The sequence below is a fragment of the Jaculus jaculus genome, chromosome 1, assembly GCF_020740685.1.
Source record: "Jaculus jaculus isolate mJacJac1 chromosome 1, mJacJac1.mat.Y.cur, whole genome shotgun sequence".
Lineage (NCBI taxonomy): Eukaryota > Metazoa > Chordata > Mammalia > Rodentia > Dipodidae > Jaculus > Jaculus jaculus.
The window spans coordinates 44,850,702-44,922,593 of record NC_059102.1 but is presented as its reverse complement, the minus strand read 5'-3'; the positions used below and the strand labels follow the sequence as shown (position 1 = coordinate 44,922,593).

Genomic DNA, 71,892 nt, shown 5'->3' with positions numbered 1-71,892 from the left:
CCAAAATAGATACTCTGCTTGAAACCTTTGAAGTTTATGGTCACACTGCTAATTTTGCTTTTAGTTTTCTATTTAAGTGCAAATTAAGAGCAGAGATGTAGTTGACTCATTAGTGTAAAGAAAATCACAAAGGGCAGTTTTGAGCAGTAGTGAAAAAATACTAAAATGGAATATAAAGCATGCGTAAGAAAGCCTGCACTATGCAAACAACCCAAAAGGCCAGTGTTACAGGATAGGAAAATCCTACTTTATATGACATCAAAGACTTTATGTTCCAGAGCTATTGAGCTAATGAACCTTCTCTTTGTTCTGGCCTTTTCAAACTTCCTTAAAAGTATATCTTTTCTTTCTTTTCATTTACTTTCTTTCTTTCTTCCTTTCTTTCTTTCTGACAGAAAAGAATGAGAGTAAGAGTAAAAACGAGAGAGAGAGTATGAAAATGGGTATGCCAGGGCCTCTAGCCACTGCAAATGAACTCAATTCATGTGCCATCATGTGCATCTATTGTACATGGGTCCTGGGGAGTCAAACCTGGGTCCTTAGGCTTTGCAGGCAAACACATTAACTACAAAGCCAGCTCTCCAGCCCCAAAGTGTACCTTTTTTTCTTTTGTTCTTTTATATATATCCCCCTCTCCCAGGTCTTCATTCTTGTATGACAAAGCACTTTACTGACCAAGCTATTTCGCTAGGCCAAGACTATTTTTTTTTTCATTTGTATTTTCTTTCGATGTGCTTAGTGTGTATTATTCATCTCCCTTCCCTGAAAGTCTATCTCTCAGCATGCTGTCTCTACTTCAGCTGAAGCTGTGGGTCTCCACTCAGTTTCTTTTTCTTTTTTTTTTTTTTTTAATTTTATTTATTTATTTGAGAGTGAGAGACACAGAGAGAAAGACAGGTAGAGGGAGAGAGAGAGAATGGGCGCGCCAGGGCTTCCAGCCTCTGTAAACGAACTCCAGACGCGTGCGCCCCCTTGTGCATCTGGCTAACATGGGACCTGGGGAACCGAGCCTCGAACCGGGGTCCTTAGGCTTCACAGGCAAGCGCTTAACCGCTAAGCCATCTCTCCAGCCCTCCACTCAGTTTCTTGATCAAGGGCACATGAACCTGAAATGCCACCAATATCAGGTGCACAATTTTATTTTGAAATATGCAATTAGCCCATAATTTTCATAGGTGCAATGCAGAAAATGGGCTAGATTCTTTCTAGTCCCATGAGTGTTTCTGAGACATCATTTGGTTTAAATCCTTTTTCAGAAGATAGAGTGTTTGGAGTTTTTGGAGGAGCCACATATTGTGAACAAAACGAACCACATTAAATTTTTTTTTGTCTATTCTTATTTATTTATTTGAGAGCAACAGACAGAGAGAGAAAGAGACAGATAGAGAGAGAGAGAAAGAGAAAGGGAGAGAGAGAGAGAATGGGCACACCAGGGCCTCCAGCCACTGCAAACTGACTCCAGACACATGCACCCACTTGTGCATCTGGCTAACATGGGTCCTGGGGAATCAAGCCTCAAACCGGAGTCCTTAGGCTTCACAGGCAAGTGCTTAACTGTTTAGCCATCTCTCCAGCCCAAGAACCACATTTTTGATCCATCCTTCACTACTCAGCTAAGATGAAGATTTTATCGTTGATGACATAAGTAAATTTCTTGACTATATGGGGTTAATGGTTTTTTTTTTTAATATTTTTTGTTCATTATTTATTTATTTATTTGAGAGCGACGGACACAGAGAGAAAGACAGATAGAGGGAGAGAGAGAGAATGGGCGTGCCAGGGCTTCCAGCCTCTGCAAACGAACTCCAGACGCGTGCGCCCCCTTGTGCATCTGGCTAACGTGGGACCTGGGGAACCGAGCCTCGAACCGGGGTCCTTAGGCTTCATAGGCAAGCGCTTAACCGCTAAGCCATCTCTCCAGCCCGGTTAATGGTTTTTATATTTAGAGCCCAAAGTGGTTTCTCATTAATGGTACAATAAATTACCTTAAATTTTGTGCCTTGACTAAATCTTGTCACATTGTACTTATGTTTCCTAAGGCTCATATGAACATTGACCCCTGCAGGAATCCCATCTGTAGCCATGGTTACCAATTCTGATGAGCCTACTTTAAAATTCTCAGAAATCTTCCCTCTACACAAAAATAAGCCACTTCTACTGCTATAGATTTTTGAAGCACCATTTCCAAAAGATTTTTAGTCCTGTCAACATCACAAGTAGTTTTAGTATCTTTTCACTTATCAGCTGCAATGTAAAATACTATAAATAGTTTTTATTTTTTCATGGGACTTGTCATGCAAGGGCTAAGCCATATAACACCATAGTGAGCAACACAACTTACATGAATTACAACTGTAAATGCCAGGTTCTGTTTAGGACCTGCTCTTTCTTTCGCCTATGATAAACATCCTGTGTAAATTGCCTGCAATGAAAGCTTTTGTTGTCTCAGCTTTTTTTTTTTCATTTAATATGCAGCATTGTTGCTATATTAGTTAATGTTTTTTCTCTATTTGACTATTTCATGGGGGACTAAACATTATTCTAGGATACATTGTGAGTGTGCTCATTGAAGGGATTACCTTCTTAATAAGTAGACTTGATATAGGAATGTTGAGGTTCCTCTGTCAATGCATCAATATATGCCAATGCACCAATAATTTGGAGTGACTCTGGATTCTTGTCTTGTGAACTTGTTAAGTGAAATCCACAGACCAGAGGATAAGGTTCAAGAAGATTTTGATGGAGAGGTAATATGATGGAGAATGGAATTTCAAAAGGGAAACTGGGGGGGGGGGGGAATTAACATGGGATTTTTTTTATAATCATGGAAAATGCTAGTAATTTTTTTTTTAAAAAAAAAAAAAGAAGATTTTGATAGAGCTTAGAGCTTTAAGTGTGAGAGCTATAAGAAAATGGGAGCTTAGGACAAGGCAGGGAGACATTGAGAGCCCAGAACTAAAAAAAAAAAAAGGATGCAAGACAGAGCTCTTCCCCAGGGAGGCAAGAGAGCATTTTAAAAGCCCACCTCAAGACTTGACTCAGGGTTTTTGAAGAGTCTCATGTATGGTTTGCATTCCAGACCTGATGTCAGGTGTCTATGGCCAGGATTTCTGGAAAAGGACAATCTTCCCAGGAATCTTATTTCTCTAGGAAGGGCCTTCTCAGAAGGGGGTGAAAGGACTTCCTAAAGCAGCAGAGAAAAGGAAAACCCAGGCCCTTTTGATGTTTCTGCCCTGCAGTAAAGTGTAATGACCAAGATCCCCTCTGCCATAGGCCCAAGAGAATTCCCTGTTTACCCAAGACAGGAACCTATTCACTGTGGGGCCTGTGACCCCCTAAACACCCTCAGACTGAGCAAAGCCAATTGCCCTTCCTAAGGAAAATGTGTGTCACTGAAGACCTGATACTTAATGGAGACCTTATCCTCCCTCTGCCATGGGAGGAGTCTCCTGCCTGATTGCTTTTGAGTTGAGACACCAGTTTTTCCATGCCATTGGACTTCAAACTGTTGGCTTTTCCTAGATCTTGAACCTGTCCTCCTTTGAACTACACCTATAACACCAGAAATCCTGGCTTTCAAGTCTTTAGACTCAAATTTGTACCTCTCTTGGGTCTGTAGGCTGCTGACTGCAGAGCTTAGGTCTTGTCAACCTAATTCCTCAATTAAAAAAAAAAAAAAAACTGGGTTGGAGATATGGCCCAGTTGTTAAGGCACTTGCCTGCAAAGCCTAATGACTCAGATTCAGTTCCCCAGTACCCACATGAAGCCAGATGCACAAAGTGGCACATGCATCTGGAATTCATTTAGAGCCACTGGAGGCCCTGACACCTCCATTGTCTGTCTGTCTCACTCTCTTTCCCTCTCTCTCTCTCTCTCTCTCTCTCTCTCTCTGCTTGCAAGTAAATAAAATAAAAAGCTCTGTGTGTATACATATTCTGCTTGCAAGTAAATAAAATAAAAAGCTCTGTGTGTATACATATTCTATAGGTTCTGTTCCTCTGGACAATCCTGACTTACAGCACTTGCATTAAGAAACCAACTCTGTTAAATTCCGGTCCTTTTCTTTCCACTAAGTTTATCACCATAAATCCTTTTCATATACTAGTCAGTCATCATTCCCCTCTTGATTCTTTTTGTAATGGCTGTATTTTTTTTATCCCAGGCATAATTTACACATTAGAGAAGTAGGAATATCCTTTGTGTTCCTGCCAAAAGCATATTCTTAGGTGTACCATTTACTTTCTCATCTCTGTGGCCAAATTCTGGACAGAATCTCCAGAGAGAAAGGATTTATTTTGGCCTGTAGTTTCAGGGAGTTCCATCCGTGGTTGCCTGGTACATACATGTGGATAGAGAGAACATCACGGCAGGGGAAGTATATGGCAGGAGAGCTTCCTCGCTCCACTGAGGATGCTACTGGAGAGAATCTTAGCAATGTCCCATGATATCCAGTTTCTTTGTGTCTTGAACAAAGAATTCAGTAAGACATAGAGTAGTAAAACCGAAAGTATACTTTTACTGAAAGTGAGAATAAGGATTTCTGGGTGAGATAGCAGCTATAAAGCCATGTCTTGGTGAGTGGCTCTTTATCATTTGAGAAACAAAATGAACAGAAGTATTCAATCATTTAGCTAGTTGTTTCTCATGTTCATGATCCACTTGCTTATTACTCCAATGAACTTCTCCCCTGAGTGAACCTGTTATCACCATTAAAAACTGCTGCTGCCACTGCAGATGCTGAGGATAATGACAGACATAATGGTCTCATCCAGGAAATGTTTCATAGATGCTGCACCACTTGGAATCTTAGGGAGGACAACTGCCACCCCTGGCACTGCCCTGTACCCCAACTGACAACCCAGACAGTCCCTTGGAATGATGCCCTCCAAGCAGTGCTCCAGCCACTGCAGAGAAGCGGCCCTCTATATGACCTAATTGCAGCAAGAACAGCTCAGGCATCTCCACCTTCCAGAACAGAGCCAATTTGATCCTTGAGTGAACTTCGCACAAGCGTGGTCGAGGAGCCTCTGAGGGGATATCTTGGCTGGTGAAAAGTCTCACCAATATACCGGTCAGCCAGACAAAAAATAAACAGAAAAGCATTGAAGTTAAATGGTATCATAGATCAAATGGACATAACAGATGATCACAGAACATTCTATTCTAACACTATGGGAGACACATTCTTCTCAGAAGCCCAAAATACTTTCTCTAAAATATATCACCTATTAGGACACAAAACAAGTCTCAACAAATATAGGCAAATTGAAACAATTTCTTATAGTCTATCTGACCATGTTGTAATAAAGCTAGAAATCAACAGTAAGAGAAACTTTAGAAAAGACACAAATTCATGAAAATTAATACTATATTGAGTGACAAATGGAACACTAACAAATCAAGAATGAAATCAAAAACTTCTGGAGTTGAATGAAAATACAAAATACCAAAATCTCTAGGATAAAATGCAGTCTGAAAAGGGAAGTTTATAGCTTAAAAAATCAATTAAAAATCATGGAATGGAAAGTTGGCTGAATGGTTAACAGAGTTTGCCACTTAAGCATGAAGACATTTCAATCCAGACACTAACAACTTTGCCTCCTAGGAATCCATGTAAAAAGCTGGGCATGGCTATTCATGTCTGTAACCCAGTGTGTAGGGCAGAGACTGGAAAATCACAGGGTATCACTGACCAACAGCTACTCCAGGTTGAGAAATAGACCCCATCTAAGAAATAGACAGGTGAGTGATAGAGAAGAGCACCCCAAGTTCTCCTCTGGCCACACACACGTGGTCATGCATGTGTACATACGTGCTCATATACCACACTACACACACCATATCACACCACACCACATAAACACACACAAAAGAAAATCCAAATAAATAAGTTACTTATGTGCCTTAAGGCCTTAGAAGAACAAGAACAAACCAAACCCAAAAGTAGTGGGAAGGAAGAAATTATTTAAATCACAGCAGAAATTAATAAAATGTAAGCAAAAAGAAACAAAACAAAGAATCAACAAAATGAAGAGCTGGTTCTTTGAAAAGATAAACAATACTGTTAAACCCTTAACCAAATTAACTAAAATAAAGAGAGAGAAGACCCAACTTAAAATGATATGATTCTAATATCTAATAAAGTTAAAATATGAAATATAAAAATGAAACTCAGAAAATCATCTAGATATAATATAAAAACCTATATTCCACTAAACTGGAAAATCTAAAATAAATGACTGAATTTCTAGATATGTATGACTTACTGTTGCAGTAGCTACCTTCTCATTATTGGAACATAGAACCTGACCGAAAGCAGCTGATCGGAGGAAACTTTCACTTTTGGTTTACAGTCTCCAGAGGCAGGTGACAAAATGGTAGAGGAGAGGCCAGACAACAACTTCTGCCACAACAGCTGGAAAACAGTAGCAAGAGAGTGAGACAAGTTCTAGCAAGGGGAAGTTATCTCTAACACCCATAAGCCCACCCCCCCCCAAAAAAACACACTCCCTTCAGCCAGGTTCCCGAGTTGCCATTCCTGGAGAATTAAACATTCAAAACATCTGAATTTATAAGGAATTATGAATTATGGGGGAAATCTAATTCAAACTACCACATAAACTGATCAATATCTATGATGCAAAATACTGTTCAAACATGGAGACTTCCGGCTATTGCTGTTTGGGGTTTTCTGTGGCCGGGCGGCTGCAGATAGACTTAGAGAAGGTGCTGCTAGAGGGCGAGCAGTTACTGCCAGAGCTGACCAGATGGTTCCAGAAGTGCTGGACAACCGGAAGCATGTTCACCACCCTGAAGAAGTACCTTGGCTGCACCAAACCCACCAGAGAAAGGGCTCTGTGGAGGGCTTTGAGCCTGCAGAGAACAAGTGTCTGCTGAGAGCTACTGATGGGAAAAAGGAAATCAGCACCGTGGTGAGCTCCAGAGAAGTGAGTAAGTTTCATATGGCTGTGCTCCACTCTTGTAACAACCAACATGGATGGACTGAAGAAGAGAGACAAAAAGAACAAGAACAAAAAGACCAAACCAGCACAGTGAGTGTCATTGCACTTCCTGCTGTGCCAGAACCACAGAATGGCTGTTTTCTTTTGGGGCACAAAACTAGGTTTTTGACTCACTCCATCCCTGACCCCCATAACTGTTTTTATGTAAGACTGCAGAGAAGGGTTGTGATGTTCATAGGGTAGCTGTGGTAAGAAGCCAGTTTATTTTAGATGTGTGTTGCATGGTTGTATATTCCTGGATTATAGCTTAAATTCCCTAGTCATTTCTGTGAAGAGCAGTATATCATTAAACTTGTCTTTCAGCAAAATAAATAAATATTGTTCAAACATGCCCATAACCTAAGATCTCTTAACTGTGACTTGAAAAACCACAAGTACATAATGGCACAGAGTAAACATTTACACTGCGAAAGACAGCATTACAAGAAAATATTGAACCAATGCAAGATCTAAATCAAACAGGGCAAACATCAGTCCTGTAACTCCAACTTCAATATCTGTATATAATCAGTGACAAAGTCTCTGGGGTCCCAGTTCCACCCCTCCATATGGGCTGCCCAAAGACTGGGGTACAATCCATCCTGAGCTGACAGGTCTCCTTGGCAGCCATCCCACCATCCTGGTATCTCCCCAAAGTCCTAGGGTCTCCACTGCAACCCATGGTTCATCCTTATGACTCCAATGGGCCTCCATATAAGGGCTCCAGCATCCCTGACTCACAATGCCCAGTGGCCATTTCCAAAAATTAAATGAATCACATTGCAAATCCAATAACTTTATTTCCTACATGTTATACCCCCATAGTACCAGTTTGGCTACCACATTTATTAATCCAGTGGGACATAAACCTGACTTTGAAGAGGAGGCTACTCCTTCAACATTTAGACCCCCTACATTCAAGAGTCATTATTCTTCCTGCTGTCCCAATGCAGAACAGCGGCCCTGATCTCAATAGCAATAACCTCTCAAATAATTGTTGTTGAGCCAGCTGTGTCTCCAGCCCCTTTCATTTCTTTCTGTGCCAGATCCATCTGCTCACACCAGCCCATTTCTTCTAAGCTCAACTCGGCACAGGTTCTATGACACAGGCAGAATGCAGCCAGCCTTTCAAAACTACCTCCAATTCAATCTGGACAAAACTCCTTCTTCCCCACCATAAGCTAAACCTCACTGTCACAGACAGCTTCCCATTGCTAGGATTAACCTCCAAACCATATGCAGTTTATGGAAGGAATGGAATTTATTTGAAACTTATAGATCAAGGGTAAGTTCCATCATGGTGGAAGAAGCTAGCCCCTTTTCACAGGTCCACACAGAAAGAAATACCACCACCAGCACCACAAGCAAGCACAGTCCAGGAACCAAGCAGAACTCAGACTGTTTTCTATATACCTTAAGACTGAAATTAAAATACTTCGCTAGTAACAACTTAGGGCTGGACTCTAGGATTTACCCACAGGACACCTCCTCCAGCCAGGTCTGGACATGTCTTAATAAACTCCTGAATCTATTGAGGAACATCCATTCAAACCACCACACCATTATTTCTGGATTTAAGTCTTTCAACTCTGACCATAATGGTCTATTAAATTCTGCATTCAACACTGCAAGGTGTCTCTTAGGCCAAAATTTCAAATCCTTCTACATTCCTCCACAAATCAGTTCCAAAGGACCTATAGCCACATAATCAGATTTCTAGCATCAACAGCCCCACTCTACTTGGTACCAATTTTCTGTTGATGTTACCTTTGTGTTGCTTGGGAAAAGTGCCCATCTGAAACCAGCTGATGGGAGAAAAATTTTGTTTTGTTTTAGTGTCTCAAGGAGAAGCTTCATGATGGCAGAGGACAGCACAGTAGAGCAGAGGCTGGACGTCACCTCTGCTACAGCACACGTAAAGCAGTAGCAGGAGAGTGAGCCAAACTCTAGCAAAGGAGCTGGCGAAAGCACCCTCAAGCCGACCCTGACACACTCCTCCAACAAGGCTTAGTGTCCCCAAATTGCCATCAGCTGGGAATCAAGCATTCAGAACACATGACTTTATGGGGGACATTTAATTCGAACAAATAAACCTACCAAAGTTAAGCCCAAATGAGATCATTTTAAAAGTTCTACAACGAATAATAAGATTGAAGCAGTAATTTATTAAAAAAAAAAAACTCTCCTTACAAAAATGCTGAGGTCCAAAAGGACTCACTAAAGAATTATACCAAACCTTAAAAAAAAAAAAATCAAAAACCAATGGTACTAGTACCAATGGAAGTAGAATGGATTTAATCCACAAAATAGTTGTTTGGAAGGTCCGTTTGAAGGACCAGCTCAGATGGCTGGCTTTTCTGTACTTCACCCATCAGATACTCCTGCCCCCAGTACTGAAATGGTGCTCAGGAGGCACTTGTGGAAAATAGTTAAAGGCAAATAAATTAGTTAATAGTGCTTGGTGGAATGTTTCTCAAATTATTTCATGAAATAGGAAGATTGGTGTGGTTTAATTTAGGTTTAGTTCATGTGTACCCCATAAACTTAAGTGTTGTGAATGCTAAGTTCCCAGATGATGGAGATTTGGGAATAAACATCTCTTGGAGGCAGTGTATTGTCTGGGTGGGCTTATGGGTATTATAGCTGGTTTCCCCTTGGCAGTGTTTGGCACACTCTCCTGTTGCTGTGGTCCACATGATGTTGGTCAGGAGATGATGTCCACCTTCTGCTCATGCTGTCATTTTCCCCTGCCATCATGAAGCTTCCCCTTGAGTATGCAAGCCTAAATAAACTTTTTGTCCCCACAAACTGCTCTTGGTCAGGTGTGTCCAGGCAGAAATGTGAACCTGACTGCAACAGTAAAGTTAATATCAGAGGAGTGGGATTCCTGCTAGATATCTAACTGTGTGGCTTGGGCCTATTGGAGATGATTTTCAAGAGGAATGTAGAAGGATTTGAAACCTCAGCCTAAGAGATGCCTTGCAGTGCTATAAGTACAGCTTGATGGACTATTCTGGTCGGAGTTGAAAGACTTGAATGCAGTAAGAACTATGGACTGTAAGGTTTAGCTTATGAGGATGATAAACAGCTTTGTCTGGACTGGGCTAGAAGAAGTTTGTGTAGGAGGCTTGCTGTTATGGCCATGTCCTGAGAAGTTGTGCAGGGTTGCATTGCATAGAAATGGACTGGTGTGAGCAGAGGGATATGGCACAGAAAGCAAAATGAAACCTTTGGGTGAAACTTCTGCCCATTCAGCAATTGTATGAGAAAATACAACCATTAAGATTGGACCAGCCCACCTGCATTTGGACAACAGAAAGAATTCAGTGTTTTGAAGGGTTCTGAATGCTGAAGGAATGTCCTGTTCTTCAAAGTCTGCTTTAGGCACCTCTGGATTAACAAATTGGAATCCCACTTGGTATTATGGAGTATAAGAAATGCAGGAAAGAGAGGGTCATTGAATTTGCAACACCATCTTGTGGTTTGGAAATGGCCATGGGCAGTGTGTATCAGGTTTACTGGATGACTGCATGAAGACTTGATGAAGCCATATGAATTAACTGTGGGTTTCAGTGGAGACCCAGTAGAGATGCTGGGACCATGAGACTTCTTCTTAGGAGAGCTGCTGGCCCCAGATGAAGCTTTCTAGGCCTGTGAGTAGCCTAGCTGGAAGAGTATGGTGGTTTGATTCAGGTGTCCCCCATAAACTTAGGTATTCTGGATACTAGGTTCCCTAGCTGATGACAATTGGAAATTAAAGCTTCCTGGAGGTAGTGTATTGTTGGGGGTGGGCTTATGGGTGTTATAGCCAGTTTCCCCATGCCAAATATGTTTGTCGCACTCTCCTGTTGCTATTGTCCACCTGATGTTGGCCAGGGAGTGATATCCACCCTCTGCTCATGCCATTGTTTTTCCTGCAATTGTTGAGCTTCCTCTCAAGCTTGTAAGCCAAAACAAGCCTCTTTTTCCCAGAAGCTATTCTTGGTTGGCTGATTTCTACCAGAAATGCAGACCTGACTGCAACAGTAAAGTGGTACCGAGGAGTGTGATCACTACTAGACACCTGACTGCGTGGCTTTGGCTTGTTGGAGCTGATTTTCAAGAGGAATGTGAAAGGATTTGAACCTTGGCCTAACATATGTCTTGCAGTGCTGTAAGTACAGCTTTATTAACTATTCTGGCCAGAGTTGAAAGACCTGAATGCAGTAAGAACTATGGACTATGAGATTTGGCTTATGAGGGTGAGAAAGAGCTTTGCTTGGACTGGGATAGAAGCAGTTTGTATGAGGCTTGCTATTATGCCCATGACCTGAGAAGTTGTGCAGGGTTGCTTTGTGTAGAAATGAACTTGATGGGCATAGAAAGAAAAATTTTTGCATGAACTGTTGTCCATTCAGCTGCAATTGAGTGATTACAACCTTTGAGCCTGGACTAGCTGACCTGCACTGGGGCAACAGGAAGAATGTAGTCTCTTTTGGAGGGCCTGAGTGCTCAAGAAGTGTCCTGTTCTTCAAAGTCTGCTTTATTTCCACCTGGATTAATAAATTGGCACCCTACCTGTATTGTGGAGTATAAGAAATGCAGGAAAGAGAGGGTCATTTAGTTTGCAACATGGTCTCCTGTTTTGGAAATGGCCATGGACAGTGTAGCAGGTTTGCTGGTTGCCTGCATGGAGACCCCACAGTGTCATGAGGATGAACCGTGCATTACAGTGGAGACCCAGTCGAGATGCCGGGACCATGAGATGGCTGCTAGGGAAAGTTGCCGGCCCCAATGAAATTTTCCAGGACTGTGAGTAGCCTAGCTGGAAGGGCATAATTGGAATGCCAGAAACTTATTGCTGGTTAGGATTATCGGACTTGGGATTTGACACTGGCTAGAGTTGTTGGACTTGAAGCTACAGAGTTTGATGTTTGCCCTGGTTATTAAATCATGTATTGGCTGAATGTTTTTGCTATGCCCGATGACATCTTCTGCCATGTGAATGTTTATTCTGTGCCATTATGGGTTTTGGGGGGTTATCTCTTGGTATTATGGCTTAGTTAAAAGAACTTGGATTATGGGGATTATAAACAACATAAGAATTGATTTAGAAAAATACTATGGGGACTTTTAAAGTTGGACTGAATGCATTGTATTTTTCATCATATATGGTTATCAGTTTATGGGGGCCAGGGGTGGAATGTGGTGGTTTGATTCAGGTGTCCTCCACAAACTTAGGTGTTCTGAATACTAGGTTCCCCAGCTGATCACAATTGGAAATTAAAGCCTCCTGGAGACGGGTGTATTGTTGGGGGTGGGCTTAGAGGTGTTATAGCCAGTTTCCCCTTGTCAGTGTTTGGCAAACTCTCCTGTTGCTATTGTCCACCTGATGTTGCCCAGGGAGGGGGTGGTGGGTAATGTCCACTCTCTGCTCATGCCATTATTTTCCTTGCCATCTTGGAGCTTCCCCTCGAGCCTATAAACCAAAATAAACCTCTTTTTCCTACAAGCTGCTCTTGGTTGGGTGATTTCTACCAGCAGTGTGAACCTGACTGCAACAAAGAGCAAAATTGGAACTCCAGAGACTTGTCAGTGGTTACAATTATCGGACTTGGAGACTTGTCATTGACTAGAGTTGTTGGACTTGGAGCTACAGAGCTTGATATTTGCCCTGTTTAAATCTTGTATTGTCTTAATATTTCTTTGCTATACCCAATGCCATCTTTGCAGTGTGAATGTTTATTCTATGCCATTATAAGTTTTGGGGGAATTTTCTGGTATTATGACTCAGTTTAAAAACCTCAGACTATGGGAATATTTGAATATCATTAGGATTGATTTAAAACTATGGGGAATTTTTAAGTTGGACTGAATGCATTATATTTTATACCATGTATGGCTATCAGTTTATGGGGGCCAGGGGCAAAATGGGGTGGTTTGATTCAGGTGTCCACCATAAACTTAGGTGTTCTGAATGTTAGGTTACCAGCTGATGGAGATTTGGGAATTAATGCTTTCTTGAGGCAGTGTACTGTTGGAGGTGGTCTCATGGGTATTATAGCCAGTTTCCCCTTGGCAGTGTTTGGCACACTGTTCTGTTGGTGTGGTTCTGAAAGGCCCAAGAATTCAGAAGCCCAGAAATACTATCACGCTCCAAAGGGAGCTTAAGCGGGCTCCTGCATACCTCAAACTCCAGGCTTTACTCTCTGTTGGAAGCAAGTAAAGAATCCCTCTTCTCATTATATCAGAGCCCGCTCCTAATATAAAACTAGGTAAAAAGGGCATGAGATAGCCCTCAAGGATGGGAAATGAGTAATGAAGTGAACCACTTATTTGGTTTCTATAAATAGCCTGCACCATAAGCCTTAATATCCCACACTGTAAGCCTTAGTAGCTCACACCATAAGCTGTAGCAGCCTGCCTCAGACCACCAAGGTCATAGGAGGCTGATACCACACTCTGCTACTCCCACCCAAGGACCTGCGCAAATGCTGACCACCAAGGTCATAAGAGAATGATTGGTCCATGAGGGGCTTGAACAAATTAAACTAATTGGCTTAGAAACTATGGGGTGGCACAAACTGACTGGCTTCTGATATTAAAAAAATGATTGGTCTAATGCACAGGCTTTGTTAGAAACCCTATAAAAACTGTCCTGTTCCTGCATTCGGGGCTCTGCAGTCCTCTACCCCTCTGCGGTGTACGACTGTGGGCCCCAGCACACTTGGAATAAAATCCTCTTGCAGTTTGCATCAAGACCGCTTCTCGTGAGTGATTTGGGGTGTCGCCATATCCGGGCAGAGCGTGGGGTCCCCCTCCTGGTATTCCTTCAGTTCACCTGATGTTGGCCAGGAGGTGATGTCCACCCTTTGCTCATGCCATCACTATCCCCTGCCATCTTGGAGGTTCCCCTTGAGTCTGTAATCCAAAACAAACCTTCTTTGCCCACAGGCTGCTCTTGGTCAGGTGTGTGCTGCCAGCAATGTGAACCTGACTGCAGCAGTTGGGAATGCTTATAAACTCTTTTAATGAAGCAAGTAATACTCTAATACCAAAATCCAATAAAGACACAACAGAAAAATAAAACAACTGTAGGTCATTCTCCCTGATGAATATAGATGCTAAAAAATAAAATACTAGCAAGCTGAACTGAAGAGCCCATCGAAAAGGTCACTGACCAGGTCTGGAGACATGGCTTAGTCGTGAAGCCTAAGAACTCATGTTCAACTTTCCAGGTCCCACATAAACCAGACGCACTGTGACAGGAGCATGCAATGTTGCACATGAGCCCAGTGGGGTGCATGCCTCTGGAATTCAATTGCAGTGGCTGGAGGCCCTTGCATACCAATATTCATTTTTTCTCTCTCTCCCTCTCTCTCTCTCTCTTTCTTTATGTCACTCTCTTGTATTAAAAAAGGGGGGGGGCAGTCTGCTGGGCTTGCCTCAAAACAAAAACAAAAACAAAAAAGAAAGAAAAAGTAAAGGTCACTGACCATAATCAAGTTGATCTTGCTCCAGAGATGCAGGAATACTTCAACATACATAAATCAATAAATGTAACTCATCACAAAAATGGACTTAAGGACAGAAATCACATGATTGTCTCAATAGATACAGAAAAGGCCTTTGACAAAGTCTAATATTCTTTCATGGTAAAATTCTTGAAGAGACCAGGGAAGGAGAAAACATATCAAAGAATCCTTATTTGTAAACGGTGTGCTTCTGTGCATAAGAAAGCCTAAGGAGTCCACCAGTAAACTTCTAGAGCTGCTAAACATTTTCAGCAAAGTGGCAATATGCAAAAATCAATACAAAAACATCTATAGCCTCCCTATATACTATTAACAAAAACACTAAGAAAATAGGGAAGCAATCCCATTTGTAATACCCCTACAACTACCTTAGAATAAACCTACCCATTGAAATGAAAGACCTCTACAATGAATATAAGATACTAAGGAAAGAAACTGAGGAATGATTAGATGTAAAGACACCCATGATCACAGATTGGAAGAATTAATGTGAAAATAAACATCCTATAAGAAGCAAGCTACAGATTCAATGCAATTTCAATGAAAATTTCAATGTCATTCTTCACTAAAATAGAAAAAAAAATCTTAAAATTTATTTGTAAGCACAAATGACCCCACATAGTCCAACAATCTGGAGCAAAAAAGCAATGTTGATAGCATCACCATACCTGATTTCAAGTCATACTACAGAGCCATTGTAAGAAGAAGCATGCAGAAGCACAAAAGCAGACACATACGTCAATGAAATAAACTACAGGACCCTGACAAAAGTCCTCAGAACTACAGCCATCTGATTTTTGACAAATATGACAAAAACACGTGTTTCAGAAAGGGTAGCATCTTCAGCAAATGGTACTAGGAAAACTGGTTATCTACATGTAAAACTAGAGCAGTATACCCAATGCTACACAAATATCAACTCCAAAAGCATCAAGTATCTTAACATTAGACCAGAGATACAGATATAAACTTTTTCATTTTTTTTAGAGAGAGAATTGGCATGCCAGGGCCTCAGCCTCTACAGTCAAACAAGAGACACTTGCGCCACCTATTGGTCATGTCCAGCCTTGCACCTGCCTCACCTTTGTGTGTCTGGCTAAAGTGGGATCTGGAGAGAGATCAAACATGGGTCCTTAGGCGTCACAGGCAAGTACTTTACCCACTAATCCATCTCTCCAGTCCCTATATAACCTTTTAAAAAAATTTTAGATTTATTTTTATTAGATATGAACATACTTAGTATGTAAACAACACGTTGGTATTATCATTTCCCTCATCCATGCCACTGTTCCAAAGAGGCCCTCCTCGTTGGGGATGCAGGTCAATCCCATGGGGATTGTGGGTCATGCATTGTGGGGACAACAGTCAGTTATGGGGGAAAGGCAATGTCTCTGTGCATAACACCCCAACTTGTGGCTCTAACAATCGTTCTGCCCTCTCTTCTGCAAAATTCCTGAGCCATGTTGGGTGTATTTTAAGTCTACTTCCATGATGGGCTCTTAGGAGCCACTGGTGTTGAGTGTTCTCAGTGTCTATCTTCTTCACCCTTGTGCTGATATCAGGCTCACCGAGAAAGCAGCACTCTTGCTCATTTCCCCAATTCCTCTGTAGTTTCAGCTGGGGCCAGGGTGGAATGTGCTGGGTCATTTATTTCCTCTGGTACTACTTCCATCTGAAAAAGAGAAGCAGAATCTCCAATGAAGAGTGAAGTCAGCACCTGTTAAATGCAATAACCATTATTAATTTAGAGAGAATTTCATGGTATAGACCCTCTTATAGCCCAAGATTCATGGGAGCTCAACATTGGAGGGCAAAATTGTTATCTGGATATAATTTTGACTTGTTTCCCAGTTCCAGATATGGTTTCCTTTCCACTGAGTGGATCCATTAGCCAATCTAAACAGAACAGTTGGTTTCCCACCATAGCTGTGTGCCACTATGGCACTTGTGTGAATATCATGTCATGTTGTTTGCTTCTCAGTAGCTTAGACTTTGAGTTGCTTGGACAGTTGTTGGCCACTTTCCGCCCCCCGCAGCACATGTAGTGCCTTCCAGTACTAGAAGGGCTAATTGTCTGAGGACCAGCTGTCTTCCAGATTCCATGGCTATGGTCTCTCCATGGCCCTTGCAGACAGCATATAGTATCTTCAGCAGTAGGGTCTTACCATTAATCTCTAGTGTTTAATCAAATGCTCTGACAGAAGTCTGTCTTGTTTTGGGAGACCTTGTAGGTCTCTGATCAACAGCTCATTATGGATATTAACCACGCCTTCACAGTGCTGCGCCTGCCTGTACCCCTAAACTTTTTGAATAGGACTCTAGTTACTTAAGAAGTAAGGCCAGCAATTGACAAATGAAATCTCATGAAATTAAGACACTCCGATACAGCAAAAGAAACTGATGAGCAAAGAGGCAGCCTAAAGAATAGGAGAAAATCTTTGCAAGCTATACATTTGACAGGAGTTTAATATTCAGAATATGCAAAGTATTCAAAAAAACCCAAATAGCAATATAATAAACCCATTCAAAAAACATAGGCTGTCAATCTAAATAGAATGTTGTTTAAAAAAAAGAAACACAAGTATCTAATAAATATACTTTTTTAATTCTTAAAAGTTAGTCATCAGATAATCTGCTTTTATACAAATATAAATTCAAACTACTTTGAAATTTTATCCAACCCAAGTCAGAATGGCTATCATCAAGACAAAAATGACAACAAATGCTGATAAGGATGTGGGGAAAGAGGGACCTTTATCCCCTATTGATGGGAGTAAATGGGTGCATCTATTATGAAAATCAGTGTGGCTTTTCAAAATATTAAAAATAGAGCTACCCAGCTATAGTACTCCTGCTCATACACCCAAAGGACTCTGCCTCAGAAATATTTTCATGTCCATGTTCATTGCTACTCTATTCACAATAACTACAAAATGGAACCAGCCCAGATATCTAAAAACTGAATGGATATTAAAATGTTGGTGTGTGTGTGTGTGTGTGTATGTATGCAATGAAATATTATTCAGCTAAAGAGAAAGCTGAAACTATGAACTTTGCAGGACAATGGATGGAAGTAGAAAATATACTGAATGAAGTAACCTGGGCTCAGAAAGAAAAATACCACATGGTTTCTCACCCATGGATCGAAGCTTCAAATTTTGGTTTAGTATTTAAGTTGGAGTGAGCAGTTGTAGGAAAGTAGCAAGGGTCCATGGAAGGAACAGGAAAAAGGTTTTAAGTGGGGTGGGATAATAGAACACATGTGATATTAAAGAAGAAAGGAGAGATATTGGAGGTGGGGGTGGGAGAGAAGGTATTGAGGGTGAGTTAATAAAACTAAATATGTAGGGCTGGAGAAATGGCTTACTGGTTAAGCACTTGCCAGTGAAGCCTAAGGACCCTGGTTCAAGCTTCAATTCCCCAGGACCCACGTTAGCCAGATTTATAAGGGGGCGGACACGTCTGGAGTTTATTAGCAGTGGCTGGAGGCCCTGGTGTGCCCATTCTCTCTCTCTGCCTCTTTCTCTGTCACTCTTAAATAAATAAATAATTTTAAAAATTTTTAAAAACTAAATATGTGTGAAAAATGTTTTATAGACATTTAGTCCTTTGTAAGCTGATTAATTTTTAAAGTGTTTGAATGAAGATGCATGATGTGAGTGGGTAAAGCTGTTCCTAGTAGCCTTTTGTTATGGAAAGAAAATCCCAGTGACCAGTGTGAAATGCCTCACTATGAGTTGTTGTGAGAAGCAAAGGTGACCCCAAAATGATATACAATATTGCCAGTGCTCTTGGGTGCCACCAATACTAGATGGTAGTTCTCTATTACTGAAGACACCACATGCTTCAGTTGCAGGACACAGAAAAATCAAGCTAGAACTGAGCTGGAAGTTTCCTCCCTGCTGGCTAGATCTCATAGTGCTAGAAGGTGCTGTGGAGGCTGCTGAGAGAGAAAAGTCATCAACAGTCTTACCCAGCTGCAGACCCTGCATGATAAACAACCCAACAGCCAGACAAGATGTGCGCACTGGCGCAATAGTGATGTGACTGTGACAGGGATAGCCAACTGCTTTCTGATTGTATTGGAGGTGCACTCCACTGGAAATAAGTCATGAGCCATGAGTGCATAGCTGCTGTGGTTTCCTGCTCAAGCTTGGGCCCAAAAGCCTTCCATCAAGGATGGGGCAGGGCTCTTGAGGTACTGCCCTCCCTGAGGAGCTATGGGCAGTTAATGGTTGCTGGGGGTGGGGGAGTAATGTTCTTTAGTGCTATAAGCTTGTAAGTTTCCAATGCTCCAGTAAATAAACCCCTACTCATTTCCTGGAAGCAACCCAATTAAATTCGGTGGGTCACCAAAATAACAATAAAAATAACTAATATGATGATGATGATGATTTCCATTGGAAAGAAGAAATGCCTTATCAGGAGAAATAGGGAAATAGGGTAAAAGTACTGGGAGTGAATATGACTAAAACATATTAATTACATGTATGAAATGTCCAAAAGAAAACAAAAATAAGGGGGAAAAGTGAAAATGAAAACATAGATTGCAATCAACAGAATGGGAATGGGTCCACCCAAGTATGCGGCTCAAGCACCTCAAGCTCTTTTCTGGGATGCTTCACAATGAATGAGGAGTCAATTCACAGAGACAGGAATAGAGTGGACCCTTACCATGACTTATAGATGGGCTAGCATATAATTTTGGATGATCTTGGTGGGCATGGGCCATACATCCAGTAATTTTCACCACTCCATTATATATAAGCATGAGAATATAAATAGGGCTTTTTCCTGACAGGTCACTTTCAGGACATACTGGCCCTCACTGTACTTGTGCCCAACATTAGTCTAAACTGGCTTTTCTTATATCTTTCTACCAGGATGTGCACTGAACACAAATCATCCATAGGAAGAGTTTCTTGATGTTCATCTACCTGAAAGGAGTAGAATTTATTTTTTCAAGGACAGGTGTCCTGGGTCCCTGGGTTAACTATATGCTTTACTTCAAAGATAAGAGAGAGAGAGAGAGAGAGAGAGAGAGAGAGAGAGAGAAAGGAGGGAAGGGGGACTAGAAGCTAGAAAAACCTTTAAAGTCATGCTCCTAGTGATCTATTTCCTCTATCTAGACCTCACCTTCCAAAGTTTCACAATTTCCCAAAGCAGTACCACCAGCTGGGGACTAAGCATTCAAAACATTAGCCTATGGGAGACATTTCGTATTCAAACCATAACATCATGCTAATTTTTTTCAAGTATGCAGTTCATTCTTTATTTTATTTTTATTTTTTAATTTAATTTTATTTTATTTTTTTCTCAAATATTTAAACATTTTCCATGATTATAAAAATATGCATTATGGTAATACCCTCCCTCCCCTCTTTTCCCCTTTGAAATTCCATTCTCCATCATATCCCTGCCCCATCTCAATCAGTCTCTCTTTTATTTTGATGTCATGATCTTTCCCTCCTCTTATAATGGTCTTGTGAAGGTAGTGTCAGGAACTATGAGGTCATGGATACCAAGGCCAATTTTTTCTGGAGGGAGAACATTGTAAGGAGTCCTACTCTTCCTTTGGCTCTTAGATTCTTTTCACCACATCTTCCGCATTAGACCCTGAGCCTTGGAAGGTGTGATCAAGATGTTACTCAGTACTCTAGTCACTTCTTTCCAGCACCATGACACCTTATGAGTCATCCCAAGGTCACTGCCATCTGAAAAGAGAAGATTCTCTACCCAAAGTGAGAGTAGCATTAATATAAGGGTATGAATATTAAGAGAAGTGCTTACTGGGCAGTTTGATAAGCATAGTATATACACTTATCCAGACATCAGCAGATGTTACACCCCTAGGGCTCATGACTACCCTTGTTTTAAGTTTTCAGTATCAGGGATGTATTCCCTCCCTTGTAGTGGGCCTCCAGTCCAATTGGAGGGCAGTTGGTTTCCACCATGATAGACATGCCACTATTGCACACCTTGGTTCATTTGGCCTGGCTGGAAAATTAAAGGCTTGCAGTGTCCACTGTTGAGTATCTTCACTGGTGGTATCTCTTTCTCCCATTGAACTGCATGTAGAATGGCTTCTTCCAGCTTTCTGTCAACTGGTCTACATGGAGGACATTATCAGTTCAGTTCCAGCAGGATTTCTCAGTGGCCTTGCAGCCCAAGTATGTGGAGTCTTCAGCAATAGGGTCTTACCATCTATTCCTGTGGGAAACCAAAGGCCTCAGCAATGGCCTATAATGTTTTGGGGGCAGACCTCCATAACCAACAACTCACAGGAAGGTATTCCATCCCTGTCACTGAAAATTTTCTAGCAACAATCTACGGCTCCTGAGTGTTCCATTGTCACCCACCACCACTGTGTTTGGTGTTATCTGTGACCTTAGTTCTAATAGCATTTGTTTGATGAATTTGGGGGCCCCCATTTAGGTGCATATATGCTTAGGATTGTAATGTCCTCCTACTGGAGGGTTCCTTTAATCAATATAAAATGGCCTGCCTTATCTTTCTTAACTAATGTTGGACTGAAGTCTATCTTGTCATATATTAGGATAACAACTACTGCTTGTTTTCTAGGTCCATTTACTTGAAACACTGTTTTCCAACCTTTCACCCTAAGATAGTGTCCATCCTTTGTAGAAAGGTGGGTTTCTTGGAGGCAACAAATTGAAGGATCCTGCTTTTTAACCCAGTCTGCAAACCTATGTCTTTTCGTTGGGGCAATGAGGCCATTGATATTAAGATATATTATTGAAAGGTGTGTATTCATTTTTGCCATTTTTTTTTTGTAGTTCTTCTGGTTTTACCTTTGCTCTCTTGTGTTAACTAGTATTTGAGTACTGTTTGGTTTTTCCTGGTTCCTTATATGTGTGCTTTTCTTTTTCTTCAGCATGGAGGATTTTTTCAAGTATTTTCTGTAGAACTGGTTTTGTCTTCAAATACTCCTTTAACCTACTTTTGTCATGAAATTTCCTTATTTCTCCGTCTATTTGAATGGATAGCTTTGCAGGATAAAAGTAACCTTGGTTGACAGTTGTTATCTTTCAGAATTTGGAATACATCACTCTATGGCCTTCTGGCTTTTAAAGTTTGTGTTGAGTAACCTGCTGTAATCCTGATAGGCTTGCCTTTGAGGTAACTTGGTTTTTCTCTCTGACTGCATTCAATGTTTTTTCTTTGGTTTGCATGTTTGGTAGTTTAATGATAATATGGCAAGGAGAGAGGTTCTTTCCAGGTTTTGTCTGGGTGGTATTCCTGTATCTGCATTGGCACCTCTTTCCCAATTTGGGGGAAGTTTTCTTCTATGATTTTGTTGAAGATGCCAACTATGCCTTTGGAGTGGAATTCTCCTACTATGTCCTGAATTCTTATGTTTGATCTTTTCATAGTGTCCCAAATATCTTGAAATCCCCACTTATACTTTTCCATAAGTTTGTCTTTCTCTTTGTTGGACTGTATTAGATCTGCCACCTGGTCTTCTAGCTTAGATATTCTGCCCTCTCCTTCATCCATTCTACAGAGTTTTTTTCTACAGAGTTTTTTGTTTATTTATTTATTTCATTAACTGTGTTCTTTATTGCCAGTAATTCTAACTGATTTTTCTTTATTATTTCTGTTTCCTTATTTATGTCTAGTATTGACCTCTTTATTTCATTAAACTGGTCCTGTGTCTTCTTTGCTTCCTTTGATTTCTTCTTTGAGTTCTTTGAACATATTTATAATCATTCTTTTGAAATCTTTCTCAGGCATTTCCTCTAACTCATTCTCACTAGAGGTCATTTCTGATGCATTAATACTTTTTGGTGGATTTATATTGTCTTGAGTTTTGGTGTTTATTGTATTATAATGTATATATTTTTGCATCTTGGATTATTTAATGATGGGATTTTCCAATTAGCTGGGTATTATGAGATGTATCAATCAATCTGATGTTATATATCTTCAGGGTAGGAGCTTAAGGCGCTAGGTGTGGTTCTGAAGACATTCAGGGTATCTACAAAAGTGACTCTAGGTGTTGGGTGTGCCTGCTATGAAAGTATTCAAGTAGGCTAAGAGGAACAAAATATAGGCAGATTCTAAAATTTAACTAAACAATGTACACTTTCAATGAAAAACAGTACAGATTATTTATCCAAGAGTAGGTATTATGACAACCAGATCCTCTGTCTGTCCCTTAGGCTGTGTGGTGCCTCACCCACTCCCTTCATCCTGACAAGGCAGTTAAGATTTCTGGACTGTAGAGGGTTCCAGGTTATCTTGTGACCAGTTGAGACCCTTCTCTAATGTATAACAGAAGAGTAAACAAAGCCACTATAATTCAAGAAGCAACAAATAACAAGTCCCAAATACAGCTTATTTAAGAATGGCAAATTTGACCATCCATCCAATTTAACAGATAATTTATCCTGATATGGAAGGTGCAATTAGCATTTCTGGTTCAGGCATATATACCAGGTTTATTAGGCAGGTACTGACCTGGTGTAATCCCAGTTGCCTTTTGGGATGATTTTGGTCTCAGCTGTGCTCTTGATTGGGTCCCTTTTTGGTGCTCTGTCAGTTCAAGTAGGCGTGGCTGGGTCCCTGGACTGCTGCTCTGCTCCTGAAGGCTGGGCACTGGTGGTGGGGGAGGGGAGGAAGCCGATGTTGCTCTAGTTTGCCCGCTGTTCCACGCATTCTTCTACCTTGTGATCTGCTCCGTTCCTCACTGCCGTTCTCCCTTCACATTTCTTGAGTTTGTGGAGAGCTCCAGTGTGAATGGAAAATCCCCTCACCTAGCTTTTCCTGCAGCTCAAGCCTCATGCTAATTTTTTATAACAGATTTTCATCTGCATTTCATTTTTCAGCTTTTGATAGAAACATAGGTCTAGAAAACAGCACTGGGGGAAGACAAGAAAGAAAAAGATAAAGGAGGAATTATGCCTGAATAATGCTCTAGAGTCTCACTAGAGTGCTGGGTTTAGGCTTGGGCTTAGGCGTGGGTCTTTCCACTGGCTTTATCAGGGTGTCTGGGAAAGATGAGGCAGATGGTTCACTGCACAAACATCCCAACTATGTAGTGAACAGTACAAATGTACTGCCCTCTTGGAGAAAGGACACCATTTTTCCCAATCTTTCTTGATGTAAGAGAGAACTGGGTTCTGTTTGAATTGTTATATAATACCAGTGGACCATGGGCATAGTTGAGTTAATTTCTGCCCATGTCATTAATATCTCAATACTGCTTCTTATGTTTATTTTGACATAAGCAAGAAGTTGTACAAGAGCCTATGGATTCATTTATTTATTCAATCAATAACTTTTTACTAAAAACCATCTAATTTTGTGCTAGCTCTTGATATACCCTAAATTTCTACATCATGGTACTCCTCATCTCTATACATAAAAATTTAACTCAAAAAAGCTGGGCGTGGGGCTGGAGAAATGGCTTAGCAGTTAAGTGCTGGCCCGCAAAGCCTAAGGACCATCGTTTGAGGCTTGATTCCCCAGGACCCACGTTAGCCAGATGTACAAGGGGGCGCACGTGTCTGGAGTTCGTTTGCAGTGGCTGGAAGCCCTGGTGTGCCCATTCTTTTCCTCTCTTTCCCTCCTTCTGTCTCTTGCTCTCAAATAACTAAATAAAAAAAAAATTATTCTGTCCACCAATCAGGCAACAGGTCTACAACTAGCGATCCTGCAGCCTTGGCCTGGGATTATAGATGTGAGCCACCACAATGGACACCCTTTCTGGGTTTTCTTTGTCGGGGTGAGGGGCACAAGCTTATATGCTGTATTGTATCCCAGGCTGACATCCAATTAGTGATCCTCCTGCCTCAGTCTTCTGAGTGGTGGAATGGCAGGTGTGAGCCACCATACCCAGATGGAGGCATCATGTCTTGGCTCAGAGCTCACATGTCCCACTCCCTAAGACCATGGTCCTCCTTGGCCACCTGCCTATACGTAGCCAGCCTGGGATACCTGGAACCCTGTCTCAAATCACACTCAATGGTCTAGGGACACAATTGTACCTTTGAAATACTGTAATGTGTTCATGTTGCCTTGATGGGTTTGAGGTTTCTGTATTTGCAGCTATTGTCAGAGCCCGTCTGTAGTTTTATACATTTGTCAATCCATAATATGATGTCTGTGCTGTGCACACTGGGCGCCCGATACCGTGAGAAACATTTCATTGCATGTAGAGTCCCGCTGGACTTGATGCGAATAATTGGGAGAGGCATTAAAGTGACACAAACATGCCTTGAAAAAAAATTAAAAATAAAAAAAGCAGAGCATGGTGGTGCACGCCTTTAATCCCAGCACTCGGGAGGCAGAGGTAAGAGGATCACGGTGAGTTCAAGGCCACCCTGAGACTTCATAATGAATTCCAGGTCAGCCTGGGCTAGAGTGAAACCCTACCTCGAAAAACAAAACAAAACAAAAAAATTTAACTCAAGCATAACCTCTTCCAAGAAATCAAACTTCCTCTTCTCCAAATCTTACAAATAACCCCCCACCATGTACAATTTGGAAGTGAAGAGCCAGCAAGTATTCCCAGTACAACTGGGAAAATCATATTATTGCTTTCTTGACTGGTTTCTCTTACCCTTAATCTTCAAGAAAATATGGGCCAGTGGACTATTTCCTGTCTTTCCCAGGAAGAATGAACCAAGGGAAAGTGACTTAAGTCTAAAACACCAATCAAGTACATACAATGTGTGCTAGTTTCAATGGATATTCCACAATAAATTCAGGAGTTTATGAAAGCTTGTAAGCCACCTAGTTGGAGGAGGTGTCACTGTGGGAGGATCCTAGGGTCCAGCTCTAAGGTATTACTGGGGGCTCATCTGAATTCAGCCTAAGGTATGCAGAGTGCTTGTGCTCTGCCTGGGGGTTCCTGGGATGTGCTTGCTTCTGGTGCTGGTGGTGCTATTTCTCTATGCATGGACCTGTGAAAAAGGGCCAACTTCTTCTCCCATTATGTAATTCCTCTGAATCTGTAAACTTCAATAAATCCCATTCTTGCCATCAATTGTGCCTGGTTTGGAAGTTCATCCCAGGAAGGTAAGGCCTACTACAACACCATGAATGAACAAATCCAAGGAAGTCAGAGGTCTTTGGGAATACATCCACAGGCTATTCTGGGTAAAAATCCCACCTTCTAGGTTGTCCCATGGAAGAAGAAAGAATCCAATATCCATCCCCTCTGAGCCCAGGATAACAAGAGTAGCAAGATTCCTCCTGTTGGCTGCTTGTGAGAATTAAATTTGGATAGTGAATAAAGCATAGTTGTAGCAATTTTACAGTAGTTATGTGTCAGATATTACAGATATTTCCAGGGTATTCTTCAAACTACAGGCCTTGTTGCCTCAGCCACATTTGACCTTTTATCCTTGCTTACTTCCCCTAGCCCCATTTTCTTCCCTCTTTCCATTCCTCCCTCTCCTAAAACTTTTTATCTTTCTCCCTTCCTACTTCCTCTTTCTTTTCCTCTTGTCCTCCTTTCTCTTTTCTTTTTCCTGTTCTCTCCCTAACCAGTTGTCCTATTTTCTCTGCTTGCTTTGATGATCCACATGTAATTCCACCACTATGTTATCTAAGCCTTAGATTGGTCAACTTAAAATGTGGATGGTGAAGTTTAAAAGCTAGTACTTATCTGTTTTTAAAAAAATAGTAAACTACATAAATAAGTATAGGTGGATTGGCTGGCCCTCAGAATAGTGCTATATGATTTGTATCTATTCATTTTATTTCTTGCTATTACTCCTCATCTTCACCTAGGTTCAGGGAGTGGAAATCCTAAAGGGTGCAATCCCATAGCAACAACACTATGACTTTTAAAGAAATAAGCCTACCTTGCCTCATGTTAGCATCAGTGGATTTTTATCTTAATCACTTTCTCTGCATATTAGGCATATTTTGGCTAATCTATATTTTCTCATCATAGGCAAAGATGCCTCCTTATTGAAAAAATGTGCAGTGCATTTTCTGATGAAAATCATCAGGTTTGTTTTATGTAACCTTTTTCTATTTGCAGAGGATTTGTGTTTTGCTTTGATTTTATCTGGGAAGTAGCAGATGCTGAAAAAGGTCTAATATTTCTTCCTTACTAAAGTTAACCCAAAGTGGGTGTGGTAGTACCTAACTGTAATTTCAGCACTCGAGGGGGCTAAGCCAGAGCATGGAGGGTCCAAACAGCCTAGGATATATATAGAAAGAACCTGTCTCAAAATAAGTATTAAGTAAATAAATTCAGTAAGAGAATCAGAACCAATAAATTTTTTTTTAAATTTATTCATTTATTTATTTGAGAGTGACAGACAGAGAGAGAAAGAGGCAGATAGATAGAGAGAATGGGCGTGCCAGGGCCTTCAGCCACTGCAAATGAACTCCAGACGCATGCTCCCCCTTGTGCATCTGATTAACGCGGGTCCTGGGGAACGGAGCCTTGAACCTGAGTCCTTAGGCTTCACAGCCAAGCGCTTACCAGAAAGCCATCTCTCCAGCCCCAAAACCAATAAAAATTTTAAGGAACATTACTCACAGTTTTGTCCCCAGATGGGGAAGAATGTGTAATGGTGTTGTCCTGATGGACGAAGTCCTAATTAGTGGACCCTTTTTATTTAGCCATAGACGTGTCTGCGCAGCTGACGGCACATTCGTGAGCGGCAAGAGGCTGGAGCTGCTCGTTGGTAATGCATACGGGATCCTCACACTGGTCAACTAAGAATTGGTAGAAGAGGAAGGGGCCTGGCCTATTTTAGTAGTTCCACCATTGTAGTTGAACTTTCTGGCTTCAAGAACGCTCATAAAAGTAGAAACTTCAAATGAATGGGGTTCACGCGACCTTGTCTATTTCTTGTGAAAAAATAAGACGTTTTAGTTTTGCATGTCTTTGGCTAAACCAAGTTGTCTCTAACTGTTCATCTCTGACAGAGACCTGCCATCTTGTGGTTGAAGATGCTGGCTGCTCCACGACCTTAGCCATAACACAGGACTCCTAACCTGCCAGTTCCTACCTAGTAAAACACCCTTTTTTCTCCGACTGTCCTCGGTTGAACTCTCAGGATCCCTCCCTCCCTCTCCCTCCCTCTCTCTTTGCATCTTTCTCTCTCCCCCAGTAAGCATATTTTAATTTTAATTTTTTTTAAAGATAGGGTCTCACTCTAGGTCTCACTCTAGTCCAGACTGACCAGGAATTTGCTATTAGTCTCAAGGTGGCCTCGAACTCCCAGGGATCCTCCAACCTCTGCCTCCCGAGTGCTGGGAGTAAAGTCGTGCGCCACCACGGAGAAAGGAAAGAAACCACTCCGCCCCCGCGCTCTTTAGCCTGTCCAGCCCTTAGACATGTGGCTTCATGACAGGCACTCGGTAGATGCATTTCCAATGAGCCACTTTCTGCATTAAAATATAAGTGGAATCGTGGGAGATTTAAATCCCTATAGAGGAACTAAGCACTCTCATGGACAACAAAGGACTAAAGTCTAGGGATTTGAACATACTGACTTTACTCAACGGGAGCGACTGGAGGACCGCGCAGGAAAAACCACAACTCCCAGCATACACGAGGGGTGGCCTACAACTCCCAGCATGCCCCAGGGGCGGACCCGCGGCTGCGCAGACTGGTGCGCGCGAGTGCTCTCGGGACGTCAGCATGGCGGTGTTTGCAGATTTGGACTTGAGAGCGGGTTCGGATTTGAAGGCTCTGCGCGGACTGGTGGAGACCGCCGCTCACCGTGAGTCAGGCTGCCTTCGCGGCCGCAGCCCTGCCCCTCCGACCCTCGGGCTTCTCCTGACAGTTCTCCCGGGCCCCGATCCTGATTCCCTTCGGTGGCAGCGGTGGGATGCTCGGGTCACTGGCGCGGGAAACGCAGAGGTTCTGGGGAGCTGTGACTTGGTCCTGCTGCGTCTGTCTGTCGTGCAGCGAGGGGAACAGAGGCGCAGGGTTGGCGTAGGGGCTTGCAGCTGATGGACGACAGAAGCCGGGTCAAGACTGTAGGCGTAGAATAGCCCCAAGCCAGTGATTTTCGTACCTGTCTTTCCTGACACGCACGACAACATCTGGGCAAGCCCGGCAAGCTGGGGCACATACGAGGAAGCCCAGAAAATGGGGAGGCTGTGGGGGCGGCGTTAAGTCTTGAAGGAAAACTAGAGGGAGGGTAAGAAGAGGCAGGGGACGTTCTGGACCGGAGGCAGCGTGGCCAGAATATTAGAATGTTATTTGTGTTTGTATCCAAGGAAGTGAAAGCCTGAGAGATGAGACCTTTCTTTTTTTTTAATTTTCTTTTGTTTATTTATTTGAGAGTGACAGACAGAGAAAGAGGCAGAGAGAGACAGAGGCAGAGAGAGACGGAGGCAGAGAGAGAGAAAGAGGCAGCGAGAGAGAAAGAATGGACGTGCCAGGGCCTCCAGCCACTGCAAATGAACTCCAGACGCGTGCGCCCCATCTGGCTAACGTGGGTCCTGGGGAATCGAGCTACGAACCGGGGTCCTTAGGCTTCACAGGCAAGCGCTTAACCGCTAAGCCATCTCTGCAGCCTAAGACCTTTTTAATCCAAGATAGTCATGAATTCTGTCTATCCAAGCAGGCCAGTGGAGGGATGAATTAATGATACAGCAACATCTGTTACTCAGAGACGAGCTCAGCTCATTGTCAGTGATTACTGATACTTTTATAGGTGGTGCTAGAAACGACCACCTCCTTGAAATTAATCCCTGTTTCCTCCTGCCCCCTTTATGAAATACAGTCTTCCTTGGGTATACACTGAGGGAGTGAATCCAGCACACTCTTCCTCCTACCTTCCAATCCAAAAATACTGCAGTTTCTTATATGAATGAGGGAGTGTTTGCATATAACCGGCACTCATCATCTGGGATACCTGCACCTGGCACAGGGCCTGCCAAGTAATGGATGCTCAGTACTTTATGGAAGAAGGAAAGATGTGGCTGGAGAAACTGATAGAAGGGAACCACTAGTTTGACATTAGCATGCATTCTTTTAATATTAATATCCTTTCATTTTATTGGTATGTAAGTTACTTTAAGATAAGAGTTGCTTAGTTTCTGGCCACTTGGGAACTTCAGGTGTGGGTGAGTTTTCCCTCTGCTGGGCCTGGACTTGAATCAGGCCCAGCCAGATTGAGCCGAGGGGAGTGCCCCTAGTCCTTACCCTCCAGGTAAGGACTTATTTCCTCCAGCTTCCTATATGGCAGGAGCTTCTTGAACTTTCTTTTCTCTCTTTTTCTTTCCATGGTTTTTCCAGGCCCTCTATGTGGGATCTCTAGCCACATGGGTGCCTTTCCTTGGCTCTGTACTTTCATCAATGTAATAATTTAAATTTTTTTAAAATGAGGGTTGCTTAGATATATTTTTGATAGGCCATATCTCAAAACATTACAAACTTTGATAGTGATAATAATGATGGTGATGATGATGATTATGCAATCCCCTGGCCTCCAAGAATTCCTCAAAGGGTCTTCTGATGGAGGGCAACTAAAAAGACAGCAGTGGTGTGAGGGAGTCACCACTTCATGGCTCCTTAAGAAAGAGGAAATAGAAAGGTCCCTCCAGAGGAAATAACTGATAATAAGAGAAACAAAGGTAGAAACTTGCTGGGCTAAAAACTGAACAAAGGGGCATGAAAGAGAAGGCTGTTTGGCAAGCAGAAGCACAAAGTTATGAGACCTTAGTGTTGTGCTAATAATGAATCATGACCTAATTATATGCCTACACTGTTCTAAACACATATATTATTTCATGTAATTCTCAAGGCAAGCATTAAGTACCTGGTTTTGTAAACATTTGGCATATGAAGATCCTGTGACCTAACATGAAGTAACTGTAAATGGCAGTGCTAAGATTTGAAAGCAGACAGAATCTCCCTATAAAGTCTTTGCTAAATTGCCTCCTACTCTTCTTTCCAGTAATGGGGGTGGAACCCAGGGCCTGTGCATTCTGGGCAAGCACTGTAACTCTGACGTACATACGCAGCCACATCTCAGTCTTGAATCTAAGATCAGGATGGCCTTATTGTACAGGAAAGAGAATATTAAAAGAAATGTTGTATTTTTCTTTTCAGTTGGATATTCAGTTGTTGCCATCAATCATGTTGTTGACTTTAAGGAAAAGAAACAGGTAAAATAAAATTTTTGAACTTAATAAGTCAATGAATATTAAGTATTTATAAATACTTTCAATTGCCTTGGAAATATGAAAGCTAGAAATGAATATTGTCTTAGTTACTTTTCTAGTTGCTACGACTACATACCTGACAAAAGCAATTTAAGGAAGGAAGGAAAGAAAGGAGAAGAGAGGAAATAGAAGGAAGGAAGGGAGGGAGGGAGGGTTTATTTTGGCTCACAGTTTGAGAGTAAAGTCCACCGTGTTGGAGAACTCAAGGCATTTGTTAACATGAGCATGAAGCAGATGATCACATTGCATCTGCGGTGAGGAAGCAGAGAGCACAGAGTGCTGGTCTTCAGCTCATTTTCTTCTTTTTGTTCAGTTCTAGACTCCAGGTCATGGCATGGTGCTGCCCATGTTCATGGTGGGTCTCCCCACTCAGTCAAACCTTTCAGGAAACCATCCTCATAGACATAACCACGGTGGCCTCAAACTTGCTATGTTGCCAAGGATGACCTTGAATTTCCTATCCTCTTGTCTCCACCTCCTGAATGCTAGGATTACAAGTGCTTGTCACGTATGCCATGCTGAGGATGGAACCCAGGGCTTCTTATATGTACTGCAAGGGCTCAACCTACTGAGCAATATTCCCAGACCCCAAATATATATATGTTATTTTTTGTTACACCCAGGCTGACCTGGAACTCACTCTGTAGCCCAGGTGGGCCTAAATTTATGCCTTTAATCCCAGCCCATGGGATCCTTCTACTTCAGTTCTGGGGTTAAATATGTGATCCACCACACCCAGCAAGCATTTTAGTTAATATTAACTAAGTTAGTTTCAAAGATGTTTACAAGTGCTTGTCATTAACCGAACTGTAACTTCAATATTTGACTTTATCTCTATTTTGGACTCATTAACTAATTTCCCTTTAAATAGACTAGCAAATATGTATATTTCTTTTTAGGCCAGCAACTTTATTTTATAGACTATTTCTGTCCCCCAAATTATTTATCTCTCTTATTCACTGATGTTCTTAACTGCTTCTCTGCTCCTTAGTTTTATTTTTAAATTTTAAATTATTTATGAGAGAGAGAAAGAGAGAGGGAGAGAAAGAAGCAGATATATATAGAGAGAAAGAATGGGCATGCCAGGGTCTCCAGCCACTGCAGAAAGGATCGAACCTGGGTCCTTAGACTGCACAGGCAAGCGCCTTAACCCCTAAGCCATCTCTCTAGCCTGAGTTTCCTTTCTTGCAAAGAGGGGGAGGGCATATAGTCCTTTTGAGAAACTAGAAACCAGAAATTAGCTTTCTTTAAAAAACAAGTTTGTTTTGCCTGAAAAGTCCTGAAGTTATTTATTATGCCTCATATCTTAAACATGTATAGTCTAGATTGACTGCTTATCTTTTTTTTTTTTTTATTTTTAAGGAAATTGAAAAACCAATAGCTGTTTCTGAACTCTTCACAACTTTACCAGTTGTACAGGTAGGTGTTTTAGTGTTTAAGCACTGTAATACCTATTCAAGTGTGCCTGCCTTCTCTTTGAGGTCTCACCTTTCCAGCAAGGCTCAGCTTTCTGTAAAACACTCTCTTACTGTCAGTTCAGTACATGTTAGTGGTCTTCCTTCCTGACATCCCATGGCTTTTTATTTATCTCATCATTGAAGTTTAATATACATGCATTGCCTTTCCTCTTGCTGCATTATAAGGTAGGCTTTATTTATTATCTTCACTGCTCCTTTTAGGAAAATCACCCAGTTGTGTCTTATACTTCTTGATAAAATATTTTTTATAGGGAAAATCAAGACCGATTAAAATTTTAACTCGATTGACGATTATAGTTACAGATCCGTCCCACTGCAATGTTTTGGTAAGTGCATTATTTTTCTTTTCCTTTTGTCCTTCTGAAGTGCATTAATTAATGTTAAACATTATTGCATTTTGTCTTACCCCATTCTTCTACCTCTTTGCATCCCTCCAATCTATGACACCTGCCTGTTCTCCCTATTTGTAAAGTTCACACAGGATAATATATGTCTTTTCTACTCAAGGCACATGTATACCAACACCACAATTAAAGAATTCTCTGTCAACTCTTCATTGAAATCACCTGAGGCAGACAAAGGCAGGAGCTGGTATATTGCTGTGAATAATAGTAACATAGTTCTTGAACTGTAGAACTTAATAGTTTAATTGTCAAGGCAGGCAGTAAACAAATAATAATTACAAGTGTAAAAAGGGTCCTGGAGGGGTGGCTTAGCAGTTAAGGTGTTTGCCTGCAAAGCTGAAGGATCCTTGTTCGATTTTCCAGGACACACGTAAGCCACATGTACAAAGAGGTGCATGCGTCTGGAATCTGGAGTTCGTTTGCAGTGGCTGGAGGCCCTGTCATGCCCATTCTCTCTCTCTCTGTCTTTCTCTATCTCAAATAAATAAACAAAATATATTTGAAAAAAAAAAGTTTAAAAAGGGAGAAGTGACAAGTAAAAGATGTTTTGAGAGTGTGCAATGTGAATAAGTTTCTGTTCCAGCTGGTGCCAAAGAATCAGTGTCATATAGGTGACTAGTGGGAAAGAAAGTTTCTATAGATGGAGAATTCACCAAAGTTCCTAAAGCCAGTGAAAATGGTGTGCTCTGGGAAATGAAATGATACCATTTTAGATTAGCCTAGGAGCTGGCTATCTAGGATGAGTTTAGTGAGGAAGGCTTAGATAAGGATTAAGATCAAGAGATTTACTTTACAAAGATTGGATTAGAGAAGGTGAAAGAGATTTGAGAAGCTTGTGGAAGGATTGAGTGGATTGGGTGATAATTATAGGATGATGATTCCCTGTGTGGCCTGAGGAGCCTGGTTAGGTAGATGATAGGGGTCATTAAAAAAGGCAGGGGCTGGAAGGATGGCTTAGCAGTTAAGATGTTTGCCTACAAAGCCAAAGGACCTAGGTTCAATTCCCCAGGACCCACATTAGCCAAATGCACAAGGGGCACATGTATCTGGAGTTTGTTCACATTGGCTGGAGGCTCTGTTGTGCCCTTACCCATTCTGTCTCTCCCTCTTCCTCTGTCAAATAAATAAATAATAAACTTAAAAAAAAATAAAGACATGTTTGAGGATGTTATGTTGGGGATATGGTGGTGGTTTTAAAAATTCCAATGGGCCCTACTAGATGAGCGATTGAAACAATGCAGAAGAATGAGAATTAAAATGCAGTTTTGGTCACTGTAGAGTGACTGCAATCACAGGAATAGGTGAAACTCCCTGCTTGGAGTGCCATGTGGCAAGAGCAGATCTAGGACAGTTTTGAGGAACTTCCCCATTTGGTGGTAGAGTAGAGAGAGCACGAGTGAGTATTGGAGCCAAGGAGGGGCCGCCCTCAGAGGACAAGAGAGAAAACGGGAAGGAGGAAGGAAAGGTCAGTAGTATCCGTGCATCTGTGCAATGAGGCTGGAGAAGGAGACTTGAGAAGTAAGTCTTGTGCTTACTGATGAGAAAATCATTAGCTGATGTTCCTGTGGCCGTGCTGCAGATGGGTGAATGGGCACTGCAGACTTCTCCTGCACTTGGAGAAATCTGGCCCCAAAGGAGTATAGAGAGTATAGAGAGCACAAGATGGTTGGTAAACAAAACTTGCTATAAAATTTTATTTGTTAGATGGGAGAGATTTAAGTTTGCCTTTTGATAGAAAGATCAAGTGGGAAGCGAGAAAGCAAGATCCGTAGAACAGACATCTCTATCATAAAACAAGTGGTCAGGGACAGACTGGCCCACTTTATAAGAACTAGCATTGCTAAAGAACTTTTGAAAAGCCAAATTTTGTACAGTCTAAGGCTGTTCCGGCTGTCTGGGCCCAGGTAAGCATGCATGGAGCTGAGAAGACCAAGGCTCACCAATCTCAGCATAGATTTGTCCACGAACCCACTTACCTGCTGAAGCAAGGCAATGGCTGCTTCTCTTGAACCTGTCTCCAACTTTTATTATGATGCCCCATCTTCCATAAAACAAAGAGTTGTGAAAATCAAGATGCCAACAGGCAGAGAAAAAAATATTGCACATTGTCTCATTATTCAAAGATCATATACTTGGAACATATTTTCCAGTCTTCACAGACAAACTCATTCAATATTGTCTGAGGTTCTCATTTGTAAACAATAACTATTACCCATATACTCAATCCTAGGACTCAAGCATTTTCCTGTGCATCTAGCATTTTATTTTGTACTTAGCAGTATTCTCATTGTGAACTTAATTGCATCACAATTATATATACATTGCATTGAATGCACGAAACTTAGTCTCATGTATTTTTGTCTTACAAAAATGAAAAAAAAAGTGGCTTAATTCCACTAAGCCATTGAGAGCAGATATATACTGTAATGATTTTGTATGCTCAGCATATAGGGAGTGCTCTGTTAACACTTGGTAAATAAGTTTGTAAAATTAAGAACCATGTTTAATTTTTAAAAAATGTATCTTAAACAATATTTGGCATGTGTTAAAATATAACAAAAGTAGGAAGGAGGGCTACTCTGTTATGTCAGTACTGGAGTGATTGGTTGTGACTATTAAAACAAATTGCCGTTTTCCCTTGGAAATATGGAAGAGAGTGTGATTGAAACACAGGAGGGCTGCAGAGATGGGTTAGCAGTTAATGCACTTGCCTGTGAAGCCTAAGGAGTCATATTTGACTCTCCATGTCCCAGGTAAAGCAGGCACACAAGGTGACACGGGCATGCAAGGTTGCACCTGCACAGAAGATGACACACGTGTCTAGAGTTCAATCACAGTGGCTGGAAGCCCTGCTGCACCAATTCTCTTACGTGTGCTTTTGCATTTAAAAAAAAAAAAAGGCCAGTCTGTTGGAGTTACCTAAAAGAAAAAGAAAAGAAAAAATGAAATTAAAGTTCATTTCAGAGAAAATTTTAAGGAATCTCCACTCCTGTCTTCTCCTCAGAACTACAAGCATATAACTAGACAGTGAATAGTTGTCTATAACTTCTCTTCCTTTCTTTCTTTCCTTCTTTCTTTCTTTCTTTTCAATTATTATTGACAGTTTCCATGATTATAGACAATAAACCATGATTATTCCCTCCCCTTCCCCTACTTTCCCCTTCACAGCTCCATTTTCCACCAGATCCCCTCTCCTTCTCAGTCAGTCTTATTTTGATGTCATCTTCTTTTCCTCCTATTATGATGGTCTTACTTAGGTTGTACCAGGCACTGTGAGATCATGGATCAAGACTATTTTGTGTCTGGAGGAGCACATTGTAAGGAGTCCTACCCTTCCTTTGCTTCTTTCATTCTTTTTGCCACCTCTTCCACAATGTACCCTGAGCCTTGGAAGGTGGGATAGAGATGTTTCAGTGCTGAGCACTCCTCTGTCACTTCTCAGCACTATGGTGCCTTTGGATCATTCCAGAAGTTGTCACCATCTGAAAATTGAAGCCTTCTTTAGCCAAAGATTTATGTCTTGTTAATAACTCAGTTCACCCAGGCATGGTGGCACATGCCTTTAATCCCAGCACCTGGGAAGCAGAGGTAGGAGGATCACTGTGAGTTTGAGGCCACCCAAAGACTTCATAGTGAATTCCAGGTCAGTCTGGACTAGAGCGAGACTCTTGAACTCCTGGACCTTATCCTTTTGTGCAGTCCTCTGACAAGCCGGGACTCCACACAGGTAACTCTATTCCCAGCCAAAGGTTTAGCTCTTTTTTAAATTAGCAAGAACAACAACAACAACAAAATGTTAACCAAGTGTGGTGGTGCACCCCTTTGTGTATATAACTTTTATACCAGTTGCTTTGTTAACATATTAGTCTTGGCACCCTAGCTATTTTTATGTGATATCTTACTCAGGAATTCTTTGTTAAAAATACTTTTATTTATTTACTTGCAAGCAGAGAGAGAGAATGGGTGCATCAGGTCGTTTTGCCACTGCAAACAAACTCCAGATGTATGCACCACTTTGTGCATCTGGCTTTGCATGAGCACTAGGGAGTTGCACTCAAGCCATTAGGCTTTGCAAGCAAGTGCTTAAGTCAGACTTCTTTTTTTGACTTAGTAACAAAGGATTTTTATTTTCAACTTTTCTATATATACTTAAAAGATATAAACACTGCATTACAATGGATTGAATTACATTCAGCTGAAAATATTTTCAATAAATACAGTTGCTTGTTCAATTTTGTCATAAGCTGACTTACTATAAACTGACCTACCATAATATGTACTGTTGAGAGGCTTTCTGATAAGTGTGTGAGATAAAGTGATGAAGTAAGTAAAGCTTAGAAAGGAAAAGGGTGATGGGCTTGATGGCTCATGATTATAATCTTAGCACCCAGAAGACAAATGAAGAGAATCACTGTGAGTTCAAGGCCAGCCTGAGCTGAGAGTGATTTCCAGATGGACCTGGGATAGAGTGAGACTTTAGGAAAAGAAAACAAAGGAAGTCATGTCTGGTTAGAGTGTTTAGATTGGCTAAGTCACTGAGCAGAATTCTGTGTTTGTATTTTTGTCATTGTCTCACATTCATTTTCTGTTACTAGAGAGCAACCTCTTCAAGGGTCCGCCTATATGATATTGTTGCAGTTTTTCCAAAGACAGAAAAACTTTTTCATGTAAGTATCAAATAAGAGGGCTTTTGTATTTAATGTATGTAATTCTGATGTTGTGTTATTGTAGGTGCCCTGTTCTCCCCATTGGAAACTTGAAAGAGTTTCATTTACATTTGGAGTTTTGGAATGTCTTGGGATATATTTAAGTGGTATATGATTTTGTTTTTATCTATCCTGGTAGACATTTCTCCTGTTTGTTTATCTGCTTCATTCACTTAGAACTTCTCTCAGATAAGTGTTGATCCATCCCTTCCTGCTCTAAAATCTCTTCAGTTTCTGCCCTTACCTGTTCCCACCTGTGAGGGAAGAAAAGGACAGGCTCCTGCTCCAAGATGGAGCCCATCTGTATGCCAGTGCATATGTCTGCCTTCAGCCTTCCAGAAAGTTTTCAGAATAAACTATCTGCTGTGATCCCATTTCCTGTTTTCCTGAGAGCCTGTGTGCATTGGATTCCTTTTTACTTTTCAAATTGACAATTCCATTGCTTTTCCAGGAAATGCAGGAATTTAGCATGCATACTTATTTTGTCTACTCAAGACAGAATGCCTTGGGCATTTAAATGGTTATGATAAAGGGAAACAGCAAAAAGTTGTGAATAGCTTTTTAGGAGTATAGTTTACTATGATCAAATGAGGAATAGCTGCTTTTAAATAGAGTTATGGAAGTTATCTTTAGGCTCAAAATAGATCCACCTTCCAAAAGTATGTCTTCCAAAAGGATATTACAGGGAAGAAAATGCTGGTCATAGATGGTTTAATTTTACCTCAGTTCTTTATAGAGCAAAATCTGTTCTAAAACTGTAAAGGTGTTTTTCTAAGTTTACCCAGTAGATGGAGCCATTGACTAAGGAGGCTTATGTATACAGTCCTTAAGGCGCACTATCAGTTATTAGTTAAACAAAGGTAAAGACCACAAATTCTCCAGAATGCCTGTCCCTTCTTTCTTTTTCTGGCTTCCTTTATGAAATGCACAATTACAATTCTCTCGTGTTTTGTTTTTGTTAAAGGAATGAGTAGAGCAAATAGTTCATACTCATCAAAGGACTGTGGGACTTTTTACAATTGCTCATTCTGCCCTCGCCTCTGGAAGGTTTGGTCTAGTTGTAGTTGAGTGTGTCAATCTGTCTGATTAAGTGTTGGATGCAGTGGTGTTCAAGACAAAGAGGACCATGGGCATTTCCAAATTTGTTAACAATCCTAACAGTTTTATTATTAAATGATAATAATTCACTCATCACATAGACTAAAAGTTGGTTATATAGCATGTTTATTGTTTACACCTGCTATCAGGATTAATTTGGAAGGTAATATAACTTATATTACATAACCATTTGCAGATGATGGTAGGAGAAGCACTCAAATGACATTTTGGCTAGAAAACATGTACTTGTATAACCTTCCAAAGGCTTGCTTTGTTTGTTTGTTTGTTTGTTGGAAGCACCGAGATCTGAACCAAGGACCTTGCACAGGCCAGGCGAGTACTTACTACTGAGCTATGTCCCCATCTTGTCCTCTGTGCATTTTGATGTAGGGTCTTGCTAGCCTTGAACTTCAGATTCTTTTGCCTCCATCTCTCTTAAGGAGCTGGAATTAGACATATGCCACTGTGTCTGGCCAAAGATTTCTACATATTTTTTTCCTTTAACTTGCATAGCAATTCTGTGGTAATCAGGATAAATATTTATTAATATTCCTATTTTATGGAGGAGAAAGCTGAGACTTAAATGATTTCTAGAAATCACCCAGCAAGTATGTAGGAGATATAGGGCTTTTAGATGAGAATGTAGTACATGTTCACCTAAGTTTTATCTTACGTATATTTCAGCTGGTTTTCCTCAAACTATTCAGATTTGAATTTCCTAAAAGCACATATTTGAAGATTATGGTTAGAGCAGCCAGCAATATTTTGGAAGATGGGAGAAATCTACAGATAATTCACAAAGTATTTTTGAAAATTGACTGCTTTTCAAAAAGTTACATGAGAACCGATTTTTAGGTTGTAAAATCTTCCTCTTTGTCTAAATCTTACCTGTTCTTTAAGACTTGAAGTTAGAGATCTTCCTGTATCCTAGAGAAAAAATTTAAAAGGACACTTTTAATTTTAAAGCTTTTCTAAGTATGTCATGGTTTGGGATCACATCACATGGAAGCAGTGTGTTGCAGCTAGTTGTGTTCCATAAATGTTTTTTTTTGCTTTGTTAAATTGATGATCCAGGATTCTAACAAGTATTCCTGTAGATATGCTAGTCTACAGTCTCTAAAGGGAATCTTAAAGGTACACATATGCATAAGTGCACACAGGCATATACATGTGGCTCTGACATTCTTTTAGCCCCCTCTTCTGCAAATTTCCTTGAGCCATGTTGGGTTCATTTTAGGTCTGCTCCAGTGATGAGGTCTTGGGAGCCTCTGTGTCTCTGGATATTTGCTTTTGTAGGAGTTGATTGTTGTCTGTGTCGATCTTCTTCGCCCTTGTGCTGGTACCAACTTAACCACGAAAACAGCACCCTTGCTTGTTTCACCAATTATTCTTACTTTCAGCTGGGGCCCTTTTGAGGTATGATGGGATGGTTCTCTCCTTAGGATCTGTGTCTATCTAAAAAAGAGAAGCAGATTCTATGATGGAGAGTAAAGTTAGCACCAGATACATGGAATAACCATTATTTTTTAGAGAGAACTTAATAGGTGTAGGCCCTCTTATGGCCCACGATTGATGGTAGCTTGATAATGGAGAGCGGGCTCATTTTTGGATATGGTTCTGACTTGTTTTCCATCTCCAGCTATGGGTTCCGTTCCACTGATTGGATCAGTTAGTCAAATCAAGAGCAGTTGGTTTCCCACAAAGGCTGTGTGCCACTGTTGCACTTGTGTGAGCATCACAACAGGTTATTTGCTGCTAATTGGGTTAGACCATGAGTTGCTTGGATAGATATTGGTCATTTCCCCCCCAGTTGCCCATTTAGCACCTTCTGGCACTAGACATGCTGACTGTCTGGGGACTGACTCTCTTCTAGCTTCCAGCCATATCAGTCTTGTTGCATGCCAACAGCATATGGTATCTTCAGCAGGAGGATCTTACCACTAACCTTTGGGTCATCAAGTACTCTGACAGAAATCTCTCATTCTTTTAGGAAACCTTGTAGGTCTGTCTGATCAAAAGCTCATTGTGGATGATAGCCACCTGCTGGTACTGGGGCTTACAGGTCAGTGCCCATGAAGAGAAGGAAGAAAAAGATAAGTAATATTAAAGAGTTGAGAGAGAAGCAATAGAAGATTAAGTTCAGTCTTCATCGTACCCTCTTCAGGGCCTTGTGACTCAGGTGTTCCTTCTAAGGGTGTAGTGCAGGTTCAACCATTTGGTCTGTCTTTTAGGATGTAGAATTTTATAATACCATTGTCGCTTGGGTCCAGATTTGTGTCTCCCACCCACTCCTCTGCCCTCCCCTCCCTCCCCACCTGCCCTATTGTCCGATCCTCAAGATGCTTGCTAGGTATGTCGGCAACTTGGGTAGAATCAGTTTAAGAGTGAGACTAGCCTGGACCTGAGTGAGACCCTACCTTGAAAAACCAAAAAAAAAAAAAAAAAAAAAAAGAGTGAGACTATGTGGCAATTATCTTTCTGTGATTGGGTGAGTTCACTGAGAATGATCTGTTCCAGGTTCAACCATTTTTCTTCAGATTTCATTGTGTCATTTTTTGTCACTGCTGTGTAGAATTCCATCATGTAGTTATACCACATCTTAGTTATCCATTCATCTAATGATGGACATCTGGGTTGATTCCATCTCTAAGCTATTATGAATTGAGCAGCTATACACATGGTTGAGCAAATCTCTGTGGACTGAGGCTTGGAGCTTTTAGGGTACATGCCCAGTAAGGGAATAACTAGATATGTTGGTAACTCTATAGTCAGATTTTTTAGGAGTCTCCATATTGCTTTCCAAAGTGGTTGTACCATCTTACATTCCCACCAACAGTGGATGAGGGTTCCTATTTCTCCACATCCCTGCCAACATTTATTTTCATTTGATTTTTTTAAGGTTGGGGTAAGGTGGAATCTCAGTTGTTTTAATTTGCATTTCACTGATGATTAGGGATGAGAAACATTTTCTTAGGTATTTGCCCTTTCTATTTCTTTCTCTGAGAACTGCCTGTCCAATTCTTTGCCCCATTTTGTGAGTGGGTTGTTTGACTTTTTATTGTTTAGGTTTTTGAGTTCTTTGTAGATTCTAGAGATTAGGCCTCTGCCACTTGGATATCCAGCAAATATTTTCTCCCATTCTGTGGGTAATGTATTGGCTTGGCTTATTGTATGTTTGTCTCACAAAAACTCAATAGGGAAGAGAGGTCAACAAAACCATAGAACAGTTAGATCTAAAGGACATCTACAGAACATTCCATCCCAAATCCACAGGCTATACCTTCTCAGCAGACATCATTCCCTGCATGATATCAGATCACAGTGCTATATTGTTAGAAATTAACAACAGAAGACCCACCAAGAATCCCATCAGCTCCTGGAAACTGGATAGCACATTTTTAAATAAATGGGTAGTGGATGAAATAAAAAGTGAAATTGTGAAATTTCTAGAAATGACTGACAATGAGAACACATGGTACCAAAACTTATGAGACACAATGAAGGTGGTCCTCGGGGGAAATTCATAGCACTAAATGCCTTCATAACAAAGACAGAGAGATCCCAAATCAGTAACTTAACCATCCACCTAAAGGCACTGGAAAAGCAAGAAAAATCCAACCCAAAAAATCCCCAGACAGAAAGAAATAATTAAGATCAGAACAGAAATTAATGAATTGGAAACTAAGAAAACAATTAAGAAAATTGACGAAACAAAGAGCTGGTTCTTTGAAAAAAATCAACAAGATTGACAAACTGATGACCAATTTGATCAAGCAAAAAGAAAAAGATGCTTCAAATTAACAAAATTCAAAATGAAAAAGGAGAAATCACAACAGACATAAGTGAAATTGGGAGAATTGTCAGGACTTATTTCAAAAAACCTCTACTCCACAAAACGGGATAATGTGGAGGAGATGGATAAATTCCTGGATACATACCATCTACCAAAGCTAAACTCAAAGCAGATTAATCTCCTGAACAAACCTATCACACTCATTGAGATTTGAAAGGTAATAAAAAAACGTCCCCCAAAAGAAGAGTCCAGGACCAGATGGCTTCTCAGCTGAATTCTATCAAACCTTAATGGAAGAACTCAAACCAATCTTTCTCAAACTGTGCCACACAATTGGAGAACAGGGAAAGCTCCCCAACTCCTTCTATGAAGCTAGTATCACCCTAATGCCAAAACCAGGCAGAGATGCCACAAGAAAAGAAAACTACAGGCCTATTTTCCTGATGAACTTAGATGCAAAGATCCTGAACAAAATCCTTGCAAACCGAATCCAACAACACATCGAAAGCATTATCCACCTTGATCAGGTGGGATTCATCCCAGGAACGCGGGGGTGTTTGAACATATGGAAATCTGTCAGTGTGATACACCATATAAACAAGGTTAGACACAAAAACCACATGATCATTTTGATAGTTGCAGAAAAGGCCTTTGACAAAATACAACATCACTTATCAAAACATTGGAGAGAATTGGCATGGTCAGTTTATATCTTAACACAATAAAGGCTATATACAAAGCTCCTAAAGCCCAAATAATACATAATGGGGAGGAAGGAATTCCCATTGAGATCAGAACAGGACAGGAGTGTCCCCTTTCACCTCTGTTCTTCAATGTAGTTCTGGAAGTCCTAGCTCAAGCAGTAAAGATAGGAGAAAGAAAGAAAAGGGATGCAATTTGGAAAGGAAGAAGTTAAGTTAGTTGTGTTTGCAGACAACATGATTCTATATGTAAGAGACCTGAGAGCCTTCATCCCAAAACTCTTGAAGGTGATTAAGTCCTTCAGCAAAGTATCAGGATACAAAATCAATGCACAGAAATCGGTAGCCTTTCTATATGCAAATGACAAAGATGCAGAGAAAGAAATAAGGGACATGGTCCCATTTTCAATAGCAACAAAAAAATAAAATACCTTGGAATAGTGTTAACCAAGGAAGTGAAAGATCTATACAACGAAAACATAAAAACACGCAAAAAAGAAATTGAGGAGGACTTGAGAAAATGGAAAGACCTCCCATGCTCCTGGATAGGCAAAATTAACATTGTGAAAATGGCAATCCTACCAAAGGCAATATACAGATTTAGTGAATTTTTGTTGTTTAGTTTTTTTGGTTTTTCAAGGTAGGGTCTCACACTAGGCCAGGCTGACCTGGAATTCACTATGTAGTCTCACGTGGCCTCAAACTCACAGTGATTCTCTTACCTTTACCTCCCAAGTGCTGGGATTAAAGGTGTGCACCACTACACCCACCTTGCATATTTGAATTTTTGATGGCTGCTGGGGAGGCAGGTGTTACTGCCAAGAGTATTGCTTCCCAGGCTCACTAAGTTACTGTGATTGTCTTGAAGCCAGGCAGCCTCTGATCACGGGTGTCCAAACCCTGCTGGCGGGTAAGGATGACTGCAGTGGGTGTTCTGAACAAGAGCACCTCTCTTTTCTCCATCCATTCCCCTGTTCGTGGTGTTGACTTCAGTTTGCCAACCTGGCCACCTGGTTTAGGTATATAAATATGTTATAATTGAAAGCAGGATAAATATGTTCATCAAGCCTTTACCCAACAGCATTGCCAAAGAGTTATTTTTTATTTGTTTTTGAGATCTTTTCATTACTTTTGATTATGGGTCCACCTCACCCTCCCTTGTCCCCTCAGTCTCACTGTACTCCTTTTCTTACCAGGGGCTCTGCCATGAAAAAGAAAGACTCCCCTTCCCCAGCAACCATTGTCATTAGCTCAACAGGCCTCCCAAGCCCCTCCCCTAATCTATAACAGAATGTTGACTAGCCCCATCATGTACAGGTCATGTGCAGGAAACCAAATCTGGTGTGAGTTCACGAGAGCAGTGGTTCATCCTTTCTGGAAGCCAGAGCTCTACAGTGCTCTTTCCTGTTCTCCAGTTCACTAGTGCAGTGACTTATCCTGTCTGGAAGCCAGAGCTCTAAGGTACTCTTCCCATCCTCCAGTTCACTAGTGCAGTGATTCGTCTTGTCTGGAATCCAGAGCTCTACAGTGCTCTTCCCCGTCCTCCAGTTCAGTAGTGGATTGGCTTGTCCTGTCTGGAAGCCAGAGCTCTACAGTGCTCTTCCCCATCCTCCAGTTCTTGCATTGTTTCTGTCCCATGCAAAGCCCTGGAGGGTTGATGTATATGTCTCATCAAGTGCTTTCAGCACTTGACTAGGTATGATCTCCATATTGACCACCTCCCACTTTATTTATTAAATCAATAAATTTATTTAAATTAATAAACTTCTGGGTTGGGCTGTACTGAGAGTAGAATTGCTATGAATAAGAAGATAAAGATTTAGGAAGCAAACTGACAAACAAGACAAGACTTCAATTTAGCAATAAGGTAATAGTAGTTTCTTCTCTAAGGCCTACTGCTTACGAGCCATGGACTTTTGACTTGGTTTTCAGTACCAGGCATGAATTCCCTCCTGTATACCAGGCCTCAGATTCAGTCACAGAGCTACTGGTTACACAGGAATCCTCATTCCACTACTGCTCCCAAGGGCCCATCAGTGTTGTAGAATACTAGGATTCAGCACTGGGAGGTCTTGATGACTTTTCTCTGCCAGCAGCCTGCATCATACCTACCACAGTGAGAAGTAGTCAGCAGGAAGGAAGCTGCGGCCTCAGCTGTGTGCTCCGCCCCTGCCTGACATGACATCCTCAGCAGTCAGCAGTAGGGTCTTACCTTTTGGTCCTGGTGTGCAGCAAAGAGCCATCGTGATAGCCTATATTATTGCAGGGCCTTCATAGGGCTGCTTTTAATCCAGCACCAAACAGTCAATTCTTTTTACCTCAATAAATCAAATGGCAAAATCAGAGCCAGCTAGGTATCTCCTGGCTTGCCCTCTGTGCTAACCTTTCCCCAGCTTTGTGTGCCTCCCCTTATTTTGCATTATCCTGCCTTCCTTACCTGGTTATTTTATTTTTCATGTGATTTTTGAAATAGTTTCAAAATACTTTGAGATAAGTGCAGAGTGTTGATCAACAAATAGTAGCAAAAGTAAGAACAAAGTAAAGGAAATAAAAACTGGAATAAAATGCACTCATCATTTATTTGTCTCAACTGTGCTTAACCATTTCTATAGACTATTTACATTAGCATGTGAACAAAATGCCTTCAGTAATGTCCTACTTGATATAGACTGGAGCTTTAAGCCTGGGACAATTACCTGGCCAAGAGTGCCTGGTGAATAGCTTATTAAAGAAGTAAACTGTGCACATATTCATGTTGGCTTAGTGCTTCCTTGGGTTTCAGAACAGTCACTTTCTGCTTTCTGGGATATTTTAAAGTAATAGTCTAGATACTGAACCTAATTTGCCAACCCAGCTAAGTGTAGAAGACAGAGTTAAACTCTTATAATCCCACTAGCGAGTCTCTACCCTCTTCTTTGAAGGAGTTCTATCAACATAGCAATTTCTTTCAGCTGGGTTACAGTTTGCCATTTGAACCATGCCTGAAAGAATGGTTTGAACAAGTCAATTCAATTTGTAACAAGTCAGGTGCATTTCAACACAAAACCACCATAATATAACCCATGCCTCTTTGCGTTTCTTTATGTCAAGTGTGACCTTAGCTCATTCTTACTTGTACCAGTTTTGGTTAGACTTACCTGTTTTTTCCCTCTCTCTTCACAGGTTGCTTGCACTCATTTAGATGTGGATTTAGTCTGCATAACTGTAACAGAGAAATTACCATTTTATTTCAAAAGACCTCCTGTTAATGTGGTAAGTATTACCCTTCCCATGGTATATTTTAGTCTGGAAAAAAAAAACAACTTGCATTAGCACATTGGAAAAAGGAACAGAAGAAATCAATGTCTTTAGAGGGAAAATCAAAGCCTAGGTAAAATAAAAAAGCCTTAGAAAAGAGAATTTTATTTCTAAGCTGACTGAACAGGAAAAGAAAGCTTAAATAAGAAGTTTGTAAGCTGGAAGTGGTGATACACCTATTGTCCTAGCTATCTCAAAGCTGTGGCAGGCGGGTCACTTGGGCCTAGGAATTCATCTGTCTGAAAGGGAAAAAAATATATATACACACACATATATATACACATGCGCACATATAGTCAAGTTTATAAAAGGGCTCAAAAAGTACTATTTATGAAAAATACTTCTTAAGTGGGTAGCTAATAATAATAGTTATAGCCTTAGCATTAAGGAAACAAAATGTAAAAAAAGAAATGAAAAAGAAAAGACACAGAGGGTCCTCGGGTCACCTGCAAATTAAGAAGGTACAGGAGGGAACAGAATATGAAATTACGTAGGCATGGTGTAGGCAGAATTACAGTATGCACAGAAGTGTGCTAACTTCCATAAAACCTTGAGGTTACTTGCATAATAACTTGATGGGATAACCATGTATTCAGGAAAATTTTTTGTTCTTTCCTCTGGTTATGGAATTATTCTCATTACCCTCCTATATAATTTTTCTCTTGTTTTCCCATACCTTTCATCTTCCATCTATCATACTGCCTGCTAAGTCACAATCTCCTCCCATTTCCATTATATAAAGGTGATATTAGTTCACACCCATAGCTATTTTGTGACTCATGAGATCAGCACAGCTGTTAACTATTAGCTCTGCTAGCCGGAACCCAGGAATACTATTTTAGAATAGTGGTTTCCAAACCTCAGTCATATTCTCAAAAACTGTTACCTAAAAAAAGGTGTTTAGCAAACAGTCCAAATTACATATTGAATCATCTTAGAATTGAGATGTTGATTTTTTTCCAAAATGGAGAATTTCCTTATTCTTTTGCCTTTATAACATCATAACTTAATTTTTGTTTCTTTTTTTTGCTAACGAATTGGCTTGATTCTGTGTATTAAGGGGTAATGATAAGGGAAGAAAATGTTCTTTTTGGCATGGAAAAGTTTTAGGTTACTTATGTTCAAACCTTTAAAATATGCTCCTAAATTTATACTTGGAAAGAACCAAAACTATATTCACGTTTAAAGGAAAAACTGTAAAGCAGCTCTTTTCTGATACATATTCAGACACTACTGAACATGAGGAACCCAAATCATAGTGGTAGCTTCCTAAATAAATAAGAAAAAAATATTTTAAATTTCCAGTCATCACATTTTTAGAGTTGGGCATGTCTGTTATTCAGGAGCTTGCTTATCAAATAGGAGGATATGAAGGCCAGCAAGAAGTCATTTAGCTCTTCGGCACATGCTAGGACAGTTCTGATTGGGTGTCAGACAAGACTCATAATGTGCTCCAGGTCTCATTATAAAAGCCACAAAGTAATACAGTACCTAAGTTCGTGGTAATCTTATTGGTCTCATGTGTTACTCCTTCCAGGAGAAGTCATCTGTCTAGAAGTTTGCCTCCACTTTTTACCAGCCTTATACCACCAGTCCAGGTCCTCCATGGATAGCAGATCCAGAGAGAAGAGTGTCACTCCTGTGCAGACACTTAGGAAATTAGCAACTTGCTCCCCTTTGTCTATACTTTAATGTGTTAGGAAATCCATTTTCCTTACAATTTTGCCCAAATAAGCTCGTATACAGTTCTATGTCCTTGCTTGGGAGGAAGTAACTGGTCCAGCACTGCATAGCAACACAGTGTCTGACTCCCATGTCACACAGCGGTGGTGCAATTCTCAGGACTGTTTTGGTGAGGTCTCATGAGCATGACTTTTGTTACACCAGACTGTGGGTTTTGTGAATACACCAGCTATGTGGGCTTTTTGAATTACCCTAGTGTCTTGCCTATAAGACCTTCCTAAAAGTTGCTGATTGGATCAGTCTATGCGTAATTTCACATATCAGTGTGCGACTGGGGATCTGGCCAAAGTGCTTCGCATCCATCACCAGGTGGCTGTTAGTGCTGGGTGGGAAGCAGCGGCGTGAGAGAGGGGCGCTGCGGCAGCACGAGCAGGAGAGTGGCGCTCAACCCAGGGGCTCTAGGACGGCCCCCCTGCAGTCATCCGGAAGTGCGGGAAGCGGCTACTGGGCAGTGGTATTTCTGGCATAATTCCCACATTTTTCAATGTAAGAATTCTGAAAAGTTTTTAAAAATTGCTAAGTGAGAGTAATATGCAATATTTAACACAATGTCTGCTTTTTAAAAAAAAAAAATCTGTGAACATGCTACATATGTTGTTTAATAAAAACTAGATGATGGAGTCAAAGGAAAGACTTACAAGAGATAGCACTGTGAATTGGCCAAGAAGCACAAAGGTCCCTATTAACTTATTTTTTTCTTTTAAGGGAGAAAGCTGGAAATACAAGGGTCCAGCTTGTGAGTCGGGAGAAGTTATCGTTACATATGTGTATATTGTAACAAATGTGTGACACAGAAGCTGCTCCCCTCATAGTAGTCAGGGAGTGGAGAGAGCGAGAACGAGGGGTCCAAATTCTCCAACCTGTCTTGCCTCCATGAATCCTGTATTACTTATTTTTCTTGTTGATGAACTGTGGCAAAAGCTACTTGAGAGAGGACTTGTATTGGCTCACAGTTTGAGGGGACATGGCCTCTCATGGTCTGGAAGGCATGGCAGCAGGCGGCTCCATGGCAACAAGAACGTGCTCCTGGGACTGTTCACCTCACATCTCTGAGAAACAGAAGCCAGAGGCAAGACAGGGAATGAGATGGGCTGTGAGACATCAGTGACCCATTTCCTCCAGTGAGGCTTTACCTCTTAAAGGCTCCATGACTTCCCAGAGCAGTGCCGCCAGCTGGGGTCTAAGTGTTATACACATGAGCTTGTAAGAGACATTTCACATTGCACCTATTGCAAGACACTAGCAGTGCCACAGGTACCGTGAGCACAGCTGTGTTCAGCCTTCAGGTCTATCCATTAGTTACGTGAATACAGCAGACTTGACAGTATCAAAAATGTATGTCAAAAAAAAAAAAAATGAAGAGGACAAACTTGTGAAAATATTTTCACTCATGTCATAGGAAAAAAGATTGACTCTAAGATACAAAGATACTGATTTGGGAGAGGGGATGAAAAATACTAAAAGGAAAGGGAAAAGGATTAGAGTGTGGAAAAGACAAATCCATTTTATAGGAAATACAGATTTTTTTAATATGAAAAGATACTTAAATTCACCCTAATGGAAGAAACTCCATAAATCATGTATGTGGTTTTACTGTACACTCTATTGAAAGGCTGTGGAAAAGCAGGCATTCTTATACATTAGTTGAAACTAAATTGTAGTTATACCAGTGAGAGGTGGGTAAGTTGGCAACAGCTATTAAAACTTACCTTTTGGCATTAATGTATCTTGGTTTCCTGGGTGTGTTTTAATAAAATAGCACAAACAAAATAGTTTAAAATAAAAGAAAGCTCTTACCTCACAGTTCTGGAGGCTAGAAATGTGAAATCAAGTTTGTGGCTGGGTTGCACTCCTTCTGGAACCCACTAGGGAGCTTTTCCTTGCCTCTTGCTACTTACCTGTGGTCATCCTCAGCCACAGCTACAGCAACTCCACCCTCTGCTAACTGGTTACTTACTGACTTAGCCACACACACCCTTTGGCAGTCCTTAGTCACGGCCATGGCGGTTCCGTTCTCTGTCTTCACGGTGTGTGCTCCTTGCATGTCTCTGGCCATCTCATAAGAACACCAGTCATCAGGAGCCTGTCCTTTTCCACTGTGACATCTGCACTGACCCTGTTTCCAAAACAGATTATATTCTGAGATGCTGAGGGTTAGGAATATAACCTATCTTTTATCTAATTCCCAATGATCCCAAGTTAGAGTTTATTGTGTAGAAATCTTGAAACAATTCAAATTTGTGAATAGAAGCTTATTAAATATTACACATGTTATACCTGCAATGCTGCAGTATTGAAAACGAGAAAATTGTGAGCTGACAAGGGAAAACTTTTAAGTCAGGCAGAACAAGAACATAGCAGGTTCTTTTGGGGTAAGAAGGGGAAAAATGTATATCCACAATTGCATATATCTGTACAGAGAAACTGAAAATGCGTAAAAAGAAGTTAGGATGTGGCTGTGGCAGGTGGTGGTAGAAGAGAACAGAGATGCAAGTCAGACTCCTAGTCTCTTAGCTTGCTTTGGTTTCTAAATCATAAATTACCTACCTGAGAGAATGATACACGGAAATGCTGTCATCCCTTGGAATTCAGTGAAGGAACTAGTTTTCATGGCAAAAAATTGCCAACGTATTGTCTGAACAAATCAGCTCCTCATTTGCTTCTCTTTCTCTAAAGCTTTGCTAAGTATTTAGTGCATGGAATCTTATCGTCAGTATCTCTTGATTCGAGTACCACATCACGGCCCTGGGTAGCATCTTTATGACTGATATTCTCATTAATAAGTCTGATCATCTGCCTGTTCTCCACCCTTTGGTCAGACATGAGAACAAAAGCTAATCAGGCAGACATGTCGTTCCTTAGGAAGGCGCTGTTAGGAACAATCACTTGATGAGCTCATAGCAATTCGCATTAAAATGGTCTTCAAAGCAGGAGCCTAGGTAATGAGTCTGTATTTTATTCATCTAAAAATGTAAAGTGTTATGAAAGGAATGTTCACAACCTTCAGTAGCACATTACCTTTAATTTCTTTCTCAAGAATTTCCTTGGCCATTTTTAAGTGAATCTGATTAATGTACCAAGATTAAAATCATGTTTGAAAAAAAATTAAACTGACAAATATGTTTTTCCCTTTCCTCTGTCTCAAAAGGAGTTTTTATTTTTGCTGATTCTTGTAGAGGCTTAAGGGTTTAGGTTCATGTAACTAGGATCATTCAGAGAGCTGCCACCTACTTCCACACCCTTTACTTCCCTTCTTCATCCTACTGCCCATGTGCTGGCTTTGTAATTAGAATGGTGAGGAAAAGCAATGTAAGTCAGTCTCTTGGTCTAATTAGTCTTGGCAAAAGAAATGGCCAAGGAAATCATTGGAAATATGGCTAAAAAGATGTCTTTATTTATCCATGGGTTTCAGTTTGCAAGTTTATCCTGGTTCTTGGGCAGTCTATAGAAGACCATTTCTTCATGTGTCCTTGTTTCCATAAAAGCCATTTAGGTACTCAAAAACATTGCTCTTTGTGTTACAAGGAAGTGTCATTATACGAGCTGTAAGAAGTGAGCAGGTTGGAGGTGGATAGAGTGCACACTTTCAATGAGAGCAGTATTATAAATACTATTCATTTCTAGAAGTAACATAAGCCAAAGAGTTAGAGGCAGCAGAAGTTGTCAAGAAAGTTCACTGTGGAAAATAGTCTTTAAATTCCAACTAAACTTAGATACGTAGGAAAATCTAAAATATAATCTGAGAACCTCAAAACCAAAGGAAAAGTGCAGAGAAAAGAAGGTGGAAAAAAGGAGATGTAAAGGAAATATGTGGTTGCAATGAGAAGATAGAAGAGGCCATCAGTGAGTTACATCTAGGTGGACTGTATGGAGTTCTGGAAAAAGGCTTCTGCCCTCCCTGTGGGTGCTCAGGAGCGCTCCACCAGTGGTGAAGCCTACGGAAACTCGTCTATAGCCAGATGCGTAGACCATCCTGCCCGGACTGTCCCCGCCCTTGCTCCTTTGCTCTTCTAAAGAACTGCGACCCAGGGACTTGAGATTCCGAGTGTAATTGTTGCCTCGGGGCCGAACAGTCCCTCAGCTGTCTCCCTTGCTGGCAGGAGTAAGCCTCTTCACTAGCAGCTCAGGTCTGGCCCCTGTTAGCATTAGCTCTGCCAACCAAGTCGAGCCACAAGTTAGTTTTCCTCAGCTGACGGGTGGTGCCATTTGGATGTAAGTGTGCCTTGTGTAAGCCAGTTCCTTGGCATGTCAGAGATGTATGTTGAGGGGAAGGAGGAAAGTGAGGGAAAGATTAAGTAGGAGAGTTTCTTTAACAGTTTGCTTTCTTTACTTCTGGAAAAGGCAATTGACCGAGGCCTGGCCTTTGAGCTGGTCTACAGCCCTGCAATCAGAGACTCCACGATGAGAAGGTACACCATCTCCAATGCCCTCAATCTGATGCAGATCTGCAAAGGAAAGGTACAGTGCAGAACCTGAGGCAGTTGGTTCTTGCTGTCCTGGAGTTGTGAGATGGGTCCCTTTCTGTAAAGCAGAACATTCTCAAGACACTAAGACACACTCCCGTTTTCAGTGAGCTCTACAAGTTTTAGTTAAAAAAAAAATCTCAAGGGAAAAATAATTAATATAAGAGAGGGGTTAGATGTGTTGAAGCTTTTATTTTTCATAAGGAATGTGCAGTTTGCCACCATGAAAAGAATGCTGTAGGGATGATAGTAGTTTGTCAGTGAGTTGAATTCAGTTCATGTGATTATTTCAGGTAGTTTTCTAAACTTACTGCATCTGTACTAAGATTTCTATGGAAAATCCTTTTTTTCCCTACTTTAGTTGACATGAGGTCTGTGAGGCCTTTCATTTTTTTTTCACTTTAATTATTTATCTTATCTTTAAAAGAAATTGGTATTAGAGTTAAAAGGGGATTACTGATTATTTGTATTACATAATTCTTCATTTTGTTTACATTTATCTAAGATTATTATTGGTCACTTTCTGTTTTCTAGAATGTAATTATATCCAGTGCTGCAGAAAGGGTAAGTCCAGCATGTGATACTTTTGTCTTGCCTTTATAGTGATTAAATTTTTCTGTTTCTAAGAGAGGAATGAAAACAGTAACATAATGAATTTCCTACTGGCCACATTTTCCCATAGTAATTGCTAAAGAATAAAATGGGGCTGGAGGGAGGGTTCAGTGGTTAAGGCATTTGACTGCAAGGCCAAAGGACCCAGGTTTGATTTCCCAGGACCCACGTTAGCCAGATGCACAAGGGGGCGCAAACGTGTAGAGCTCATTTACAGTGGCTGGAAGCCCTGGCGCACCCATTCTCTCTCTCTCTCTCTCTCTCTCTCTCTCTCTCTCTCTCTCTCTCTCTCCTTTGTCTGTCAAATAAAATAGATATAAAAAAATGTTTTACAAAAAGGAATAAAATGGATTCCATCTATTTTGGGCTTCAAGTTTTGTGTGTATAGGTTTTCCTTTATATTGTTCCAAAATGCTTTTCATGGTTCATTTATGATTTCAGAAACATCAAAATTAGGACCTATGTTTATGAAATTGACTTATTGAGATAATTAAGCATCGTATGACTAAGTAATTGAAATGTTATAAAGAAATTCTCACATCTTGTTATTCATTTCTTATTTAGCCCTTGGAAATAAGAGGACCATATGATGTGGCAAACTTGTATCCTTTTCCTAATAAGAAGTCAAAATTATCTTTCAGAAAATAGAGCTTGACATACTTTTCTTACCCAAATGGATCACATTGGGTCATAGAGCTGTTCTTCCTTCTGGTTTTAGGACTCAGAGAGGAGAAACAGTGAGGAACTCTATCTAATAAATGACTTCTCTGGTACAGGCTTCAGTGGAGCTAAGAACTGCTGTGGAATTAGTCTTGTCTTGTTCGGACCAGAGGAGCTGGCATTTCATTTATGTTTGTTATTCATATGTTTAGTCTGACTCTGGGTTGAAATCCTTAATGGTCACGTCAGAGGCTTGCTGTTTGGGCTCTCTGAGAGCGATGCCAAGGCTGCAGTGTCGACGAACTGCCGAGCAGCACTTCTCCATGGAGGTGAGCTGGTCTGCTAGTAGAAATTGAGTGGTCACATTAGAGGCAAGTCATGTCTATCACACAGTTGAGCCCTATCTGCTTCATTCTCCTTCCTGCAGAGCTCCTGTGAGGCCATCTTTTCTGTGCGTGTTCTAACCGAACAGCCAGTGCTTTCTCGCTCTGCTTCAGGCTTGACTTTCTGCACTTTGGGGAGTGCATAAGGTTTGCATTACAGGAATGAATATTGAATGTGCTTTTTCACTAACCATATTTGTTCTTGGCCACATTTGATAGGCTTCTAACCTCCCTTCCCCATCTCATCTACAGATGCATGTGCTTTCTCTGATGAAAATTAGTTTTTAAGACTAATATTAGTAATATATGTTAAACCACTTAGTAAGAAGACATATGTTTTAAATATCCAAGTAACAAAACTGTCTATAACTTGTACTTTTATTACAACTCAGAATGTTTCTTTGATTGTTTTTTATTTCATGATCAAGCATGTGCTGATTGAATAATTTTGGGGGATGTTCTTTTTTGTTTTGTTACTTTTTTGGGGGGGGGGTTCGAGGTAGGGTCTCACTCTGGTCCAGGCTGACCTGGACTTAACTCTGTAGTCTCAGGGTGGCCTTGAACTCACGGCGATCCTCCTACCTCTGCCTCCCCAGTGCTGGGATTAAAGGCGGGCGCCACCACACCCAGCTGTTTTGTTACTTTTTTGAGACCTGGTCTTACTGAATAGCCTAGACCAGCACCGTCTCTTGAGTGCTGAGATCACAGCTGAGCTCCCATGCCTGGCCCACTGTATCTTTCTCACTCACATTTCACTCATGTAGATGTACCTCTTCATCTGAATTCCACTCCTGGCAACATACTGAACTTCTGTTCATCACGTGATGAAATTGTAGTTCTAGAATATTTGGAAGTGAGAATGGAGTCTTGTTCACACCACTTGCATGCTTGAGCAAGTAGTTTTGTCTTCACTTTCTCATAATTTTGAGGAATGCTTACAATAGTTTATGCAGTTTAGTTGATAGTGTCCAGATGACTTTTCCACTTTAGAATTGGCTGTGATATACTAAGTTACTTGTCAGGGCAATAGCTACATTGTTGAGGCTCATGTGTGGTATCTGACTGTTCTTAAAACATATATATATACACACACATATATATGTATGTATGTATGTATTTTATTTATTTATTTATTTAGCTGCAAGAGAGAGAGATAGAAGAGAGGCAGAAAGAGAATGGGCATGCCAAGGGCCTCCAGCTACTGCACATGAGCTCCAACTGCATGCACCACTTTATATACCTGGCTTTATGTAGGTACTTGGGAATCAAATCTCATGCATCTGGAAGCTTTGCAGGCAATCACCTTAACCACTGAGCAGTCTCTCCAGCCTCCTAGTGTCTGACTTTCAATTCTCTGATTTCTACTTAGGAGAGATGCTTAGTGTATTGATTTTCTATCATTCTTGTAGCTTTGCTTCTAATTCCAACATTGTTACTTTGAGATTACTGTATGTATGTAGAGTAGACCTATCTCATACATTCTGGGCAGGATCAAATTCTCAGGATTTTTATCAAGATTTTTATGAAATGTGGGACTGGAGACATGGCTCGAGGATTAAAGGTGCTTGCTTGCAAAGCCTGCTGCCCCAGGTTTGATTCCCCAATACCCACATAAAGCAGATGCACAAAGTGGCACATGTATCTAGAGTTCATTTCCAGTGGCAGGAGGCCCTGGCATACCCATTCTCTCCCTCTGGTTCTCTTTCTCTCTCTCTGTTTGCAAATAAATAAATGTTAAAAAAAATTTTTTTCCTGAAACTAGGGAATTTGGTTCCCACTTTGGCAGTGTTTCCACTGTGTCCTTCCATTTTAAATGAATGTCAGAGATCACCAAGCCAGCACCATGACTGGCTGGGATTGCAGCTGATGTTCAAAATAGAGTAAACAGGAAGGGGAACAACAAGGAAAAGGGCACAGCTGGGGAAATAAGAAGTTGGAAGTTTGCATTGGATTTCAAAAGACTCATCTGTGCAGTGTACAGCTCTTAAGGTTTTTCTAGAATCTGTATATAACAAAGGAATGGGCATGGACCGTAGGTGACATTTCCTTTCACCACGTGTTCCTAGGGCAGTCCTGCTTGATGTTAATGTTTCTGTGAAAGTAGAATGCTTCTGTTCAGTGGGCAGCGTGGTAAAGTATAGTCACATGACAAGCCAGCTACCAGGTTGTAGTTGACATTGGGACCTACGTGAGACAGCATTGTGATACATATCTTAAGACTTCTGATCTAGCCTAGGTTCCTGTAGAAGATGGAATGATATTGAGGCAAAGGGATTCAAAGTCTAATGTCACTAATGACATCCCAGGCATGTGGGGTCAAAGAACAACTTTAAAAAAACATTTTTTTGTTTGTCTTCATTTGAGAGCGACAGACAGAGAAAGGCAGAGAGAGAGAGAGAGAATGGGCGCGCCAGGGCCTCTGCAAACGAACTCCAGACACGTGCACCCCCTTGTGCATCTGGCTAACGTGGGTCCTGGGGAATTGAGCCTCGAACCGGGGTCCTTAGGCTTCACCGCCAAGCCATCTCTCCAGCCCCAAAGAACTTTTGATGTCTGTCCCCTCCTACTCTGCTTGAGGCAGGGTTCTCCTGTTGTTTACCTGTGTGTCCACCAGGCTGGCAGCCTGCACGTTTCCTGGATTCTCCTGTCTTGTAACCCATCTTTCAGTTGGAGTGCTGGGTTTATGACTGCTGTGCCTGGCTTTATATAGATTCTAGGGATCCAAATTCAGGGCATCATGCTTGCACAGCAAGTGCTTTCACACATGGAGCCATCACCCAAGCCCCTGTTTTTATTGGTTTGTTTGGCTTTTTAAGATAGAATTTTTCTGAAACCAAGCATGAGTAGATGTAGTCATATATTTTGCCATACTATAGTATGGATGGCCTCTCATCTGATTTCCAATAAAGTCCTCTCTTTAAATTGTGTCTTAAGCCGGGCATGGTGGCACATGCTTTTAATTCCAGCACTCAGGAGGCAAAGGTAGGAGAATCACCGAGAGTTTGAGGCCACCCTGAGACTACATAGTGACTACATAGAGACTACATAGATTCTAGGACAGCAAAAAAGTGTCTTAGCACCAGGCGTGGCAGTGTATGCTTGTGATCCCGCCCACAGGAGGCTGAAGATCAGAATTGGCTGGACTATGTAAGGAGTTCACAGCCACCTGGGCTACATAGCAAAACCTTGCTTCAAACATTAGTAAATAATGGTGTCTTACCTTCAAATACTGTGATTTTTCTGTTTTACAGAAACTAGAAAAACGGCTTTTGGAATTATTTCTACAGTGAAGAAGCCTCGACCATCCGAAGAGGAGGAGGATTCTCTTCCAGCCTGCAAGAGAGCTAAATGTGAGGGCTGAGCAGAACGCTTCAGTCCATCAGCACGCCCTTCTCCTCTGTAGCCCATCTCACCCTCCCCACAAAAACCATAACACTTTTGCATAATTTGCAGTTTTCATTTGAAACTAGAAACCATTAGTCTGTAAAAACAGGCATTAAAAACAGCAAACAAAACCTACTAAAACATTTTATTTTCTAAAAGGCTAATAGCTTTATTAAGTATATTTTATAGAAGAACAGGCTACAGTATCATTAATGTAGATGATATTCTATTCATAAGGTGCTTTAGTATGCAAGAGACTGAAAATGTAAAAACAAATGCTTTTTCTACTTGGGGTGTATATGTGTGTCTTTTTAAAACTTCAAGAAATGGTTATTTTGAATACTATCAAAACATGTTAAGGGAGTAGCTTTTAAAGCTTTTTATTTATTGATTTAAGTCAAAGTGCCTTCTAAGGCATTGCTCTGTAGAAGCAGAAGGAATGTATACATAAAATTATACTTCTTCTCTTTACTACCTCTCGTCTTAATGATGTATTTGAATTAAATTTCCTTTATTTAGTAACTCCTAAAAACCTAATAGTGGTTTTCCCAATAACTATATTTAAGATGTCAAAGCATTTAATTTTAAAAAGTCCTTGGAAATAGTTTATTTGTAATAACCAGGATCATCATGTTAAGTAGAAGTAATCACATTTGCAAATATCTATATTTATGCAGAATTGATGTAAAGACTCCAAAACATACTGGAATAGATCAAAAGATATAACTGGGTAGGTAGGGGGGAGAGCCAAGGAGAAGAACTCTGTTTTGTGTCCAAGGACAACTAATATTTAAAACACAAAGCTCAATAGCTCACAAATGTACATGTCTTGATAAAATATTAGCAAATAGAAATCATTACAACGGTTAAGCTTTATTCAAGGAACATAAGCATATTTTGTTTCTTTCTAGTACACTATACTTCATCATAGTAATTGAAGAAAATGAAAAAACAATCAGAATTCTAGTGGATGCCAAGAATGACATAAAGTAGGTAGCCACTCCTGGTTCTATGCATAACTAGGAACACCCTTGATGAGCACCAGGCCTGGTGATGCAACCCTGTAAGCTCTAGGGAGGCTGAGGCAAGAGGTTACGAGTTCCAGGCCAGCCTGAGCTACAACAGCAGCAACAAAGGTCAAGATGTACAAGCAAAGGAATACTGCACAGATTCGTATAGATATATAGGTGTAGATAATCATCTGTACATATATGTGTTCATGCAAACACAGTAAGCTTGAGGACAGCTCAGGAACTACTGTGCTTGTTGCCTGAGTACTTGAGTTCAGACCCATGTGACAGCCCAAAGCTACAGCAGACCTATAATCTCACTTTGCATAGTGCAAGAGAATTTCCTCGAAGCTCACAAGTGGAACAGTGAACAACATAAAACCCTACCTCCAACTAGGCGGAAGCCAAGGACCAATCAGAAGTCTTCCACACGCATGCATGTGCACACCATATGAACTTTACAACTGGGCGGAGGCATGGCTTAGCGGTTAAGGAATTTGCCTGCAAAGCCAAAGGACCCAGGTTCGATTCCCCAGAACCCACGTTTGACAGATGCACAAAGGGACACATGTCTGGAGTTCGTATGCAGTGGCTGGAGGCCCAGGTACACCCATTCTCCATTCTCTGTCCTTCTTTCTCTGTCAGATAAATAAACTTTAAAACTTTTCTTTTTAATCAAAGCATAGGGTTGGGATAAAGTATTTGCTGCTCCAGCCTGGGGGCTGAGTTCAGTTTTCCCCAGGCCCCATAAAGAAAGCTGGAAGCTATAGTAAGCCCGGCATGCTGGTGGCTAGATGAGAGGTGGAGACAGGAGGCTCCCAGAAGTTCCCTGGAAACCAGTGCATCAGAGAAGCTCTGCCTCAAACAGGAAAAGTACTCTGGCTACATGTGCATCACGACACGTGTGCACCTGTACACTCACACACAAAAACACTGCAGTCATTAGTGGCTGAGTCCCCTGTCCTATCCAGTGGACTAACCTGTGTGACCCGTGCCACCGTGTCCACATGTAGTCTGCCACTTCTTCCTGCAGTGATTTGCTTCCCCCTTGACCTGCTTCACTTCAGAGTTCAGCTGCATTTATTCACCGGTCTGTCTATACCCATTGCCTTTAATACTGTAAAATCTGCAAGTAAATTTAAAAATTGAGCAACAAAAAACCAGTAAGGATTGCTGTCAGGTCTCTACGCCCCACCAACACAAAGCTCGTCTCATGCAGTGCCTGTCATGTCCCTAAGAAACAGAAACATCAGAAAACATCTCACCATACTGGATTCCTGGTCCAGGGCTACGTTTAACTTGGGTAAACAGTAGTGCTACCATCAGTGATTTCCTTAACTGACAAGGTCTGCATGTTCTAGAATGACTACAGCAATGGTAAATTCCGTGACATTGTCAAGGATAGTAAATTTGTCACCAATGAAAAGATCTGTCATAAAAGAGATCCTACCATCATCAAATGGCCTTTTATGTGGCCCCTCTGTCAGTTATGGATCTAACCAGCTACCTGCAGAAGATGGCAAAGGTAGGTGCAGGAGCATGCCTATAATTCCAGCACACGGGAGGATTTTGACTTTGAATTCAGCGTGGACTATGTAGTGAGACCCTGTGTTTCTGTTTCTTAACTGGGCTGGAGAAATGACACAGTGGTTAACAATGCTTTCTGTGCAGTCATGAGGACATGCAGAAGCCTGAGTCTGGATCTTAGGATCCCTCCTAAATTGCTGAGCATGGCCTTGCCACCACTTTAACCGCAGTTCCACAAGAGAGCAGACACCAAAGAATCATCGGAGCCCAGGAGACCCACAAGCTTTTGAACGGTAGAGATTTGCTGAGAACAGGCCTGGTGGAAAAGCAGTGGAGCAGCACACCCAGCTCACTGCTGCAGCCACAGCGCCTCCTAGCTGCAGGCGGGCGTATGGAACTCTGCAAGGGCATGGGTACTTGGATTCATTTTCCACACACACATTAACACTCACACAAAGAAAAAAGTACATGGTGAGCTAGGGATAAAGAATGTCCTCGGCTACTGTGAGCACCCGGTTGTTAAAACAAATAGTAATCTCCACTCCTAATCTTTTTTTTTCATATTTTATTTATTGAGAGAAAAAGATAATGGGGTGCACCAGGGCCTCTAGCCACTAAAACAAACCCAAGATGCATGGACCACTTCATGCGTCTGGCTTTATGTGGGTACTGGGAAATCGAACTCAGATCCTTAGGCTTTGCAGCCAAGTGCCTTAACTGCTGAGCCATTTCTCCAGCTACTCCTGTTCTGGATTCTTTGGGTGACATCTCCCTAAATGACCACTTTGTTGAGCTTTCCCCTTATGATGAATTAGGCTGTAGCATCAGAACTGTGGCCCTTAGGGTCTCTAAGGAATGTGGGCCACATAGTTGCAGTTAGTATAGGTCATGGTGTGGCCTCTTGTCTTGAAAAACAATCAGGACTTCCAGGCAAAATTATGAATTTGAGGCTGTCTCCATGTAAGCCAGTAGAAGAAAGTGAGGACAATAGAGAATGGACTCTGTTCCAAGGAGAGGAAGAGCTTCAGAATTCACAAGGGAACTGAGAGGACACCTGGAAAGAGGGTGGGAGAGGTAGCCTACACAGAGAAGAAAGCCACACAGCTTCCTAGTGGAGAAAAGAGGCCAGTTCCAAAAGGCGGGGTTGAGAAGATGTCCCACACAGTTTAAGAATGTTTGTTTACAAAGTCGGCCAGCCTGGGTTCAACCAAAGCCAACCATGTAAGCCAGACACAAAATGTGGCCCAAGTGTTGACTGTTGGCTTACATAGGCAAGATACCCTGGTGGCCCCGTGTGCACTCATGAGTCAGTTCAGGTCCCTGTGGACTTTGGTGAGAGTGATTTCTCTGGCAGACAGATGAGCAATGGACAGAAATCTGTTTCTGCCATGCTATATGACACAGGGCAGCTAATTAGGGAATAATCACAGGTCACAAAGCTTCAATTTGTCCTCACAAAGTGAAGAGGTAAAGGATGGTGCAGGTGGCAGAAGGCTCATCTGAGGCCAGAGTGTGCATAGAGAAGGATCAGCCTGCTCTCGGGCTAGGGTCAGATAAGAGCTCAGCAACGAGAATAGCCCAGGAGTTTGACAGCTCTGAGCCTGAGGTCGATGGGTGGATCAAACTGGATCCACCTGCTGTAGCGCCCAAGAACTCACATCCACAGCTCCAGCAGGGTGATTAATACTCAAGGGGTCTGAAAGTACAAAGACAAGTTGTCTGCCTGTACCAGTAATATAGTGGCTTCCTACAGCCCCAGTGCACTTCGGAGACACCTTTGTGGTAGTTTGAATTGTGATAGCTCAAATGTATGGCCCCATAGTCTTGGGTGTTTTATTAAAATTGAGTATACAACATGAGCCCCTAGTGAGTAGATCCTTGCTATGGGGAGGGATGCAGAGGGCATGTCACTGGGGGTGTATCTTGAGTGGCCCTAAGGTGTGTGGAGAGCAGTTGGAGCTCTGGTGGGTTTGTGGATGGTGTCTCTCTGCTTGGATCTATGGAAATGAGCCAGCTGCTTCTGCCATGGATTTAGCAGCCCTGAAATAAACTCCTTTCTCCCACAAGCTGCTTTTGGTTGGATGTTTGTCCCAGCAACATAAAGCTGACTGCAACACCTCCTCAGCTGAAATACTAGTCACCCGAATGGATATAATCTGAGGAACTGAAAACCTTCTTAGTTCACAAAGGAGAAGTGCTTGGTAGACACAGAAGGAAAGCTACCAAGGAAAAGAAGGACACTGGGCACTTGTCCAGACTCAGTAATAGCATGAACCATAAGAAGAGTCCACGAGTTCAACTGACCCCTCCCCTGTGCATGAAACTGGCAGTTTTTATTCCAAGGGCCAGAATGAAGCTACTCTGACACCCCATGTTCTTTTTTTACCCTTGTGATACTTTTTGTTGTTTTTTTAAGGTTTTATTCGCACATTCATCTAACTTTGTTTACATTTTTTTTTCATTTTGGGGTAATATTTTTTCTTGTCCATAGTTTCTTTTTTTTGTCTTTTTGTTTGCCTCCCCCATTCCTTGTTTCCTCATTAAACCCCCAGTACCCATGAGGCATGGATTCTATGGGTTGATAAGAGATTCGATGGAAAAGGTGCAGAAATGTTTCAGATCATTTGCAAAGCTCCACGTGTGTCCATGGCTGACTAATGGAAGACGTTCCCTGCACAGTCAGTCCCCAGCCTGGCAGAGGAGCAAGCTTCTAGTCTCACCTGCAGTGAGGATGAGGAGACCGAAGGGCTGGGCCTTCACCTTAGCTTCCATCAGCCAGTAGTGTCCTATCGTCTGCTCAAGTCCCAAACATCCCTCAACCTCTTGCCCCTCCTGTGCTCTCCTGCGCCTGGAATGCTCTGAATAGATCCAGTTGGTCTTCAGAGCCATGCTGAAGGTTGCCAACTCCAAGAAGCCATTAAACCCTTCATCCCCATCAAATATGGGCCTCCACCCTACATACCCATAGCACCCTGTGCTGGCCCTTCATTCTACCTGTTGCAGACTGGTACTCTGTTTATTTCTACTTTTTTTCTCACTGGCTCAGCAGAGCCATTAGCATCTCGCCTAGCATCTAGCAACCAAGCCACTCTCGTTGGGGGTCAAAAGCCATTGACCCGAAATGTTCTCCTGTGGGAGGCCTTTGACCCTGAGGGCCCCTGTCCACAATACGATGATTGATAAGCCCCTGATGAGTGAGTCAAGCCCTGATGGAGTCTTAGGGAGCACTTGTTTGACATGCAGTAATAATTCTTCCCACCAGGGGTCTCTTTTTCCACACGTTTAGAGCAGAAGAACCGAGGGTTGTAATCCTCAGCCTGGCTTCTAGAAGCCCAGCGCTGTGGTCACCTCATTCCCGCCTCCCTGTCACAGGCTCCTGTGACAGTCGGATCCAATCCCGCGGTGTAACGAGATCCCTAAGTGTACACATCAAATACCAGGAGTACCGTTTGAGCAGGACATTTCTTACCCCGCCAAACTGGAAAACAATGGGGGAAAAAAATTTTTCCTAAATGGCCTTTTTACCATGAGAATGTCCCACCCTGCTTACAAAGAACTCAGGAGGAGGTCTAGAGTTTGTCTGCTTTTATTATGAATATAAAATATACATACAGCATAATGTACATTTACACATTTACAGTTTACGTCTCCTTTTGCACTTTTGTTTTCATCAAACCCAGTTCAGCATGGGCCCGCTGGCCTCTCCCTCTGGCGCCCTGCACTTAAGTTCCTAACACTCTCTTCACCTAGGTAGTACATTGTGTGAAATGGTTTAAAAAAAAATGAAACCAAACCAAGCCTGGAGGGTGAAATAGCTGGCTTCACTGTCCTTTCCACGGAACTGTTTGTTTGTTTTTTTCTGTTGTTCTCTTCCCTGTGACCACACGCCTTCCATTGCTTCATTGAAATACCAGCAGTACAATATGCAGTCACGGCCCTCGTCCTTTAAACACACGGGGGCATCTCTTACGTGAGGACACTAGGCACGCAGACATTGATGAGATACTCACATGGTTTGAGAACTACCTAGGGAAAGGCTTTGAAAGTGTCCTTTTACTTGCTCATGAAAATCTGAATATCAGTGTTACAAAGTAAATAAATAAATGAGAATAAATAAGCATGATGAGTTCACCAAGGAAACATCAATGCCTACAACCCTGTGCTTCCTCACCCCCTCTTTAAGTAGATGTTCATCACAAGCTGAGGAACAGAAGCCGCATCTCCGTCATATCACTGGTTGCTCTTGCTGTGCCTTCGAAATTCCTCCCCGAGCGAGCAGCTCCTGAAAGAGACTGTCTGCTCAGAAAGCGGCTATGCGCGGCGCTTTGTAGGCGCTCTCCTTGAGGCTGTCGAATATGGCTTTGGTTCCGTTCTGCCAGTGCAGCACCAGGTCCATCGGGGTCTTCCCCGCCTGCAGAAGAAGAGGGAAGTTGACTTGCAGACAGAGGTATCTGTCTGTCAGCCACACTATGCTGATGAGGTGTGTTGTCACCTCACGACATGGTTGCCATGGTGGGCGGCTCTGCAGTTCGTTCAAATCAGCCCTCCGCGGCTTTTCATGGGAATGCTTTTGGTATTTTTTTTATTAGCTTTTTCTCCCAACCTCTGTGAAACTAGACCAGGTATTGGTAAAATCCCTGGCCCCCAAATACTAAGTGACAAGAGTGTCCCAAGTGACTTTGAAATTCAAAATGTCTGTTAGACACCTCCAGAACCCTGCAGAATGGGCTCTGTGAGGTGACATGATCCCTCCTGATCCTATAGAGTTGGAAAATAGTTCTCAGTGGGTAAGCACTGGTGCTCAGCATGTTTCAAAGACCTGTTGAGGGGTTTTTTAGTGGGAGAATTAAACTGGTGTCAAACTGGACATCAAGAGATTTTTCCAATTGATTTGGTCCTATTTGCATATTTGGAGCTATTCTTTCACAACTTGCTTGAAATTTATCTCTCAGTTTCCTAGTTCCTTGTATCCTCTCCCCAAATCCGCTAGTAACTATTTCTACTGAGAGTCTATCACTGCCTAGAGGGGGAAAAATATCTTATTTTCTGATGCTTTAGAAACTTCCTTGAATATAATTTCTATTCATTAAAAATATTAGCTGACATCAATTGTAGTAGCTAGTGTAGGGCACTCTCCTGTCTTAAGCAGCTCCATTCATCTATCTGCTCAGCAGCAGTAAATGTTCCTGTCACCAAGCCAGATTTCCTTCCTCCATATACACACAAGTAGGTTAGGCTGGCCTTAAGATCCTCTGCCTTGGGAGTGCTGCTGAGATTATGGGTACACTAGCTGCTGCTTATCACTTTAATGCTAGAATGTTCCATCAGAGGAAGTCATTGTTTGCATTAAGAAAATTGCATTTATCTGTTCTATAAAGTGATTCTCCAAAATCTTTCTGTTGTTGTTTTTCAAGGTAGGGTCTCATTCTAGCTCAGGCTAATCTAGAATTCACTACTCTCAGGGAGGCCTCAAACTCACAGCAATCCTCCTGCCTCTGCCTCCTGAGTGCTGGGATTAAAGGCGTGTGCAATCACGCCCAGCTACCAAAATCTTTTTAAAAGTTGTGTGTGTGTGTGTGTGTGTGTGTGTGTGTGTGTGTGTGTGTGTGTGTTTGGTGCACATGTGTAGGCCAGAGAAAAACTTCAGGTATTGTTTCTCAAGAATGATATCCACAACACCTGGCATTTGTGTGGGTTCTGGGATCAAAGTCAGGTCTTCTTGCTTGAGAGACAAGCACACTGCCAACTAAGCTATCTTCTCAGCCCTGCAGTATCTTAAAAATCACTAATTCAGAACATATACCCATACCTTTCTGTTTGTAAGGCTTATGGGTGATACTTGTCTGGGAACTAGAGCCACAGGGGAAAGTGGCTTACATTCCCTAGCTGCAGATGATGACAAACTACTATATGCTTATTCAAAAAATTTTACAAAACAAAATGGAGAATGGCTGAATACTGTCTGAAAAACACTGTCAGGAAAAAGCATGGCTACCCATGGAGGGGGAATGTCCATTTCTTGCATTGTTGTAAGGACAGAAGAACTTCTGCAACTTGCCCAGCTTGGTATTATTTCATTTTAGTCACCGACAACTGTGGAGTTTTAGAACATTTTAAGACTGGTGGTTACTATATACATTCCTATATATGTCATATACATTCCTACCTATCTCAGGCTCTGTTCAGCCAAGAATAACCAAGGTAGATTGAAATTCATCAACCTCTGGGTTTGAAGATGAGCAAGTTTGGTCTTTTATTCAAGATTAAATTTTCAAAGAATTACTAGGCATGTATAAGTTACTGAATTGATAGTACCAGCAGTTGTGGCTTTCCCCGTCTCTGACAGCATGACCAAATGCACAGGGACATTGAAACTATCCCTAGATTCCCCCCCCCACCACCACCACACACAAATGCTTCCATGGTGAGAAGATATTCAAATATTTAAGACATTCTAAAAATTAAAAAGCAAATGGTGTCCTTATTTGGCAACTTACACAGTTCTTGACATTGAGGTCTGCACCAAAGGTCATCAACAGTCTGATCATCTTATAACGATTCAGTCTCACAGCATCATGCAAGGGGGTGTCTCCTTCCTAGAGCAGCAGATTAAGGAAAGAGTGGTAGGGCTAAGTTAGGAAATGGGACCCCAGCTTGCCCAAGTGGATTTCAAGGAAGCAATGAAGCTGATAGGGTTCAGCTTCCATCTGCTCACCCTGTCCTTGGCATTGAGGTCCGCCTCGCAGGCGATGAGGTGCTCTGCACACTCATAGTGTCCGGTCCTCACCGCCACATGCAGCGCTGTGCTCAGCAGCTGGAACATTGGAAAACCATGCTGTGATTGACAGCGGACACTGTCCTGGACCCCAAGGTAGGTGCAAGGAGGAGGCTGAGGTGTCCACAGAATAAGTGCGTCCAGAGGACCTCATGGGACAGGTAGAGGGAGGAAGTAGAGGGGAAGGAAGCAAGGACCAGGTAAGAAAGTACCTTATCACGGGCACTGATTTTTGCACCTTTGTTCAGCAACAATTTCAAGACATCCACGTTCCCTCCACGGCATGCCCAGTGGATGGCTGTAGATTCAAGCTGTTTGGCAAGGTGAAAGGACAGGACAATGAGACAATAGGAAAGAGAACCTGTGTATTTTGTTTCAAAGTCTCAGGAGAATGCAGAGGTTGCTAGGGCAACTGATAACACTAAGTGGTTGGTTCTAGGCTACAGTGTTATTTCTGAGGTTCTCTACCAATGTTTTGTGTGTGCGTGTGTATATGTGTGTACCTATAAGTGTAATTTGTGTTCATATATGTGTATCATTAGGGATATTTTTAATCATTTTTATTTATTTATTTGAGAGAGAGAGAGGCAGATATAGACACAGAGAAAGAATTGGGCATGCCAGGGCCTCCAGCCACTGCAAATGAACTCCAGACACATGAGCCACCGTGAGCATCTGGTTACATGGATACTGGGGAATCAAACCTGGCTCCTTAGCCTTTGCAGACAAGTGTCATAACCACTAAGACATCTCATAGATGGATCTTTAAAAGTCTGATAACATTCCAACATCTGAATCTGTCCCCTCATCTACAGTCCTGGTGGCTCTTTGCCTCTTGCTGGTGTCCTGCTCCTGTTGATATTGGAACAGCCTCCAAACCTCAGCTGTCGTCACCCATGGCCACTGCACGTTGCCGTGACTCACGGGAGATGGCCATCTCTCTACTCTGTGTGGTATATCTCTACACTCCCAAATTTCACTCGCAAATTTTGTTGCCTCCCCATGCAACCATTTTATTAATATTATTATTATTATTATTATGTAGTTATTATTAATTTATTTATTTGAAATTTTCTGATGTATTACCTTCGGATTTAGTTTGGGCCAAGATTTTTGGATTTCCCCCATTTTGTCATAAAGTCAAATTGAGCTGTATTTAAGTAAATGAAGTATTTTCCCAGCTCCATCTTCAGTTAGTACAATATGCTGTATATACTAGTCTTTATAGCAGTTGAATTATTAAAGTCTTAAATGCTATTCATTTAGTGTGCAGCCTGGCTCCAAATCTCATCTGTGGCAATTGGCATCTATCACATAAAGTGTGAAGCTAGAAATTCTCATACACTGCTGGCGGCTACAGGGCCAAGCACAGGCTGCTGTGTTTCATGGAAGTATGGGTGTTGAAAGGCAAAGAATACTACTGACTTGATAATGATCCAGCTCTCTGGTGAGGTTTCTGAATTCTCTTCGACAGCTTTCACTTCCTACTCCTCTCTGGAACACTCTCTCCTTGTCAGTATGTATGGAAAATATTTTCCACATGACCTCGCCTCATCACCCTACTTCCCTTTGTATGAAAAAATGAGCTTTTGCCTAGTTCTCACAGATCAATTTTCAATCCAATCAGGCCAGTTTTTCATTGTAGGTTTTCTTGAGCTTTATATGGTTTGCTTATTTTGGCTCATTTCCAAGCAAAGAAATATATTTACCATATCACGGAATTCGATCTGGGCTCCAGCTTCCATTAACTTCTCCACAATTGCCAAATGTCCTTCCAAGCAGGCTCTATGAAGAGCAGTCCGTTTATACTGTCGGAGATTTAAAAACGAGATAGCAACGCGTATATAAATGTGCATAATCCTTTAAGAGGTATGAAGCTGAGGACACTGATGGCCTGACTGATGGAAATGTGAGTGCTCCTTTATGAGTTAGAAATGTCAAAGTTTCCTAGAATTTCAGGGCTGGAATAATTATCTTGTGACTAGAATTTGAGCTTCCGGCCCTAAACCTTCCTAAGTGTTCAAAGACCTACATTGAGGGACGTGGACTTAAAACCTGCAAACCATCTCAGTGCTGACATTTCCATTTCTTTATTCTGCGCCTCCCTTGTTCTTGTATCATTGGCCAAGTGCATCAGATGGTGTCCATCCATCCAGAATTATTACTAGATTGAATATTGAAAACTATCCATTTTAAAGAGCATGGATTCAATTGGCTTCATACTGGTGAGGCAAATAGAGCTGAAGCAACTCCAGACAGGCATTCCCTCTGGTGCCCTGTGTTTACAGGTGAAGAGAATGCAAATGAGCTACTCAAAAGCAAATAGCCTAGTAGTGGTAGGATCCAACTTGAATTGCACTTTCCCTATTTCCCTTCTAATGCTGATTTACATCAAAAATCAACAATAGCATGTCTCTAAAAGAAACTTCTTGGCCTTACAAACTCTATCCAAGGATATAAGAAGTTTAAGGCAAACTATTATCATATGAGTCATCCAGAATTATATCAGTAATCCCCCCAAATGCAGCCCATTCTGAAGATTTCTTTTCCTGGGGAAGGAGCCTCTGACAGATGAGGCGATAACTGGGGAATTTTCAGGTGGAAAGACTTGGGCTCAATATTTGCCAAGCTTCAGTAAAGCAAAAAAAAACCCAAAAAACAAAAACAAAAACAAACAAACAAAAAAAACAGCCAGGCTTTGTCATGCGTTGTGTTAGCCTTACCTCATCGCAGACATCTGGGGTGTTCTTGTCTGACAAGAATTTTTCTACTACTGGTAGTTTATTCTCCAGTGCAGCCTTCAGAAACCGAGGCACATCCACAGGCTCTGTCTGAAGCCAGGGGTTCAAAAAGAAGCAGGAAGAAGAAAGGAAAAGGAAATTGCCATGAACTTTCCAGCATCCAGCCCAACCCTCCATGATCCTCACCCCTTGCAACATGGAGAGGTGAGCAAGGCTAGGAAACAGGCAGAACTTACAACCACTTCCGGTTCTGCTTCCTTCACAACTGGAGCTTGAGTTTTCTTGTATTTTTTCCTTTTTTTCAGTTGAATGATCACTTCAAGGTCTTCTAAATTTTCAAGCTTTGATCTTTGTTCTAGTTTTTTCTTTTTGAGCTAAAAAGGAAATCAAGTGTTTCAAAGACATGGGGAGTTCTAACTATAGTATTATCTCAACAAAATTTGCAAGGTCTGGGCAAGGTCAGTTGGTGAATAACATGAGCAAAAAATTAACTTAAATTAAAGTTTTTAATAAATATTTGGCTTTGACTTAGGAATTTTTATTCAAAGTATTTGATGGGGTCTACTTTTAATTTAATGAATTTAAATTAGTTTGAATTTAATTTAAGTAAGTATATATTTACAATTAGCCCTTGACTAAATGGAATTACAATGCAGTCTCTCAGTGATGACTTTGGAACTAGTACTCTAAATAAACCTGAGATTATCATGCTCAGAACTAAAGTTTTTAACCCAAGAGTCTATGACAAGGCCTAGCATGTTCTTAAATATCACTGCAATTCTCTTTTAGGTGGCCCGCTGCTCAAGATCTCTGAAAGAGTGACAGCTGCTTACTAGTGCTCTCTTCATCTATTCACTCAGAAACACAGATTGTGTCCCTACAGGTAGCAAACACAGTGTGACAATGATCCATAGACCACAATTAACATTTTTTTAACTTATTTTTATTTATGGGGTGGGGGGAGAGAGAGAGAGAGAGAGAAATTGGAGCACCAGGGCCTCTAGCCACTAAAATTGAACTCCAGATGCATGTACCGCCTTGTGCATCTGGCTTACATGGGTTCTGGGGAGCCAAACCTGGGACCTTAGCCTTTGCAGGCAAGTGCATTAACTGCTAAGCCATCTCTCCAGCCCCAATTTGCGCTTTTGAAAAAACAAATCTTCATTTGCTTGAGAATAACGAGACAGTGTATGGCATTGTAAATTTCCTGGATATGACTATCTTTCTAGGTCTTTCAATCAGCACATGGTCATGACACATTAAACTATTGATTTAGAATCCAGAAGTTATTGTATTGATTTCCTCAAATCTGTCCCATGTACACTGCCTCTTTAAGGGTTCAAGTTTGGTGATGCGACATAATTAGAAAGGTTTTCTTTTCCTTCAGTCTAACTTTCACCCCCTAAGGACTCTCCATCCCCCCCAGCCCAGCCATCTCTCCAGCCCCAATTTGCACTTTTGAAAAAACAAATCTTCATTTGCTTGAGAATAATGAGACAGTGTATGGCATTGTAAATTTCCTGGATATGACTATCTTTCTAGGTCTTTCAATCAGCACATGGTCATGACACATTAAACTATTGATTTAGAATCCAGAAGTTATTGTATTGATTTCCTCAAATCTGTCCCATGTACACTGCCTCTTTAAGGGTTTAAGTTTGGTGATGCGACATAATTAGAAAGGTTTTCTTTTCCTTCAGTCTAACTTTCACCCCCTAAGGACTCTCCATCCCCCCCAGCCCAGCACCAACTTCTCACTAGTGGATTCCAGAGAAGGTCCTCACCTCTGCCTCCCGCTGTTTCTCACTTTTCCACTGCTGCTCCCCCAGGCTCACATGGTGCACTGGCAGGGTCTTAAGATCCTCTTGTTTTTCCAAAGTCACAGCAGCTTCATATTGTCCATCTTTGAAATCCCCAGGGAGGAATTCTCCTGCTTCCCCATTGCTGTTCTTCTTTCCTGTGACCTAACAAGGAAGGGAAGGACAGCAGGAGCAGAAGCAGAGTGACCATCCTGGAGCCATTCTCTGTGGAGGATGCTGCAGGAGTTCTTCAGTCCTTTCTTTCTTGTGACAGCTACCTCTAGGCACTATTGAATTTCAGGTTACAGACCATAGCTACTGAATGACATTCAGGTGCTTGTCTAGGTCTTTTAGGTAAGTCAAGGTGTGAGTCAGATTGACACATATCAATATTTTTTTTAGAGACTTTTTATATTATTTATTTATTTATTTGAGAGAAAGAACAGAGAGAGAGAGAGAGAGAGAGAGAGAGAAAGTGGGCATGCCAGTGCCTCTAGCCACTGCAAATGAACTCCAGATGTATGCAGTACCTTGTGCAGCTGGCTTATGTGGGTTCTTGAGAATCGAACCTGGGTCTTTTGGCTTTGCAGGCAAGCACCTGAACTTCTGAGCCATCTCTCCAGCCCCACATC

The 71,892-nt window shown here is 41.5% G+C and overlaps 2 protein-coding genes and 1 pseudogene across 2 annotated transcripts in view; 2 read left to right on the top strand and 1 right to left on the bottom strand.

The window, feature by feature from the left end:
* The first annotated feature begins 6,658 nt into the window (after positions 1 to 6,658).
* On the top strand, positions 6,659 to 7,057 carry LOC101606346 (annotated as a pseudogene).
* Positions 7,058 to 28,133: 21,076 nt separating this feature from the next.
* On the top strand, positions 28,134 to 57,879 carry Rpp30 (ribonuclease P/MRP subunit p30). Its single transcript, XM_004653207.3, has 11 exons — positions 28,134 to 28,231; positions 30,574 to 30,629; positions 32,049 to 32,105; positions 32,416 to 32,490; positions 37,164 to 37,235; positions 46,029 to 46,118; positions 52,248 to 52,364; positions 52,904 to 52,933; positions 53,546 to 53,583; positions 53,891 to 53,970; positions 57,276 to 57,879. Exons 1-11 carry the CDS (start codon positions 28,150 to 28,152, stop codon positions 57,383 to 57,385), a joined length of 807 nt encoding a protein of 268 aa, XP_004653264.1. The 5' UTR covers positions 28,134 to 28,149; the 3' UTR covers positions 57,386 to 57,879.
* Positions 57,880 to 64,225: 6,346 nt separating this feature from the next.
* Positions 64,226 to 71,892, bottom strand: part of Ankrd1 (ankyrin repeat domain 1) — an 8,097-nt gene continuing 430 nt past the window's right edge. The window contains exons 2-9 of the mRNA XM_004653208.2: positions 71,246 to 71,425; positions 69,698 to 69,835; positions 69,444 to 69,551; positions 68,430 to 68,528; positions 66,933 to 67,031; positions 66,661 to 66,759; positions 66,443 to 66,541; positions 64,226 to 64,356 (exon numbers count right to left, since the gene is read on the bottom strand). Of these exons, the coding sequence (XP_004653265.1) occupies positions 64,246 to 64,356; positions 66,443 to 66,541; positions 66,661 to 66,759; positions 66,933 to 67,031; positions 68,430 to 68,528; positions 69,444 to 69,551; positions 69,698 to 69,835; positions 71,246 to 71,425 (933 nt within the window). The 3' untranslated portion in view covers positions 64,226 to 64,245. The remainder of the gene's footprint in view (positions 64,357 to 66,442; positions 66,542 to 66,660; positions 66,760 to 66,932; positions 67,032 to 68,429; positions 68,529 to 69,443; positions 69,552 to 69,697; positions 69,836 to 71,245; positions 71,426 to 71,892) is intronic.

Bases quoted from the DNA above. Each gene is read 5' to 3' on its own strand.
- Rpp30 (XM_004653207.3), top strand. From the start codon at position 28,150: ATGGCGGTGTTTGCAGATTTGGACTTGAGAGCGGGTTCGGATTTGAAG. The intron at 37,236-46,028 runs GTAAGTATCAAA...CTCTCTTCACAG, and splicing joins AGACAGAAAAACTTTTTCAT to GTTGCTTGCACTCATTTAGA. The intron at 53,584-53,890 runs GTATCCTTTTCC...TGGTCACGTCAG, and splicing joins CCATATGATGTGGCAAACTT to AGGCTTGCTGTTTGGGCTCT.